We start from the raw sequence: 72,089 nt of genomic DNA on the forward strand, positions 1-72,089 counted from the left end.
AATGGTCATTTCCCACAAGTGATGCCAATATATCAGGCAGTCTGGCTCCAAGTTCAGTTGCAGTTGAGGAGTTGACGTGTTGCTGCAATGACAAATAAGGTTCTTGTCCCAGGAAACACAGCAATGTGACTGTAAACTTAATAAGTGAGTCATTGGAGAACACATATGCAAGAAGTGTGATGTCAATATTTGTGACGATACCGCGCATTAGAACCAAATCCAGGGTATTTCCACTGTGTTGAATCTTGAATGCATTGCTGGAATCCTAATACATCCACAATGTCCATAAATGATTTGCAGAGGGCGTCAGAAGGCTTATTTATATGAATGTTGAAATCACCAACAATCAGAATGTTATCTGCACAGGTTGACAAGTTAAACTCACCAAATTCATGTATGAATTCAGAATAGGGCCCGGGGTCATATATATATGTCAGAGTAGAGTCTGCGATTTGGTAGAATCAGAGATTCTACTCGTAGAAACTCTGATCGGAGACTCTCCGATCAGAGCTGGAGACTCTACTAGCAGTCACCGATTCTACCAAGCCATTCATTATCATGACAAGATGATATCTAGACATAGAATGACAACAACCTAACTGTGGAAATTAGACAAAAATATGCGATATTATTAGGGGTGCTGGAAAAAAATCAATTCACGTCCGAATCACGATTCTTATTTATTACGATTCTGAATCGATCCAAAATGTGCAAGAAACTTTTTTAAAAAACATTTTCTTACTTACTCGCTGTGTGTACTGTTTGTCAGGCAACGGCCTCCATACTACAGCGTCCCTGCGAGGGAGGGTCCGACGTGCTTCAAACATTTGTGAGCTGCAGCTTAGCATGGCGGACGAAGAGCTAATTCAGCCGGCACCGTCTTTGCTGAAGGCAAATGTCTGAGCGCATTTTGGATTTTATTATTTGCTGTGTAAGGAGCTTGATATGACTTGTGCAGTGTGCAAAATCTGCAAAGTGAAAGTCAAGTACTTGGGAAACACTTCAAATCCCCAAGCCCACATCAGAGCTAAAAGAAGTTGAGCAGCGGTCTCTGCCAACTACTGACCAGCGCTTCACTAAACTGCCAGCCAACTCTGAAGGAGCCAAGCAGATAAGTAAATTTACACCTAGAATCACTTGATTAACCTTGTAAAGCTGCATTTTCTTAAACATAAACATTTTTTAAGTAATATAACTATTTCTCAGAGCTCTTTCAATCGAAAATCGATTCTGAATCGAATCGTCACCCCAAGAATTAGAATTGAATCGTGAGTTGTTGTACGATTCACATCCCTAGATATTATCATTCAAGATATCTCGACAGAATGACAGCAATACCTTACTGTGGAAGTTTGAAAAATATCTGTCATAACTTCACACTGGAGCCATACCATGCTGAATGTTGTGTGTGGGCCGCCAGAAGAGGAGGTACTGCTGGCCCACCACCAGTGGGCGCTCTGCCTGAAGTGCGGGCTTCAGGCACGAGAGGGCGCTGCCGCCATGGACACAGCCGGGGGTGACAGCTGTCGCTCATTACCTCTTGACAGCTGTCACCCATCTACTCAACATCATCTCACTCCATAAAGACCAGACGTCATCTCCACCTCGTTGCCGAGATATCATACTTCATAGGAGGTAATATCCTCAGCCTTTTGTAAATCTGTTTATGGTGAGTGTTTGCAGGAGAACCGGTCGTTTTTGAGGAGTCTGTGCAAGACGGCGCTCCTTTTCAGCTGAGACCGCTGCAACGCGCTGAGTGAGAGGTGGAGGTGGCATTCCCACCGTTATTGTTACTGGGTGTACACACACCCACACTTGACTGTCTTTGTTCTTCGCCAGCAGTACCAGATCCGACAGTCGGGGACGGTGATCACCTGGGAATTCGGGACTTGGCGGCTCCAGTATTCACCAGGTTCTGGGGCGGCGGAAATCGTGTGGTTCTGGCTCTCCTCAGGACAGACGTCTTCTATCCTCGAGCCTGCCCACACGTCACCTTTGTGTATTGACTGTTGTGATATTCTGAGATTGTCTGTATGTTCGTTGTGCACATACACAACATTAAATTGTTATATTTTGGCTCATCTATTGACCGTTCATTTGCGCCCCCTGTTGTGGGTCCGTGTCACTACACTTTCCCAACACTGAAGTGATCACAGTAAGAAAATAAGAACTTGTAATCAACTTTACATCACAGACACACCTTGCTCAGTGTGAAATCAAAAGCTGTTTTCTGTAGAGTCTCTGATCGGAGTCTCAACTGGGATTCTGCCACTAAATTCTTCGAACAGAGACTCTACTTGTAGAATCTCAGATTCTACCAAATTGCAGACGCTAACATATACGGTGACAAAATTGCATGATTGTTTTTATTCTTCTGACCTTGGGCATATGTAGTATCCTCGGCAGAGTGAAGTCAAGATGTTCAAACGACACCTCACCTGTCGAGTTGAGCTCCCTATTGAAGAAAACCCACCCAACTTTTATCTTTAGATAAAAACACAGTAATAAGTGTCATTTCAATTTAAAAAAGTAAAGACCTGCATGTGTATGGTTGTTTAAGGCATGTACACGCTGTCTTTAAAGCAGAACATTGTCATTAGATGACAGGGAGCTCATCTCAATGGGGGAGCTCAACTGTCGATTTATGCTACAGAGAGCTCAACTCAATGGGGGAGCTCATCTAGCCAGAACCCGATCCTCTTATAGCGCAAACATTCCATATGCGTCTGTGGGGTGGAGTTGTCTGTACCACACATTAGGCATTGAAGCAGAAAACTTTGCTGAAGCTTTCAAGATATACAAGTATAAAGCATTCCACAGTTTTCAGAGTCATGGTATTCAAGCTGGTTTTGCCAGGTCAACTGGACTTACTTCCTTGAAAACTTTTTGCTTTTCAGTTCTAGTTGGGGTAGTGACTCAAATAAAAGGAGAAAAATTTAATTTAAAAAGTCATAATAAGAAAGAAAGAAAAAAAGAAACTGAATTCATTAAACTTACAGAAAATGTACTGTGACGTGTATTATCACATGAAACAACCTTTATTGCGATATGAACCCCAGTACCAAGCAGTCTGACCTCTCCAGAGGTGATGGATTATCCTTTGTAATGTCCTCAACCAATCACAGATGAGAAAAACTCATATAAAAATACTTAGGCAAAAACACAGTGCCCCCATCTGCACTACAAAGCTATGACCCAGTATTACTGCTGAGACTTGACAGAGGTCTTCCAGTGCACTCTAGTTTGCCTCTTCAAGGACAGAAATTTACACTGGTGCATTTAATATTTTATTTAAGAATTACTTCATAAATTTCCTCAAGGATTTTAAAAAAGTGTGAGATTCTGTTTGAGGTGACAAGTACAATCACACAGTCTCGAGAGGATCAGCCACAGTCCTGTTGGTCTCCGCCGCTCTCAGTCCTCATCACTGCCCATTTCTAAAGGGTCAAAGTCTGGGTCCTCCTCATCCTCTAGGTCCAAGTCTTCCATGTCTTGGAACAGCGACTCATCCACTTCCACATTGTTTCCAGCTGCAGAAAAGGAATGTAATTGAGTGTCATGTAAAAATGTTCTCTCTCTGTCTGGCTGGTTCCCGTCTACTCTGCTAAGGCAGAACAGGAGGCAGGTACGCGCTCTCCAAACCCAAGCAGAAATATGCCCGGTTTTGAGAGTGACATCACATACAGCAAGTGGGGACATTTATTTGTTTTTTGCTGTTCTGCTTTAATTTTGTCAGTGAAAAAAACACTTGGGCTAAAACTAATTATGAATAGAATTTTATGTGGTGAAAAACATACATAAAAATGCGCACAGAGGGGGAGGGAACCAGCCAGCACTATGAATAGCTTGCATCTGTGTGAGCCCATTAGAAAAGTTCAGTGTAAAGATCATTCAGCGAATGAAAGAGAGTAACTCGCTTATTACCAGCCTCCTTTCCCATCCTAGCAGAGGAGGTGGGAACCAGCCAGTTGGTCTTTTTGTGATCACGTAACACTGGAGTTAAGAATTAAGATGACAATATAACATAGTTCTCTGCAGTGCCACAGTCCTTCAAAAACAGCACTGCACAGATCGACTAAAGCATCCAGTACATTTTAAAGAAATTATACATTCAGGATCCAGACCAGGTAACACAATAGGACAGGAGTCAGATTATTCCAGCACATAAACATGGTACATGATCACAGACTGGGATAGTCCAACTCCAGGGCGAGTGGTAGACTCATCTTTGGGGAGGTGATGGTCTAGTGGTTAAGGTGTTGGGCTTGAGACCAGAGGATCCTCGGTTCAAATCCCAGCCTGACCGGAAAATCACTAAGGGCTCTTGGGCAAGGTCCTTAATCCCCTAGTTGCTTCCAGTGTGTAGTGGGCGCCTTGCATGGCAGCAGCCTGACATCGGGGTGAATGTGAGGCATTATTGTGTAATGAGCGTTTGATGCAGATGGAAAAGCGCCATAATGCAGTTCATTTATTTACCATTTATCTGCCTCTTGCGATGGGATGAGTGTTAAGCCCGGGCCCCAAAGGGCCTCAGTGAAACTACTACATTTACCATTACTTCAGGTCTAGGGTTGGGTTTGGTTTGGGATTTTTACAATACCAATGTCAAACAGATACATACTTTTAAAATGGTGCCTGTACCGATTAAAAATCAAATACAACATGAAGCCTGATTCCAATAAGTAATATCTTTGTTAGTTGGGACAGGTTTGGGAGCAGCACTGGTGCTGCATGTCACCACATCCACCACAATATGGAACCACCTCTGGTCATGAATGGGAATCACCCTGGCAGAAAACTAGCCAATCCACACTTTCCTGAAGTAACCATCTATCCGCTGCACCCAGGTGAAGCATGGGCGTGTCCAGTTGCTGGGGTCCTGAACACTGAGGTACCTGCGTGTTGATCATGTTGAGAAACACATCATATGGACAAAATGTGGCCGAGGCGCCCTCGCAAAGCAAGTGACATTTTAAGATTAAGTACATTTAAATGTCAAATTAATTACCTTACATTTTTAATCAGAAATTTGTAACCACAACTTGACATAAATAAAACCAAATTAAAGTAATTTGCCGCTAAATATTTTATGTATGACTTCCGATATGGTGGTACTTTAGGCGGATGCACAGCTCCCTGCTCTGCTAATACATGCCAAGAAAACCAGTGCAAAGTGAACTTTTAACACTTAAAATACAAACAGTAGCCTTGCAAAAACTTCCTAATATCATCTGTGCCAAGTAAACTGGGTTAGGGTCACAGTAAGTCTTCACAACCCAAGACGTGATGTCGAGCTATCCAATTGAAGCAGAGAAGCTAAACCTAATGCTAGCAGATCAATGGAAGACTCGAGCAGTGCAGAGGAAGAAGGACTAAAACAGGCTCCAATTCTCAAAGCTATTAGAGAGTTAAAAGTTGACTTTTCCAACAGATTTGATGGAGTGTTGGTCACAATTGACGGAATGAGAACCGAGGTTGAAGAATGCATAGAGAGCATTAAAAACGCCAAGACACGAATCTTCAACATGGACACAATTGTTAGCCTTCAAGCTAACCTTCAAGCTAAAGTTCATAGCCTTGAAAATAAAAATGGACATGGAGGAAAAGATAATCAATTTGGAATCAAGGTACAAAAGAACCAACACGAGACTGGTGAATCTACCAGAGAGGGCGGAGGGTGACAACGCCTGTTTCTTTCTTGAAATATGGATCCCGGAAGTGCTAAACATCTCGACACTGACGTCTAGGCCTTTCGTAGAGAAACGCACCGAATCGGCTTGAGGAGTGACCCAAAGACCTCCTCATGAACACTTATTATGAAGTACCAAAGCAACAGAGAAAAGGCAGTAGTGCTGAAAGCGGGCAGAAAAAGCACATACTTTATGAAGACAAGCTGGTACAATTTTATTCCAACTTGGCAATCAGAATACGCAAGAAGCAGAAGGAATATGACTCCCTAAGACAAGAGCTTCGCACATGGAGATGAGACATGGTATGTGAATTTAAAAGAACAAATAAAGGACTGTCTGTCACTCTCTGTGTATCTCTCTCCCTCTCTCTTTGTCCATCTGTCTCTCTCTGTCTCTCTGCAAGAAGGTTGATGTCCTTGTGCCTGAAATATGACCTCATGGTTTTCGGAAACTCTGCTCAACTTTAATATATCTGTCTATAAACCACATAGAACTCAGAAAAACATGCTCTTTAGAAAGCTGAAACAACACACAGACATGTTCAAGGAAGCTTGAAGCAGGAAGCTGTCAATTTTTTTTTTTTTTTTGGACACATGACAGACTTTCTGAACTTTGTGATCTGATGAAGGATGTTATGAGGCGTGACAAGACAGCAGGTCATCCTGCTGAACCTCTGGAAATGAGTGACAAATGCTTTTACACATGCACAGATGTAAAACAGCAAAATAAATCTGACTAATGGTTTACAAATACAAAAGGAATCGGAGTACTGAAATCCAGGTGTGTTAATCGATTTCTCATAATCAGATAACCGTCGTTATCAGATAAAGCATATCGGATTTTGCTGTTTGACCGGATAACGGCCAATAACACTATGTAATAAATTTTTATTTTTGTTTTGTTCCTGGGTACACAGTGTGTTTTCCTAACCTGTTATGCCTTATATAAATAGAAAATAGCTGTTATTCCACAGAAACTTTGCTTCTGTGATCAGGACAATGATATTTTGAAATTTGTGTTTTCAAGAATATTCTCGATTTGCCTTCACTATTACTGAGTAGTCTTCTAGAATATTCTTTGACTGCTAGAACTGTCCAGAATTTTCTAGAAGTTTCCAGAATTTTCTAGAAATTTCAAGAAACTTTTAGAACTTTCTAGAACGTTGAAAAAAATAAAATCAAAGTTTGTGCTGAATGTAGTCATTTTTCCATAGACTTTAGACATAAGCAGTTGAAATATAACACTTAGAAGCCAGGAACAAAAATTGTGTTACATAGTGTAATCATATAGCAACCATAAATGGAGTCACTCTTAGATAATTTCTCAGTAATGTGGAATGATGTCCAGCACTACTGAATCATGTAATGGGGTGGGGGAAATTAGGCTTCCAGGGCTGGAGGTTGTATGTTCAGACGTTGATGCAGTTTTAAGCATCTATGTTTATAGTAATGTTTTGGTTGTTTAAGGTAAATTTTCATATTTTAACATGAGAACCATTAAGATGACCTCATGGAACTGTAGAGGGTTGCTAAAAAAAAAATTAAGCAAGTGATGGGAAAGTTAAAGGGGGAACATGCCACTAGTCTGAAGGTTCAGCAGCCATATACTTAAATTTAAACACGTCACTTTGTTTTTAACTCCGTTGGTTATAAAGATGCATCATACTGTGTAAATGTCATACACAATATTCTGTAATTAAGACTTTGGCATTTAATTCAAATGGCAATTATCCAACCTTCATGGGTGACTGAATTGTGATGTTTGGCTTAAATACACACACAAACTACTGAACTAGTGAGCCTTCGGCGTAGTGAACCCTTCCCAGTTTAAGGATATAAAATCTAAGATGATTTTTCTCCAAGAGTCACACCATACCGGCAAGGAGGATTTAAAGCTCAAGACGAGGTGGTAAGGGGAGGTATATTTGGCACCCTTCACTTCCAAAGCAAGAGGTATCATGAAACATTGAAACATAAACCTGCCATCCCTGGTTCTCAAGACCAGGCACCTAAGTGGCTCTACTCTACTCTATTCAACTTTCCTTTCCTTTTTTAGATATACCTTAGTATACACTAGTCGAGTTCTACCTTAGATTTGGAATGTATTATAGAAGACATACCTTACTGAATTTGCATGACTTTAGTGCACAAGTCTATTCCTTTAAATGGCCATAAGGTAGCTGTAGATGGATGGGAAGGTACTTGATAATTCAGGGTACACTTCATACAGTCTCTAAATTTAGTTAATATTTAGTATGCTCCAAACAAGGATGAACCAGGTTTTTCAATAATTTATTTTGCTTGTTGTGAAGAATTAACAGCCAATATATTTTTGCTGGAGACTTTAATTGTACTCTACACCCTAGAATAGATAAATCATCACATTTAGACAAGTCTCATAGCAAGAGCAGAAAAGCCATCCTTCAATTTGTTAAAGAATTATATACAAGGATATATGGAGAAACAAAAATCCTGGAGTATCATCGTATTCCTGTTTTTCTAGTACTTACAAATAATACTCGAGAATACTGACAAATAATACTCGACAAGCAATTATTTTCTGATCTCAGCAAGCTTATCATGTAAAGTAAAAGAATGTGATTATGGCATGCAGGTACCTGAGTGCTGAGGACCCCCGTAGCTGGAGAAGGCCAACGGGGTGCCCACGTTTCACCTGGCTGTGGCAGATAGATGGTTATTTCAAAGATGTTGGAACAGACTGGTTATCTGCATCTGTGGTTGCCATCCAGGAACGTGGTGGTGTTGATGTGGCAAATCGCAGCATCAGCACATGCTCCCAGACTAGACTCGCGCTGCCCCAGCAGACATGGAACCTCTGGCTGGGTCACATGACCACGGTGTAAACAAACACTGAAGTGTTGAGTGACTGGCTGTTTTGCTTGCCACTCAAAGTGTGCTCCATGATTCAAAGACATGATTGGCTGTTCATAACGACGGGAGGGCACACGCTTGAATTTCATCTGCTTCCTCTGGTGGCAGTGTCACTATCAAATATTCTGTTGTTTATCATGATGGACATTACCGTTGTTGTATTGCCCTAGTTTGGCATGCGATTACATTCATGATCAGAGTCAGACATGTTTAAGTCAACAGTTTCACACAAAATACTAGTTTGTACTTAAAGGACATGTCTCTAGGGCTGCAGCTATCGATTATTTTAGTAATCGAGTATTCTATCAATTATTCTGGCGATTAATTGAGTAATCGGATAAAAAGCACTTTTGCGTTTTTAAACAACATTGACAGTCCAGGGCTCTCCTTAAGCAATGGCACAATGTCACTGCGCTGAAGTATTGGCATTTTGCTGAAATGGCGATGGGATGTGGCTTTCTGTTTTGTTTTCTCCAACTTGTAAAATGTAACCATTTTTAAGTTTTTTTTTTTTTAATTTTAAGGTTGATGGACTGGGTCCCTGTGTGATTTTTTTCCGCCCCTCTTTCTCTGCAATTCAGCAGATGCATTTCAGCTGGAGGTTGAAGATGCAGCCTCGCAGTCAATTTTTTTTTAATTATTATTTTATTTAAGTCACCGTGTTTGTGAAGTGTTGTGTGTTGTCCAAAAAAGCAACAAATTAAAAAGTCAAACAGTGTGAGTCATCAGAGTGGACTTCTGCTGTTTATCAATGTAGCCGGGGACAGAGCTGTGACTCCCTTACCAAAAAGTAGTATATGCAAGTATGTTTCAAGTATACTTCTAGTTTACTTTTTATATACTTATCAGTACTATTTTTTGGTAAGGGTCGCCCGGTCTGAGAGCCCCTTCACACCGTGCAGAGAGCAGCCGGCCACCGTCCCTCCCCACGTAGAGCAGACCGTGTGTTTTTAAAACTAGACAAACACACTGCTTCGCTTTAAATGCACAGTAAGTCTATTTCAGATGATCGGCGTGGATCATCTATCTCTTAAAAGGCTTTATTTTACTCTGTGTCACGCTGGAAAGCGGTAGCTATCGTTGCTAATTTCATTAGCTGTTATGCTCCAGTCTTCTTCTGTTTTTTTGTTTTTTCTCCTGTGGACGTTGCAGCGCCACATACAGGCCTGGCATATGTACTACAACGTTAAACGAAGCTTCGAGGCACAGAATTTGCCTCGAACATTTTTTGTAATCGAATTATTCGAGTTACTCCACTAATCGTTTCAGCCCTACATGTCTCACGTATTTTAATGCCCCAGTTAGTAAGCCAACATAAAAGTACTCAGGATTTATTGGTATTTTACTGGATGGTTGCAATGTGTATGTATGCATGCTCTCAGGCAGATGAATTTCCACTAAGGGGGAGGGAGGGATGGATGGCTGTATCTATCTATCTATCTTTCTTGTGTCATCGCACACATGCGCTAATAATTACTGTTCTCTGATGTATTTTACTCCTTTCACTCTGAGCGTAGCAGGTGCATTTCCAGAAAACATCTCACTCGGTAATCCTCAGCATTTTTCAGTGTATGACATCCTTATTAGCTAAAAACAGAAACATCCCAATGACTGACAGACAGAAGGAAATGAACCTGCTCCGACCCGCTTCACCAAGAAATCAGTGTTGGATTTTGGAGCCTAAAGTGTGGTGACGCGCTGATTGCTGGTTTACTGGAACTATGGCCATGGACATGGGGACATCTGACACTGTTTTTTACAGACTGCCTGGACACAGAGATTGATTTGTTACATTGGAAAAAAAATCACAATACATTATTTCCAGGAAATAATGGACGTTATTTAATGTGCCACAATCGTGAGCGAGGTGAAGCTGGAGCCGGTTTCACGCTTCTTTGTTGATGTGGAGTTTACATTTGGAAAACAATATAACACAGTGAGTCTGGCATGTTTAGGATTTTTTTTTTTTTTCCTGTCTGCATATATAGTAATGGTAAATGCCACACTGGCAGAACCATTCATGAACATTAATACCCATAGAACATTAATACCCAAGACAGAAGGTATGTAGTGCATGAGTGAATGTGGTGTGTGTGACCCCCATCCGCCCTTCCCGATCACCCTACAACATCCTACTCAAAGCCAACCGACAACTTCTATCAGGAATGGCTGACCACCAAAACAATACAAAGACAGACAAGAACGAGAGACGAGTGGTGAAGACAATAACTGGGACGTGAGACACCGAGGAGACGGGGCCCAACCATATGACATACCATGACAAACAACCACACATAAACAAACAGTGACAGCAACAGTCTGTTGTCTAATTAGTGAGCATCCATACCCTAATCTAGAACACCGTAGTGTTAATCCTTTTAAGAGCACCAAAAAACCGAATTGTGGTGAAGGCCACAAACACGCGACCATCCACACACAGAGACCCAGATCACAGCTAAATATCTGATCACTACTGTGGCTGGTGTGTTGGGCCAAGACAAGAGTACAGAACCTTACCATATGACATGGACCACTCCAGTACGTCAGAAGCCACGCGGCCGGCCGCGAGCACCGACGGAAGTGGGTCCAGGATGCAGGGCCCCAGAGGAACCAGGAGAAAAGGGGCAGCGGAAGGACATAGGGCCAGGAAAGGCAGCCCCCAGAGCCACCGGGCAGAACAGCAAACCAACAGGGGAGCAGCCCGACAGTGCTGGCATGCACCCCCTCTATGGCGTTTTCAATGTTAAAGTTAGCATTAAGCTGTTCGCATCTCAGAACATTTGTGAACATTTTGTTTTCTGTATAATAATTAATGGCTTAGCGTAAGAGCAGAATACTACTCAGGCATTGACATTAAGCTTTTTAGTGTACTTGTCCATAGGACAAGTAACCCTGGCAGTTTACTTGTGAGATTCAAATTAAATATTTATCACATATACTTTGCTCTGACTTGTCACTTAATAAAAACCTGTCATACTTCTTTTGTTTGTAAGTACTTTAATATTCCAACATAAGAATTTTAGCTGAAACAGAAACATCAATTACATTCAATCTGGGACTAAGATTCAGATTAAATATTTATCACATCTACTTTGCTGTGACATATCAATTCATGAAAAAGTTAATACTGTCATTCTTCTCACCCTGTTCAACTCTGTGAAAATTAAGCTTATTTATTATTGTTTACAATGACTGCATGTTTGATTAATTAGGAGATAACTACTGTGGAAGTCCTGAAATTACACTTTTTCATAAACTGCTTCTCTCCTGTGTGGGTGGTAAAATTCAATTTCCAAAAAATAAATTTTATTACATATTGCATGCATAGCCTCTAGCCTTTTAATCTGTTAACCAAGACATAGCTCATAATGTTTATCTCCTAAGATTGTTCATAATTGGGGAAAAAATTAAAATAATTGATAAATGCCTATATGCATCTGCTTTTCTCCTGTGTGTTTTCTGAATTCATCACTGTTCAATGCATGATCATTTGCCAGTATGTTTTTTGATGAAGCAAATCAAATTCTTTTATTTCAACATTTAAAAATGACTTACTGGTCCGCAATTGAAGGAAAATCCCGACAGACACGTTGTCCTCTTCCTTGTGCCCCAACCACGGATAATCCTGTATCCAGCTAATCCCAAACTTCCCCTCTCTTCCTTTCTCTTCATACCTCTTCTTTGAAGCTTCTACACTTGCAGGGGTTGATGCTTTGCATTTGACTGGTGTTTTCCCTGGTATCTGGCCCAGTTTCGGAGGTTTTAGAAAAGATATTCTGTTCAATATATTCTTCAAAAGGCGTGTTAATCGATGCGATGTTCGTTATCTAATGTTTCCCTCCACAGCATCTTGCAAGAAGATGCTACGAACTTGGGCTGCCACAAACAACTATTTAGATAGTCGACTAGTCAATGATTATTTTTGCGATTAGTCAACTAGTCGGATCATACATAATTTCATAAATTAAGGCCTGCAGCATTTTCTGAGAAACTTTCAGGGGATGAAAACATAAACATTTCCAAATCAATGACTATTTCTTAGACTTCATTTACATCAATCATTCAGAAATACAAACAGTGTGGTACTTTATAATAAATATGTGTCAGGGCGGCAGTTCTCAAAAACTAAATGTCCATGCTGGAAGGAGACAAGTGAGGGAAGCCACCAAGACACAACTCTGGAAGAACGTTTGGCTTCTGTGAGTGGAAAGACTGGGAATAGGGCAACATTTTTATTTTTATCTTCATTTTACATATAGTCTCAACTTTTTCTGATTTGTGCTTGTTTCTGTTGCATTTCTGAAATTACAGAACTGCTATAAAGAAAACTGTGAACATTTTATTGTGTTTTAAAACTTTGTGGAGCAAATGCAAACACCAAACTCTTATAAAGAAGGAAAAAATACAGAAACATGTGCAGGCAAACTTTGATATAAACTGAACAGAACAATGCAGGCTGATTTGACTCCCCATATTTTTTGTATAAATAAATCAGAATAAAATAAGAGGTAACTCACTTTGAAATAAATAAAACATATAGCTGCAGCTTATAATAACTTTGAAAAATAACAAAAATCAGCAGCTTGTATTTTTATTCTGACTCCAGTTCATTTTAGTATGATGAAGTCATCCTTTTTTTCCTCATCAGTCATGTTTTATGCTTAAACACAACATTAAGCTCAAGATACCTTTGGAAAATAACAGCTGTTAAGTTCAGAGTTCCCACCTGCTTTTTGTGATCTGTGCCTCTGAACACCACTGCACAGCTTCTCCACAGCAGGGATTTTTTTAAACCCGTGTATGCATAATTCTTGCTCAGTTCATTTATATATTCTCATGTTTAAGGATATTTGACCGTTTATTTCATCTCATGATCTCATAAATTCAGTATACGATGCGCACATGGTGTGAACAGGACGGTGTCATCAGAAAAACACCGGTAGAGAAAGTGGAAAGAGAAGTAAAGGCACCTCCACGGTTTATTACGATTTATACGATTAGTGATGCTCAAAGTGTAAAAGCCCCACATAAGAACAGATTTCAGATTTCACACTGCTCCTCAGACTTTGCATCGTTCCACATACTACGACCACACGTAGACTGTGGACATTCATATTTTTCTGTTCCAGAACTCTTTGTCTTGTGGACACGCCCCTGATTTGTCATGTAGCTGTTGCCATGGCTAAACAAAAGCTAATAAGGTCGCAGACCTCTCAGTCAAATCCTCTGCTGGTCTACAGAAAAGGATTTTAGTGGATGTCATCAAGAAGCGGCCAGGTCAGATCTAGTGCCGGATCCTGGTGCCATGTGTCACCGCATCCAAGGCGCAGTCTTGTCCTTTTGGTGGATGTGTTTTAGAATCATGGGGTCATGAAATGTTTTTCTTGCATTTGTTTGTTTATTTATATTTTGTAAACATTCATAACATTATTTTGTTGAAATGTCAATTATAAAACATTACATTAATTGTGCTTTTGGAGCACTAGCCCCGCCCCATTTCAGGGGTTAACCAGGGCTGAAAGGTTTCCAGAGTTAGCTAAGTGTCTGTGTTTTAAAGGACATGTCGCATCAAAGTCATAACAATTTAGATTTAGGCTGTTAATTGCCATCCGATGATCCACCGGGATTACTTTGTGCATTTCTGTGACCGGTTTCAAAGGCATTCGCAGCAAACAGCTATGGAGACTTCTGAAAACAAAGTACTCGTGAGTACTAGGGATGGTATTGATAAGATTTTATCAATATCGATGCCATTATTGATTCTGCTTATCGAGTCCCTTATCGATACCTCTTGTGAATTTTCTGTGTGCTAAAAGTAGACTTTACAGGTTTTCTACATTGCTGAAGCTTTCAAGATATACAACCCCTGGGAATAATTATGGAATCCCCGGCCTCGGAGGATGTTCATTCAGTTGTTTAATTTTGTAGAAAAAAAGCAGATCACAGACATGACACAAAACTAAAGTCATTCCAAATGGCAACTTTCTGGCTATAAGAAACACTATAAGAAATCAAGAAAAAACATTGTGGCAGTCAGTAACGGTTACTTTTTTAGACCAAGCAGAGGGAAAAAAATATGGACTCACTCAATTCTGAGGAATAAATTATGGAATCACCCTGTAAATTTTCATCCCCAAAACTAACACCTGCATCAAATCAGATCTGCTCGTTAGTCTGCATCTAAAAAGGAGTGATCACACCTTGGAGAGCTGTTGCACCAAGTGGACTGACATGAATCATGGCTCTAACACGAGAGATGTCAATTGAAACAAAGGAGAGGATTATCAAACTCTTAAAAGAGGGTAAATCATCACGCAATGTTGCAAAAGATGTTGGTTGTTCACAGTCAGCTGTGTCTAAACTCTGGACCAAATACAAACAACATGGGAAGGTTGTTAAAGGCAAACATACTGGTAGACCAAGGAAGACATCAAAGCGTGAAGACAGAAAACTTAAAGCAATATGTCTCAAAAATCGAAAATGCACAACAAAACAAATGAGGAACGAATGGGAGGAAACTGGAGTCAACGTCTGTGACCGAACTGTAAGAAACCGCCTAAAGGAAATGGGATTTACATACAGAAAAGCTAATTAAAAGCCATCATTAACACCTAAACAGAAAAAAACAATGTTACAATGGGCTAAGGAAAAGCAATCGTGGACTGTGGATGACTGGATGAAAGTCATCTACAATGATGAATCTCGAATCTGCATTAGGCAAGGTGATGATGCTGGAACTTTTGTTTGGTGCCGTTCCAATGAGATTTATAAAGATGACTGCCTGAAGAGAACATGTAAATTTCCACAGTCATTGATGATATGGGGCTGTATGTCAGGTAAAGGCACTGGGGAGATGGCTGTCATTACATCATCAATAAATGCACAAGTTTACTTTGATATTTTGGACACTTTTCTTATCCCATCAATTGAAAGGATGTTTGGGGATGATGAAATCATTTTTCAAGATGATAATGCATCTTGTCATAGAGCAAAAACTGTGAAAACATTCCTTGCAAAAAGACACATAGGGTCAATGTCATGGCCTGCAAGTCCAGATCTTAATCCAATTGAAAATCTTTGGTGGAAGTTGAAGAAAATGGTCCATGACAAGGCTCCAACCTGCAAAGCTGATCTGGCAACAGCAATCAGAGAAAGTTGGAGCCAGATTGATGAAGAGTACTGTTTGTCACTCATTAAGTCCATGCCTCAGAGACTGCAAGCTGTTATAAAAGTCGGAGGTGGTGCAACAAAATGCTAGTGATGTGTTGGAGCATTCTTTTGTTTTTCATGATTCCATAATTTTTTCCTCAGAATTGCGTGATTCCATATTTTTTTTCCCTCTGCTTGGTCTAAAAAAGTAACCGTTACTGACTGCCACAATTTTTTTTCCTGATTTCTTATAGTGTTTCTTAAAGCCAGAAAGTTGCAATTTGAAATGACTTTAGTTTTGTGTCATGTCTGTGATCTGATTTTTTTCTACAAAATTAAACAACTGAATGAACATCCTCCGAGGCCGGTGATTCCATAATTTTTGCCAGGGGTTGTAAATATGAAATTGGTCACTGGATCCTTGATCTCTGGACATAAATAAAATTTGTAGTTTTTGTCAAAAGCATTTCCTTTCAGACATTTTGGCATGAATGTCTCTCCGTACCTCTGAGCTGAGCTCAGCCGGCTGCTGCACGTCAGCACAGGACTTCTCATTTTGGGAGGAAAAAAAAAAATGTTTTGATCGATTGCAGTTTGTATGACAACATTTGGAAAGAGGTGTCAATTGATTTAAACGGCGTTTTGCTTTGAAGTTATTAATTCCTAATGGACTCTATTGTTCAAACTTGACTCGGCAGAGAGCCGCGCAGTGTTTGAAGCTGTGTGAACAGAACAGAGGATGATTCTTGTTTCTTTCTCACAACAAGACAGGAGTCCCAGTTAGTGATTTTAATCTGCACAAAAGTGAGTCACAACTGACATATTTAGGGATGAAAGTGGTGGAAAAACAAAAAAAGCTGAAACCCACCTACTCTCACCTCTGGTCATGAGGTTTAGGTCATGACCGAAAGAACCAGATCGTGGGTACAAGTGGCCGAAATGGGCTTCCTTAGGAGGGTGGCTGGTATCTCCCTTAGAGATACGGTTAGAAGCTCGGTCATCCATGGGGACCTCGGAGTAGAGTCGCTGCTCCTTTGCATTGAAAGGAGCCAGCTAAGGTGGTTCGGGCATCTGGTAAGGATGCCTCCTGGGGGGCCTCCCAAAGGAGGTGTTCTCGGCATGTCCATCTGGGAGGAGACCGGGGAAGACTCAGGAATAGGTGGAGAGATTTTATCTCCACACTAGCCTGGGAACACCTCGGGATCCACCAGTCAGAGGAGGCCAACACCAAACAAGGCAATGTAATTTTTTTCCAGTACAACCTGATGTATGACTGTACAGTTTTTCCTTCATTCTGACAGAATATTTACAACCCCAATTCCAATGAAGTTGGGACATTGTGTAAAATGTAAATTAAAAGAGAATACAATGATTTGAAAATCCTCTTCAACCTATATTCAACTGAACACACCACAAAGACAAGATATTTAATGTTCAAACTGATAAACTTTATTGTTTTTGTGCAAATATTTGCTCATTTTGAAATGGATGCCTGCAACACGTTTCAAAAAGCTGGCACAGTGGTATGTTTACCGCTGTGTTACATCACCTTTCCTTCTAACAACACTCAATAAGCATTTGGGAACTGAGGACACTAACTGTGAGAGTCATGATTGGGTATAAAAGGAGCATCCCAAAAAGTCTTAGCTGTTCACAAGCAAAGATGGGGTGAGGATCACCACTTTGTCAACAACTGCGTGAAAAAATAGCCTAACAGTTTAAGAATGTTTCTCAACATTCAATTGCAAGGAATTTAGGGATTCCATCATTTACAGTCCATAATATAATCAGAAGATTCAGAGAATCTGGAGAACTTTCTACATGTAAGCAGCAACGCAGAAAACCAACAATGAATGCCCGTGACCTTCGATCCCTTAGGCAGCACTGCATTAAAAACCTACATCATTGTATAAAGGATCTTACCGCGTTGGCTCAGGAACACTTCAGAAAACCATTGTCAGTTAACACAGTTCGTCGCTACATCTACAAGTGCAAGTTAAAACTCTACCATGCAAAGTGAAAGCCAAACATCAACAACATCCAGAAACGGCGCTGCCTTCTCTTGGCCTGAGTTCATTTGAAATGGACAGACGCAAAGTGGAAAAGTGTGCTGTGGTCTGATGAGTTCACATTTCAAATTGTTTTTGGAAAACATGGATGTTGTGTCCTCTGGACAAAAGAGGGAAAAGACCATCAGACATTCTGCACGTGTTACAACAGTGTGGCTTCGTAGTAAAAGAGTCCAGACTTGGACTAGTACCAGTCCAGGTCTGGACTGCGACAGGTCTGCAGTCCAGGTCTGGACTGCGACAGGTCTGCAGTCCAGACCTGTCGCCCATTGAAAATGTGTGGCGCATTATGAAGCGCAAAACACGACAACGGAGACCCCGGACTGTTGAACAACTGAAGTCGTACATCAAGCAAGAATGGGAAAGAATTCCACCTACAAAGCTTCAACAATTAGTGTCCTCAGTTCCCAAATGCTTATTGAGTGTTGTTAGAAGAAAAGGTGATGTAACACAGTGGTAAACATACCACTGTCCCAGCTTTTTTGAAACGTACTGCAGGCATCCATTTCAAAATAAGCAAATATTTGCACAAAAACAATAAAGTTTATCAATTTGAACATCGTGGTGGTGTATTCAATTGAATATGCAGGGATGAGATTGGCAAATTCGATTTTCAGAGGAAAATAAGCCATGGTCCAGGGGCCGCAGGTCCCGGCGGGTCCCAAAGCCCTGGACCCTGAAGCCAAAGCATTTTTACTGTTTTAAAACATGTAAATTGCACTAAAATGATATTAAAAACTACTATAAATGCCAGGTGTTCATATCTATAATTCAAACTGTAAACCCTTACAAAGACCATCTACTGTACATGTCTATTTTTGTGACCAAAATATTTTTTCATAACTAGACTTACTTGATTTTCAGCATTCTCCACTTTCAGCATGGCACACTTGTCAACAAACATACATGTAAGGGCGGGAGAAAGGAAAGGGCTGGAGAAACGCATATACGAGGGCTGTCAATAAATTAACGGTCCTTTTTATTTTTTTCAAAAACTATATGGATTTCATTCATATGTTTTACGTCAGACATGCTTGAACCCTCGTGCGCATGCGTGAGTTTTTCCACGCCTGTCGGTGACGTCATTCGCCTGTGAGCACTCCTTGTGGGAGGAGTCGTCCAGCCCCTCGTCGGAATTCCTTTGTCTGAGAAGTTGCTGAGAGACTGGCGCGTTGTTTGATCAAAATTTTTTCTAAACCTGTGAGACACATCGAAGTGGACACGGTTAAAAAAATTAAGCTGGTTTTCAGTGAAAATTTTAACGGCTGATGAGAGATTTTGAGGTGATTCTATCGCTTTAAGGACTTCCCACGGTGCGAGACGTCGCTCAGCGCTCTCACCCGCCGTCGTCAGCCTGTTTCAAGCTGAAAACCTCCACATTTCAGGCTCTATTGATACAGGACGTCGTGAGAGAACAGAGAAGCTTCAGAAGAAGTCGGTTTCAGCATTTTATCCGGATATTCCACTGTTAAAGGAGATTTTTTTAATGAAAGACGTGCGGACGGATCCGCGCGTCGGGACGCAGCCGACGCGGTGCGGCGGCACAGGAAAAACACCTCCGTGTTGATAACCATTTGTAAAATCCAGGCGGCTTTTGATGGCTTTCAGTGGAGTGAGTATATGAGAAATTGTTTAACAGGCAGGACATGTTCCAACTTGTCCTTAAGGCTTTCAACAGAGGTGTTTTTCCTGTGGTGGAGCGTCGCAGCGGCTGCGTCCCGACGCGCGGACCCGTCCGCACGGACCCGTCCGCACGTCTTTCATTAAAAAAAATCTCCTTTAACAGTGGAATATCCGGATAAAATGCTGAAACCGACTTCTTCTGAAACTTCTCTGGTCTCTCACGACGTCCTGGATCAATAGAACCTGAAATGTGGAGGTTTTCAGCTTGAACAGGCTGACGACGGCGGCTGAGAGCGCTGAGCGACGTCTCGCACCGTGGGAAGTCCTTAAAGCGACAGAATCACCTCAAAATCTCTCATCAGCCGTTAAAATTTTCACTGAAAACCAGCTTAATTTTTCTAACCGTGTCCACTTCGATGTGTCTCACAGGTTTAGAAAAAATTTTGATCAAACAAAGCGCCAGTCTCTCAGCAACTTCTCAGACAAAGGAATTCCGACGAGGGGCTGGACGACTCCTCCCACAAGGAGTGCTCACAGGCGAATGACGTCACCGACAGGCGTGGAAAAACTCACGCATGCGCACGAGGGTTCAAGCATGTCTGACGTAAAAACATATGAATGAAATCCATATAGTTTTTGAAAAAAATAAAAAGGACCGTTACTTTATTGACAGCCCTCGTATAACCTTTGCGATTGGTCATAAGCTTTGTAATAACCAATGAAAACATGCGTAAGTAATAGCTTCGACTGCGCTTCCATACCGTCTCGGTTTTTATGATTTGTTGGAGGGAAAACTACGGAATATTGGAAGTTGAAAGACTACACAGTTACCTCCCTTACACTACATGCTCATTGTGCACCTACTTCATACTGGTCACTGATCAGCACAGCGTGACTTCCGCGTTCGGCTGACTGACGGACTGCTCGAACTTGCTGCATCGGCGATAACAAACAAAGACCACTCAGTGTTCTGAATAGACAACAATTTTATTAAACAAAGGTACTCCTGGCATTAATTTTTTTTGCATTCTTACCCCCCCTAAAATTTTCTCAACGGATTTGGACGTTTCACAAAATCGACCTCCGGGACTGTCAAATCCGCGGAAATCCGCGGAAAAATCTCATCCCTGAATATAGGTTGAAGAGGATTTGCAAATCATTGTAATCTGTTTTTATTTACATTTTACACAACATCCTAACTTCATTGAAATTGGGGTTGTACATTAAAATGCAGGAAATGCTTTAGGCATTTTTGTACAACTATTTACAAAACAATAAGAGGCCACACAAATTACCTGTGCCACTCAGAAAAACAATTCCTGACTAAAACAAGTCAGAGAGGTCTTGTTTTGGACATGTCACAGACCTGACACTGTCCAACTGGAAGCAGCATTGACGCCTCAATTTGCCTTTGCTGGCATTTCTTCCATCCTCAACACCACCACATAGGGTCAATCCACATGGGGTCAGTCGTTTTGATAGTTTTACGTCATGCATTTTTCACCAATGATAAAGAGGAAGACTTTTGTTTTTCATTTTTATTTTAGGACGTGCATTTTCCACCAAATGACAAAAGGGAAAGTCATGTTTTTTCCCCTTGTAATTGCTCTGGGTAGAGAGGAGGAAAATGGGAGAAAAGTCCTGTTTGCGCGTGCTGTGAAAAGCACCCCCATCGCAAGAACACGCATTTGAAGATCATCACCTTACACCAATAATTTAGTACTGCGTGACTGTCAAGGCTGAGATTAGATCAAGATTAATCAAGTTTTCAAACAACATGTAGTCGGAAATAAACACAGAAGACCTTACCATCTTCGAGGAACTGAATATCTGAGGTGTCCAGGTTGTGATCCCTCTCAAACAGCTGCTTGCCTAGAAAGAAAAGAATATCATCACTCTATATGTTGACTTTCTAACCAGTGCTGCATGTTTCTCAATCTAACCACCAGGGGCAGCAGAATGCTTAACAGACAGGACCTTACCAGTCAGCTTGACCTTTCCTGCCTGCTCTTCTTCCTTCTGGCTTTTCCTCCTCAGCTCAGCCATCTCCAGCTCAAACTGGGCTTTCCACTTCAGAAAGTTTTCAATTGTTACCACTGTTCCCTGGAAGGCTACCTGTCTCACCGACACACAGAGACACACCATTTACAGTGGCTTTGGCGGGTTTGCAGTCAGTAGCACCAACACACCAACACTCAAACCGAAGCTGCACTCACACTATGACAAGGACTGCTTTTTTCCATCTGCGAAATATAGCAAGCATCCGCCCCATCCTGTCTGTGGCTGATGCTGAGACCCTGATTCATGCTTTTGTTTCTTCTAGACTAGATTATTGTAATGTTCTATTTTCAGGGTTGCCACAGTCCAGCATTAGGGGTCTTCAGCTGGTTCAGAACGCTGCTGCCAGACTTCTGACACGTAGCAGAAGGTCTGAACATATCACACCCATTTTGGCATCTTTGCACTGGCTCCCTGTCTCTGTGAGAGCAGATTTTAAGGTTTTGTTATTGACTTATAGGTTGTTCATGGACTGGCGCCATCTTGAAAACTGAAAAACCCATTTTTATTCTCTTTCATATGAATATTTTTTTTATTTTTTTAATCTGTTTTATTCTTTTACTTCTGCTTTTAATTATGTATTAGAATTTTTTTTAATTAATTTTTAATTATTTATTTAAATTTTATGGTGTATTGTTTCGTGTAAGGTGCCTTGAGACGGCTTTTGCTGTGATTTGGCGCATTATAAGCTAATTAAATTAAAATCATGAAGTTGGGACGTTGTGTAAAATGTAAATAAAAACAGAATAAAATGATTTACAAATCCTCTTCAACCTATATTCAATTGAATACACCACAAAGACAAGATATTTAATGTTCAAACTGATAAACTTTAATGTTTTTGTGCAAATATTTGCTCATTTTGAAATGGATGCCTGCAACACATTTCAAAGAAGCTGGGACAGTGGTATTTTTACCACTGTGTTACATCACCTTTCCTTCTAACAACACTCAATAAGTGTTTGGGAACTGAGGACACTAATTGTTGAAGCTTTGTAGGTGGAATTCTTTCCCATTCTTGCTTGATGTATGACTTCAGTTGTTCAACAGTCCGGGGTCTCCGTTGGCGTATTTTGCACTTCATAATGCACCACACATTTTCAATGGCTGACAGGTCTGGACTGCAGGCAGGCCAGTCTAGTACCCGCACTCTTTTACTACGAAGCCACGCTGTTGTAACACGTGCAGAATGTGACTTGGCATTGTCTTGCTGAAATAAGCAGGGACGTCCCTGAAAAAGATGTTGCTTGGATGGCAGCATGTGTTGCTCCAAAACATGGATGTACCTTTCAAGCATTGATGGTGCCATCACAGATGTGTAAGTTGCCCATGCCATGGGCACTAACACACCCCCATACCATCACAGATGCTGGCTTTTGAACTTTGTGCTGTTAACAATCTGGATGGTCTCTTTCCTCTTTTGTCCAGAGGACACGACGTCCATGATTTCCAAAAACAATTTGAAATGTGGACTCATCAGACCACAGCACACTTTTCCACTTTGTGTCTGTCCATTTCAAATGAGTTCGGGCCCAGAGAAGGCGGCGGTGTTTCTGGATGTTGTTGATGTATGGCTTTCACTTTGCATGGTAGAGTTTTAACTTGCACTTGTAGATGTAGCAACAAACTGTGTTAACTGACAATCGTTTTCTGAAGTGTTCCTGAGCCCACACGGTAAGATCCTTTACACAATGATGTCAGTTTTTAATGCAGTGCCGCCTGAGGGATCGAAGGTCATGGGCATTCAATGTTGGTTTTCAGCCTTGCTGCTTACGTGTAGAAAGTTCTCCAGATTCTCTGACTCTTCTGACTATATTATGGACTGTCGATGATCGAATCCCTAAATTCCTTGCAACTGAATCTTGAGAAACGTGCTTAAACTGTTGGATTATTTTTTCACGCAGGTGTTCACAAATTGGTGATTCTCATCCCATCTTTGCATGTGAACAGCTGAGCCTTTTGGGGATGCTCCTTTTATACCCAATTATGACACTCACCTGTTTCCAATTAACCTGTTCACCTGTGGAATGTTCCAAACAGGTGTTCTTCGAGCATTCATCAACTTTCCCAGTCTTTTGCTGCCCCGTCCCTGCTTTTTTGAAAAGTGTTGCAGGCATTCCTTTCCAAAATTAGCAAATATTTGCACAAAAACAATAAAGTTTATCAGTTTGAACATTAAATATCTTGTCTTTGTGGTGTATTCAATTGAATATAGGTTGAAGAGGATTTGCAAATCAGTGTATTCTGTTTTTATTTACATTTTACACAACGTCCCAACTCCACTGGAATTGGGGTTGTAAATTAAAACACCTACAAAATGATAACATTTAGCAAGACTTACAAGTTTCACCATGACTACTGGAATGACAGAGAGAGGATAAAATTCCAATCAACACATAAAATCACTCAAAGGAAACAGTCATTCTGCAGTACTGTTTTGTGAACAATCGAACAATGTGGCTTAGGTTTTGCACAAACCTGTTACAGAAACTTGTTGCGTGACTTCCTGAACTTGGCCATCACAAGTGTTTCTGTATGTGGTGACAGCACAGAACTTGTAAAGACATTCATTCCACATTTCCAAAGTGCCACAAGAAACCACCAAAAAATAAATAAGAGTACTCAATTCACGCATATTTGGAGTCAGTCTGGGAAATTGCCGCACGCTTCCTCCCAGCTCCTTTCGTTTATATATCCCGGGCTAAAACATCTTCGTGCTCTTTAATGTGGTGCTTTTTCAAATGTTTAAGTTTGCTGTATTGTCGACCGCAATGGAGCTTCCGTACAACAGCTTTGCAAACACCACACATTGCTGTCTCACCTTGCAGTGTTTCTAGTGTGAAATATATCCACACAGCAGACATGTTGTGGTGAAAAGCTGGTCTGCTCAATGCTCGCCTGCTAGCTGGCTGCAAATTGTGGAAGGGATTAGCTGAACAGAGGCATGTCTCATTGAGACACGCCTCCCTTCAGGAAACCCCTTCCACAGTCTGCAGCCAGCTAGCAGAGCAGCCAGCAGCACCTTTCAGCAGGAAAATGCACACACAGACGTGGCTCCTGGATCAGAAAACTCTGCAGGTTTAGGTGCCTGATGCAGCTCTCTGCTGTTCACAGATTAAAGCTACTGTATGCCAGTTTTTGAACATAGCAGCACATGCTATATCCATCCAATATTCAGGTGTTTTTAGGATTTTAAACATTTGACTGATATATAACATGAAATGAAATGAAACACAAAATAATTAAATATGAAATTTGAAAATTAGCTCAAATTGTGGCTGTTACAATAGATAAAAACATTTCTGACTCAATCATCTTCGCTTTCACAAATTTCTAGCAAATTCTGAACATGCGAAAAGAACTGTTTCATTTCAAAAGGCCTACACCCCTACAGCGTTGTGAAAAACTAATATTTTCATTCATAGATAGGGATGGGTATCAGGAACCGGTTATTTTCAGGTATCGTTAAGAAATGATTTGATCCATCAACATGTTAGCCTTTTTGCTTAACGATTCCCTTATCGGTCCTTCAGAGCGGCCATTGTTTTTGAAAGAAAATGATAATTTCTCTAAATTGATTACAGACCCTGCAGCAGGTCTGTAATCAACCATTTCTGCAACGCGGCTTTGCTTTGAACCTTGAACCAATGAAGCAGTGCTTCAATCTCCTGCTTTGCTGGTTCTTTGTTTTATTTTGCTTTATCTTAATCCCCCCCCCCCCCCCCCCCCCCCCCCCCCACAAAACCCCAAAGAGCATATGTCTGTGAGTAATATTTACTTGTTTTTTATGTTAAACTGACCTGTTATGGTCTTCTGAAACAGTTGATAGATTTTATAACTTAAAAACGGGACCAATGCTAACGCATTAGCATGTCTATGGCATTTTCAATGTTAAAGTTAGCATTAAGCTGTTTGAATCTCAGCACATTTGTGTGCATTTGTATTCAGTATAATAATTAATGACTCAGCGTTTGTTGTTGTAAGAGTCAAATGTATTACAAATTGTAATTTTTTAATTTAATTTTAGTTTTTACATTTATTTTTATTGATATGCTAATTATAATAATAGCAACAACAACAATAATGGAGAACCCACGAGAATTAATAATGCTACAATACAATTTTAGAGAAAGAGACAAAAAGAACCTGATTAAACAATATACAACAGAGAAGATAAAACCAACTAACAATGAACATAAATAAATAAATACATATAGAAATAAATAACTGTTTCCTGTGAACATCAAGTGACTCTTACACCACCACTTCATTACTGTTTTACTTAAGTTTAATGACAATTTGTTTCGGGCAAACCATATTTTCAATTTGTTAATTTCTTCAGTGATTTCCTTCAGAACTATATGTCAAGCTAGAAAACTGCTGCATCCTAGTCAGAGCAGAATACTACTGGAATGAATTTGAATAAGGAAAGTTGGGGTTTTTTCCTCACCAAATGGATGCTGCACTCACTGCAGTTTATTGTCTGGAATAGTCCTAGATTGCATTTCAGAGCTTCTAGAATTCAACCATTTTCATGTGTGTGGTGTTGGGGGTAATTTTGGGTTTCAGCAGCCGAAAGGACAACAACAACAACCACTTTCATCCCTGAATATGTCAATCATGAGTCACTTTTGTGCAGATTAAAGTCACTAACTGGGACTCCTGCCTTGTTGTGAGAAAGAAACGAGAATCGTCCTCCGTTCTGTTCACACAGCTCCAAACGCTGCGTGGCTCTCTGCCGAGTCAAGTTAGAACGATAGAGTCCAGTCAGAATTATTAAATTCAAAGTGAAACGCCATTTAAATCAAATGACACCTCTTTCCAAATGTTGTAATACAAACAAACTGCAATCAATCAAAAATGTTTTTTTTGCTCCAGAAATGAAACGTCCTGCGCTCACGTGCAGCAGCCAGCTGAGCTCAGCTCAGAGGAATGGAGAGACATTGAGGCCAAAATGTCTGAAAGGAAATGCTTTTGACAAATTACAGATTATATTTATTTTTATTTATGTCCAGAGATCAAGGATCCAGTGCCCAATTAAAAATGTTGACACAGAAAAACTGTAAAGCCTACTTTTAGTACACAGAAAATTCACAAGAGGTATTGATAAGGGAATCGATAAGGAATTGGATTGATAAGCGGAATCGATAATGGCATCGATAGATAAAATCTCATCAATACCCATCCCTAGTCATAGATGAGCTTTTGTTAACATTGTCCTTCCAAATATACAACTACATAATCTTAGACACACTTTGCTTTCGTAGCATCACTTGCCACACAGCCTTTCTTAGCAAACTGCAGCAAACAGGAGTAGATCCTGAAATTAGCAGCTCTATGTATGGAATTAATTTTGAATTAAAAATGTATTTGAGGCCTTCCCAAGCCAGCCGACTATTCTCTCGGCTGGCTTGGGAACGCCTTGGGGTTCCCCCGGAGGAGCTGGGGGAGGTGTGTGTGGATTGGGAGGTCTGGGCGGTTTTGCTTGAGCTGCTGCCCCCGCGACCTGACTCCAGATAAAGCGGAAGAAAATGGATGGATGGAAAATGGATTTGAAAATTGATTGAAAGTCCTTCTGAATCTAATTGGGATCCCATGAATTGAAATCAAATCAGATCCTGAGATACTGAAAATTTCACACCCCTAGCCACTGTGACCACGGACCACCAGAGAAGTTTTTTAGGTTAGGAGCCAGCCAGCCCAGAGCTGAAAATTTACAAATCGAGGCCCGATACTATGACCATCAGTAAAATATACGAGCCACAGCAGGTCAACTCACCTTCTCAGCTTCCTCAGCCTCCTTCTCCTTCCTCAGCTTCTCTTCATCTCGTCTGAGTTTCATCACATCAATAATTTGATTGAGTTTCTCCTGAACCACAGTCACGAGGGTAAAAATCATCACCATGCCCAGGTTTTCTTCAGCCTGCAGACCAACCACAGAAACAATGCTGAAGCACATGAAGCTTTGAATACATCAGGGAAAATGCACCTCATATCACCCGATTTCATAAAATGTTCCCAACTGACCATTTCTGATTTTCCATGCCATATTTTCACAAAATAATGTTATTATTCCCAGTAAACACATCACAAAATTTCATCCTTATATATTAATTGGTTTTTGAAATACTTGGCTACTACAAAAGATGATCCACAGTTGGATATTTGTCAGTTTATAGCTTCTTAGCAAAATAAAATAAAATAAATAAATATCGCTTATGTTTTGTCGCAGTTTTGGCCCTCTGAATTTCCACATTGAAGCTCATCTGATCTTTCAAATTTTGTTATTCATTTCTCATGTTATAGCACAATTTTGGTGACAAAGTATTTTTCTCAAAGAAAAATTTTCTGATTTATGAGGCATTAAAAATGAAAATCATTTCAGGCCTATATTTCAAATGCATATCGCTCATGTATGACAAAAAGAACTATATCAACGGGTAGAGCATGTCTTCATGAATATATTCACAAAAAATAAAGTTGTATCTTCAATCAAACTATATTTATTAAGGTATCAAATATGACATGGTCCACCACATTAAAATAGAATCAAAAACTGTACCACGACTAATATTTGTATTTTATGTCTAAATATTTGTAACGTACGCGCAACCAGATGCGCAAGGAACATTCATGCATCCTAGTGGTTTTAGTCATCCCTACAGGGAGGATATCTATTGGTCCTTCTGGTACACACACACTGAAGTTCATTGATGGACAACTTACATCAGCTCACGAGCAACATGAATGTCCATCTGATTCTGAAAACCATATTTGTTTGAAGCTTTACTTCTACTGACGTAGTTTGTTTAAATTGCAGAACTGGGTCCATATCCTTGGTGCATCTCAAAGTCCTCTCAAAGAGCTCCTAACTTAGCCTAAAATATCCCGGCAAGGACTCCCTGCCCAAGAGAGACCCAAGAGGTGTCTGAGAGCAACTCTAGGCAAGGAGTTGACATAAACTCCTGTTTTAGTGAGGATGAATGAATGGATTTACTGTATTTGGCACACAGACTCAACAATAACAAAAAACTGATACACAAGACAATTCCACAGTGACATGTGTGACCAAAAGGGGGTGAGCAGAAGCAAAGCTTATAAACGTCCACCCCTTATATACATACAAACATACATATATACTCATTACCAACCCCCAGAGCAAGCACACAGGCGACAGTGGTAAGGAAAAACTCCCTCTGAGGACGAAACCTCAAGCAGACCAGACTCTAAGGGGTGACCCTCTGCTTGGGCCATGCTGCAAACACATTTAACACAACACAAACTCAAATCCCATCATCATAAACATATCTAGTGTAGATACATACATATATACACATACCTACATACACCTACACATACGTACATGCATATGCAATGCATGTGATTTTATACTACATATTTACAAGATAGAAAAACAAAGTGCACACAACTAAACAATGATCAACAAAACACCCTAACCCTCAACACCCTTCTGCCTCCCTATACCTAGAAAAAACCATGTGCCTATACCGCTGCTTAAACTGGTTCATGCTTGGACATTGCTCAATCTGTTCCACATCCTCACTCCGCAAACAGAAATACAAAAACCTTTTAATGTTGTACGTGCCCACTGATGTTTTAAGTTAAACTCCCCCCTCAGATTATAATCCCATACTCTATTAAAGAACATGTTTTAATATTTCCAGGAAGTAAATTGTTTATTGCTTTATACACGATTTGTACTGTTTGAAAATGAACCAGATCAGTAAATTTTTAAATTTTTGATTTTAAGAATAGTGAATTTGTGTGATCTCTATAACTAGCATTATGAATTATTCTTATAACTCTTTTCTGCAGTATGAATAATGGTTGTGTTGTACATTTATAATTATTACCCTAGACCTCTGCACAATAGTGTAAATATGGTAAGATCAGTGAGCAGTAGAGAATGCGGAGTGAGTTGTGGTCCAGAATGTATTTAACTTTGTTCAGAACTGAAATGCTTCTTGTCAGTTTGCTCTGTATATGTTTTATATGAGACCTCCAGTTTATTTTATCATCAATTATCACCCCAACAAACTTAGTTTCATATACTCTTTCAATATCCACCCCTGTACTTGTAACTATATATATATATATATATTTTTTTTTTTTGTTATTCACATTTTATTGTTTTTTCAATTGTATACAAATAAAACAGAACATGAACACAGTGGGGTTTAGTACAAATCAGACAAAGTCAGGCCTAATTACTATTACAAAGGATAACCATTTTTTCCAAAATTCTTCAAAAACGTCCGTCTGGAGTTTCACCTTAAATGTCAGCCGTTCCATAGTGAAAATCTTATGTATAATGTTAATCCACTCATTAATAGTTGGTATTTCTTTCTGAAGCCAGTGCCTGATTATACATTTTTTCCCTGCTACCAATAACACCTTCATCAAATAGAGTTCTGCTTTCGTAAGTTTTAATTCTAACAAATCTCCAAGATATAGTATTTCAAATTTTCTATGAATTTTCTTTTTAAAAACTGTTTCCAAAACAATATGCATTTCATCCCAGAATGGAGTAACAGAAGAACAATTCCAGAATATATGAAAATGGTCTGCCAACGTTTGACCACATTGCCTCCAGCATTCGATCTGGTCTGAATATTTCGACTGTTGGGCTGGTGTACGGAAATAACGAATTTTTCCAAGAAAATTCTCTCCATGAAGGGGCACTGGTGACGGACCATTGTTGCTGACATATTCTCTCCCAACTGTCCAACGTTAAAGAAAAATTGCCCTGTTTTTCCCACCTATCTTTTAAATGTGTGGAGTCATTACCTTGTAAATTTTGAATCACCATATACAATTTGGAGATAATTTTTTGGATTGGGGCATGGTTATATGCACTCGACAGGATATCAAAAATGTCCCCTTTCTCAAAAATTGGTTTATGAATGAATTTTTTATTAATAAAGTCCCTAATCTGTAAATACCTGAAGTGGACCTGATTTATTAGTCCAAACATTTCTTTTAAATCCTGGAAGCTCATTATCACACCTTTCTTGAACAAAGTAAAATATGTAGTAAGGCCCTTACTGCACCAGGTTTTAAATCCTGAATCTACTTTCCCTGGTATGAAATCTGAATCATAAGCAAACCATTTAAAAAATTCTGATTTCTCATAAATGTCGTAGTTTTTGATGATGTCCCTCCATACCTTCAGTGAACTGTTAAAAATTGGGTTATTTATATCTAATACTACATTTTTCATCAAGGGATCTCCAATAAGTGTACTAATTGGACGTTGTGCCATTAAACCCTGATCTATCTCCTTCCATTTTGAATTGTAACTTGGGTTACACCAGCAGACTAATGGTCGCAGTTGTGCTGCTTTATAATAATCAATGAGGCAAGGTAAAGCAAGCCCCCCTTGCTCTTTAGACAGTTGCAGTGTTTTAAACTTTACTCTGGGTTTTTTACCAGCCCAAACAAATCTGGAAATGATTTTGTCCCATTCTATAAAGTATACTTCTGGTCTTGTAATTGGAATTGTGCTAATTGTCTAATCAGCTTCTGCTGCAGTGGAGATTTGAACTGAGTTGTTCCGTGCCTGCAGGGCAAGAACCTGATGTATAGATTTAAGCCAGGAAGTGTTTGCTGATTGTGTGCACCTTTGAGTTGTGTCTCTCTGTGTGGAGTCATGTTTTCTTTCTTCACAGACTCGGTTTGTCGCGGCCACCTGGAGGGTGTCGGCGGGGTCCCTGGGTCCGAACTGCTGTGGCTCCGGACCGTTTGCGCTGTTGAGAGCGTGCCGTGTTTCCACCTCACCAGACCGCGGACATTTTTGGTTGTTTATCACTATACTGTTATGTTTATTAAATTCTGTTATCTTTTGAACCGTGCTCTGCTTATTTTATGCTGGCTCCTTTCAAACGCTGGGTCGGTGCTCCGACCGCGTCCGAAACATAACAGTAGTCTCTGCCCATTTAACAATGGACCAGCGGAAGCAGAGACGGTATTTTTGCCGGGAAGGCTGCAGCAGATGTTGGAGTTGATCCGGGATCAGTTGCGGGTGCTCTCCGCCCGGTTTGTGCGCGTTGGTGCATGCATGGCGGAGTTTACAGCTTGGGTCGCGTCGCACCCCGCTGTTACGGCTGTAGCCCCGTCTCCTCCCGTGCAGCTGGCTCCAACGCCTGTTGTAGCAGCCCCGGTGGTATTTAGTTTGCACGTTAAGCTGTTTGGTATAACCTGCTGTCGTTTGCAGCAGTGTGTATTGGTTTTTACTCTGTTACCACAGGGATTTTCTTATGTGGCACTTTGGCTCCCTCTGTTGGTGACAGAGTCACATTACCATTCAGGTTCAAAGGATGGAAAACACAATGTTTTTCCATTCTTTGCACTTGACGATGTAGGCCAATGGTAGTTTTTTTTTATTGGTCTATTATCTGTTTCTTGTTTTAGTATGAGGTGTTTTTATCAGGGGTTAATTTGCTGTTTTTGTGGGTTTTAAAGCACTGTCAGTGGTCTGGTGGCGTGAAAATACAGGCTGTCTGGAGCATAGTTGGACCCAGGTGACTTTAAGTTTGTCTGTTAGTCTTTCTTTTTTATTTCTTTTGGTTTCACCTCCCAGGGTTTGATGGGACGGTCCTCTGGGGGGTGATTGGGGGGGGGGGGTGTAATTGGGTTATTTTTTCTTTTTCTTTTTACTTCCCTGTCTTCTCTTCTGGCCCCAGCCGTGTGAGCCGTAGGTTGTCGGCGTTGCTGGGGTGGTGCAGTTCAGTTATGCTGGCCGTTTCCCAGGTAACCTCTGCACCCGGGAGGGGAGGGGGGGGGGTTTGGGGTATTTATTTATTTATTTATTTTTAATTCCCTTTACAACCTCCAGCCTTGGCGCGCCTCTGTGCCGTTTGCCATTGGCGTTGCTGGGGTGGTGCAGTTCGGTTATGCTGGGCGTTTCCCAGGTAACCTCTGCACCCGGGTGGGGGGGGTTTAGGGGTGTTTTTGTTACTTCCCTGTTCCACCTCCGGCTTCAGCGCGCCTTTGAGCCGTACGCCATCGGCGTAGCTGAGGTTTGGGGCAGTGGAATATACCCGCAGCTGGTGGCTGATTTGAAAGTCGGAGGGGTGGCGCCGTCTTGTGCCGGACGCCATTACCGCTGTTCCACTCCTCCCGGTTGACTTTTGGGGTATAGTCATGGTTGGTGACACTGGACGTACTTCCAGTTTCCACTGCGCTGAGGGGGTGGGGTTGGGGTTGTTGTTTTGTTTGTATGTCTTTTTTTTTCCCCCCCAGTTTCCGCCCTCAGGGTGTAACTGTGGTGTCCTCTGGGGGGGAAAGGGCTGTGGGTCCATCTAGCCGTAGACGGCCGGGGCTGGGTCTGTTAGTCATGGGGGGGGCGTCTCCTGGGGTTTGATGGAACGGTCCTCTGGGAGGCGCTGGGAGTCCCCGTGGGTGACTTTGGATCCCAGAGGGACCTCGGCTGTGGTTATTACTCCTGGAGCTGGCGGGATGTCCTCTGGGGGGTGTTGGTCCCTACATGTCGTCCGGGGGGGGGGGGGGGGGGGGGGGGGTGTAAGAGGTTTTTTTTGTTTGCAAGCTTAAGTTTGGGTTGTGTTTTTTCTTTTCTCCTCTTCCTGGGGTTTGATGGGACGGTCCTCTGGGGAGGGGGGGTTGGTATGGTTATTTGTTTGTTTTTTTGTTTGTTTGTTTTATGACTAAGCAGACTTTAACACACAGTCGGAAGAAGGCTGAGTGCACAGGTTCAAGAACTCCTGGCCAAAATTATGCAAAGTGAACTAAAGGAAGAGTCGACAGGAATGAACGCAAAGATGCAGTCAGAGGTGGAGACTCTAACAGGTTTGCTAAATGAAACAGAGGGCAAGACCATTAAAGTCAACAAAGGACATCTCTGCACTGGAGTGTCAGCTGCGGAGCAGTCTGCTGCAGACAGGCTCAGGGTGGGAAAGGATGAGCTCCAGGATGAGAGTGATGGTCTCGGCACGGAGTTCCCTGTTGACAGAGAAGAGGTGGCTGGAAGCTTGCGTTATCCAGCTGAGGGAAGAGCTGGAGAGTCTCAACATTGAGATGATCAATGACTGCATGAAGAAATTAACATTGCAGGTGGAGCAGCTGATGATGGAGCTGTCGTCAGAGCACAGTAACGCACAGCTCCTGGAGACGGGCCTTTCCCAGCTGGATCGTCAGCACAAGGAGCAGAGACTGAAGCTGCAGGAGGTGTTTTTTGTTCCCAGCCAACATTCCAGCCATGGTCCCTGGAGGGGGGCTTTGTTTTTTCTGGCCCAGGTCTGTGTGGTCGCCGGGAGGCTTCCCGTGAGGGTGGGGTACTGTTGTGGGCTGGGGTGTTTGGCTGGCTTGGTTTTTGTTTTCTGTTTCTCCCACCAGGTGGTATGCATTCAGGACTGAGTGGCTGAGCATTAGGACCTCACCCTGAACACCTGAGGCTTGTTTTCACATGCAGGTCATCAGGACTCACAGCTGTGGTGTATTTTGTCTTAATCAGAGATTGCTGCATTTAAACCTTGAATGCACAGTGTGTGATTGCCAGAGACTCGACCTTGTGAGCAGACGTGTGAGATCGACGTCAGGAGAACAATCTCACCATCACGGACGCAGAGACCGCTCCAGGTTTGACGCCACAGTCTGTGAAGGAGGATTGGGTGAGGTCTCACGCTCTTCAGCACACTTCCTGAGGTAATTTGGTTTTGGTGACTTTTATGAAGTAATGACAGTGGATTTGGTGTCCCTCACACCTTGTGTTAGTGAGCTGTCACGTTATGCTAATTGTCTAATCAGGTTCTGCTGCAGTGGAGATTTGAACTGAGTTGTTCCGTGCCTACAGGGCAAGAAGCTGATGTATAGATTTAAGCCAGGAAGTGTTTGCTGATTGCGTGCACCTTTGAGTTGTGTCTCTCTGTGTGGAGTTGGACTCACCTCATGTTTTCTTTCTTCACAGACTCGGTTTGTCGCGGCCACCTGGGGGGTGTCGGCGGGGTCCCTGGGTCCGAACTGCTGTGGCTCCGGACCGTTTGCGCTGTTGAGAGCGCGCCGTGTTTTCACCTCACCAGACCGCGGACATTTTTGGTTGTTTATCACTACACTGTTATGTTTATTAAATTGTTATCTTTTGAACCGTGCTCTGCTTATTTTATGCTGGGTCGGTGCTCCGACCGCGTCCGAAACATAACAAATTGACTGAAATAAATATAACATTCTCAGAAGGATGTTCATTTTTACAGTATCCACTCTTGAAGTAATATTCCTATATGGTATCAAATTCCATCTTGCAACATCCTGAATAATTTTTTTTAAAGGATCATAATTTAATTCTTCAAGGTTAGACAAATCAGTCGGTAAATTGATACCTAAATATTTAATTAATTTTTTGTTCCAGTCAAATTTAAATGCTTGACTCATATGGACGGAAGGGCAATAATTAAAACACAAGACTTGGAATTTTTGTTCATTCAATTTGTATCCAGAATAACTCCCATAATCTCTCAGGGTTGCAATTAATTCTGGAAAGGTCTCTGTGGGATTTGACAGATAAACCATGACATCATCTGCAAACAGAGCCAATTTTTGTTCTCCTGCTGTCATTTGAATACCTTTTATTTTATCTTATATTCTGAGCCAGAGGTTCAATAAATATTGAAAACAAAAGTGGACTGAGCCTACATCCCTGTCTCGTAGATCTTTCAAGCTCAAAAGGGTCAGAAAGAGCACCATTTATTTTTAATCTTGCAACGGGTTTGCTATATAATGCTTTTAATGTCCTAATAATCACTTCATCAAATTTGAATGTTTCCATAACTTTAAACAGGAAATGCCACCTCACTGAGTCAAAAGCTTTCTCCGCATCTAAGCTCAATAAAATTGCCTGTGTTTTGTTTAAATTTATATGTCTAATGATTTGTAAAGATCTCCTCACATTGTCGTGAGTTTGCCGTGCCTTAACAAATCCAGTTTGGTCAAAATGTATTATTCTGGGCAAGATCCTTTCCATCCTCCTGGCTAAAATAGATGTGAATATTTTATAGTCTATATTTAATACACTTATAGGCCTAGAATTTGAGCATTCAGTTTTGTCCTTGCCCTCTTTAGGTATTAAAGAAATGATTGCCTCATTCCATGAGGGAGGAATCTCTCCTCCTCCAAGAACCCAGTTATAAGTTTTCAACAAAATTGGAGTTAAAGCAGTGCTTAATTTTTTGTACCACTCTGCTGTGAATCCATCGGCGCCTGGACTCTTATTGGATTTAAGTCTACCTATAGCAGATTGTATTTCTTCCTTTGTGATTTCCGAAATCAATTTTTTATTTTCCTCTTCTGTGACAGAGGGTAAAGTGAGTGAATTCAGTAATTTCTCCATATTTTGATCGGTGCCAACGGGTGGTTGGGAGTATAACATTTTGTAATAATCTTTGAAGCAATTTCTAATTTGATCTATTTGGTGATATATTTCTTTTGTTGTAGAGTCTTTTATCTTACTAATTATGTTTTCAGATGTCTGTTTTCTGTTTGTAAGCTAATTGTTTCATATGTTTAGGGCCTCCTTCATAATAATTCTGTTTAGTAAAAAAGATTTTCTTCTGGATTTCTTGGTCATATAATTCCTCTATTTCTTTTCCTTTTTATCTCTAATTGTGTATGTTCATCTAATGTCACCTTATGTTTAGTCTCTAGCAATAACAACTCAGATTGTAATGTCTTAAGTTTTTCAGTTCTTTGTCTTTTAACACGTATATGAAGATTTTGCTATAATCCTTCCTCTCATAACTGCTTTACAAGCATCCCATAATATAACAGCTGCTCACATATGTTATTATTCAGTATACTATTATTTAATCTCCAATAAGTCTCTCTTCTACTCTGATTCATGGAAACAGACAAATATAAAGGGGAGTGATCAGAAATGTCCATGGCCTCAATTGAGCAACTCTGTATTCTATCCATATCTGTTTTAAATGTAAGAAAATAATTGATTCTTGAATAACAGGAATGTGGGGATGAATAGAATGTATAATTCCTATCAGCAGGATGCAAATTTCTCCAGATATCAACAATACCCATTTCTTCCAACATTAAATTTATCTTTTTAGTCATTTTTTGAGTTTGAGAGGCTCTATTCCCAGATGAGTCGGTCCTTGGTCTCAATGCCATATTAAGGTCTCCTGCACAAACAAGTAGCCCCTTTGCCTCAGTCACTGCTTTTTCTATTATTTGAATATATTGCTCTGATTTGGAGCCGGGGGGGACATACGAGTATATATTGTATAGTGTAAATAGTTCTCCATCTAATTTCCCTATTACCATTACATACCTCCCCTCTTTATCCTTGATTGTTGAAATATGTTCAAAAATGACCCTTCCTGTTATTAATATTGCTACTCCTCTTGTATGTTTTGATCCATTGGATGAAAAGAAAACATGTTTATAACCTTGCTTTTTAAGTCCCTCATGCTCTAATCCGGCCATGTGAGTCTCTTGCAAAAATGCAACATTAATGTTCTCCCCCTTCAATTTACTCAATATTTTACTTTGCTTATTGGGGCTCAAAAGCCCATTTACGTTGTGTTAAAAAAATTAGCATATGTGTGTGGTAAAAATCTTGATGAGAATATACCCTTTATGTGACACCCTGAACTTGTCGGTATGTTTCTTGACTACAATACACATAATACCCACTGTAAACTGAACTATCAAAAACATTAAGAACACCAAACAACATAAAAAAAATGAAATCAGAAAGTCTTCCTTTTCCTCAGGATCCCTGGATACCTGGATGTCTTTGCGGGAAAGTGGGGAGAAAGGTCCCTCCCTATGGGCAGGGCTCCCCCTTGTGGCGGAATGTCCGACCCGCATATACAACCCCTGGCAATAATTATGGAATCACCGGCCTCGGAGGATGTTCATTCAGTTGTTTAATTTTGTAGTAAAAAAGCAGATCACAGACATGACACAAAACTAAAGTCATTTCAAATGGCAACTTTCTGGCTTTAAGAAACACTATAAGAAATCAAGAAAAAAAGATTGTGGCAGTCAGTAACGGTTACTTTTTTAGACCAAGCAGAGGGAAAAAAAATATGGACTCACTCAATTCTGAGGAATAAATTATGGAATCACCCTGTAAATTTTCATCCCAAAAACTAACACCTGCATCAAATCAGATCTGCTCGTTAGTCTGCATCTAAAAAGGAGTGATCACACCTTGGAGAGCTGTTGCACCAAGTGGACTGACATGAATCATGGCTCCAACACGAGAGATGTCAACTGAAACAAAGGAGAGGATTATCAAACTCTTAAAAGAGGGTAAATCATCACGCAATGTTGCAAAAGATGTTGGTTGTTCACAGTCAGCTGTGTCTAAACTCTGGACCAAATACAAACAACATGGGAAGGTTGTTAAAGGCAAACATACTGGTAGACCAAGGAAGACATCAAAGCATCAACACAGAAAACTTAAAGCAGTATGTCTCAAAAATCGAAAAATGCACAACAAAACAAATGAGGAATGAATGGGAGGAAACTGGAGTCAACGTCTGTGACCGAACTGTAAGAAACCGCCTAAAGGAAATGGGATTTACATACAGAAAAGCTAAACAAAAAGCCATCATTAACACCTAAACAGAAAAAAACAAGGTTACAATGGGCTAAGGAAAAGCAATCGTGGACTGTGGATGACTGGATGAAAGTCATATTCAGTGATGAATCTCAAATCTGCATTGGACAAGGTGATGATGCTGGAACTTTTGTTTGGTGCCGTTCCAATGGGATTTATAAAGATGACTGCCTGAAGAGAACATGTAAATTTCCACAGTCATTGATGATATGGGGCTGCACATCAGGTAAAGGCACTGGGGAGATGGCTGTCATTACATCATCAATAAATGCACAAGTTTACGTTGATATTTTGGACAATTGAAAGGATGTTTGGGGATGATGAAATCATTTTTCAAGATGATAATGCATCTTGCCATAGACCAAAAACTGTGAAAACATTCCTTGCAAAATGACATATAGGGTCAATGTCATGGCATAGGGTCAGTGTCAACGAGCAGATCTGATTTGATGTAGGTGTTAGTTTTGGGGATGAAAATTTACAGGGTGATTCCATAATTTATTCCTCAGAATTGAATGATTCCATATTTTTTTCCTCTTGTTGGGAAAGTGTAGTGACACGGACCCACAACAGGGGGCGTAAATGAACGGACAATAGAGGGAGTTAAATTAGAACACTTTACTGTTGTGAATGTCACAACCACACACAGCAGATTACAGAATGAATACAAGTCAATTAATGAAGGTGTCGTGTGGGCAGGCTCGACGATAGGAGACGCCCGTCTGGAGATGAACCGGAACCACACGATTTCCACCGCCACCGAACCCGAAGGATACTGGAGCCGCCAAGTCCCGAAGTCCCCAGGTGGCCACCGTCTCAGCGTGTCGGATCTGGTACTGCTGGCGGAGAACAAAGACAGTCAAGTGTGGGTGTGTGTACACCCCGTAACAATAATGGTGGGAATTCCACCTCCACCTTTAACACACACTCGTGCAGCGTCTGTTTAACCACTTATCTGACGAGACGAAGGACGAAACAGTCGCGACCCACGCCGGTCCTCTGGTTGACAGCTGCAACACAAGAGCTCTTGAAACACTGAATGTTGGCAGAGAATATTGCCTCTCATAGAAGTCGATATCTCGGCGATGTGGTGGAGGTGTCATCCTGCTTTTATCCCGGGTGAGATGCAGATGATCGGTGACAGCTGTCATAGTTGATGAGTGACAGCTGTCACCTCGGCTGTTCCTGTAGGCGGCAGCGCCCTCTCGTGCCTGAAGCCCGCACTTCAGGCAGGGCGTCCTCTGGTGGTGGGCCAGCAGTACCTCCTCTTCTGGCGGCCCACACAACACCTCTGCTTGGTCTAAAAAAGTAACCGTTACTGACTGCCACAATCTTTTTTTCTTGATTTCTTATAGTGTTTCTTAAAGCCAGAAAGTTGCCATTTGAAATGACTTTAGTTTTGTGTCATGTCTGTGATCTGCTTTTTTTTCTACAAAATTAAACAACTGAATGAACATCCTCCGAGGCCGGTGATTCCATAATTATTGCCAGGGGTTGTACATCCCCCACAATAAGTCCAACAAACTGCGCTGCTTCTGCTGACGCCCAACTGGCCACATTTAACAATTTACAAAGGACAGCTAACAAAACACTCATACCTATATTTTTTCTTTTTTACCTTTCTTGTAAAACTATACCCTCTTTCATTTCCTCGTCGACAAATCTCTCTCTCCTCTGCGGAACTCTTGAAGTCTCTCTTTCACTCTCCTCTCGATAGTTGATTCACGGCCTCCTTGAAGTACTTGTTGCCATGGGAATGCGGCATTGATTCTCTCCTCGATGTGCGCGTCTGGAGGCGTCTTCGTCCTGCCCACTGTCACCTCCAGCCCTCGGGCCCGTAACTCCCACGTAGCGTCCTCCGCGTCATTATACGTTCTTGGCCCATCACTCCAGTGAATGCGTATCCGCGTAAAAGGTGTTTGGAAACGGATACCCTTTTCCTTGAGTACTCGCTTAATGTCTCCGTATGATCGTATGCGTTTCTCCATCACCTCCAACGCATAATCATGATCAAAGTAGATCTGTTTATTATTCAGCATTACCTTTGTCTTCCATGCAAGTCTCAAAACCATTTCCTTCACCTCAAACTGCAAAAAATTGACTATTATTGATCGTGGAGGTGAGCCTGACTCAGGTTTATGTGCCAATGACCTGTGTGCACGCTGGATTTGAAGTGAGGTGCCTTCAGGTAATGGTAACTCCTTGGTGAGGAGATTATTCACAAAAGTCACCATAGAGCCGCTTTCAGTGTCTTCCGGGATTCCGTATATGCGAATATTGGATCCTCTTGAAAGAGACTCGAGACTGATTACTTTATCTTGTAGTTTTCTTTGCTCTTTCAGCAGCTTGAGTAGCATTTCTCTTGTCACCACGCCACAAGCCTCGAAATCCGCAATGCGCTCCTCGGCACTGGCTATGGCTTTGCCGTGTGTTTCCAGAGTGGCTGCTTGATCTATCAGCCTTTGGTTCAGATCTTTAGTAAATACAGCAAGTTCCGCTCTTATGGTTTCTGCCAAATCTGCTTTCATGCCCAGGATAGCCTCCCTGATTTCCTTCAAAATTGGAGTCTTCGCTTGAATCTGCCATTGACTTGGATAACGCGCCGTCGCCATTTTCGTCCTCCTCGTCTTCCAGTTGTTCCTCATGCACAATTTTAGATATATCCTCCTCATTTGTCGTTTTTCTTGGATTCCGCTGGTTTTTTTTGGGATTTACCCCCACTCACAATGTCCTCCGTTAAGTTTAAGCGTATTTCTCGAGTTTGGAGGGTTATTTTAAGCCAGTTTTAGACGGAGCGAAACGACTATGCACCCGTCTTGTCGCTAGCCATTCCGGAAGGACCCAAATAACATATTTTGTTTTACTTAAGTTTAATGAGAATTTGTTTCTGTCAAACCACATTTTCAGCTTTCCCATTTCTGTAGTGATGTTCCTGAGTAGTTTCTGCAAATCCCCTCCAGAACAAAAAATACTTGTGTCATCTGCAAATTTAATATTTGCATATGACACATTTTTGCATTTTAATATCTTGGACACATTAAAAATATAATTTATATAAAGTAAAATGAGTTTCGGACCCAATACTGACCCCTGTGGGACACCACAAGCAATGTCCAAGCATGATGATGTATATTCCCCCAACTTCACAAATTGTTTTCTGTTACTCAAATAACTACTCACCCAGTGCAACACTAATCCCCTGATTCCATACCGTTCAAGTTTATTGATTAATATATCATGACTGATGCGCTCCTACATATGAATGGACAGTAAAATCAACCTGAACTGCGTTAAGAAATGCGCAATCGTGAAAATAAATTTAACGTCATGATGACGATACTCAGCAAAATTTAATTAGCGCGATTGCCAGGCCGGTTGCTAAACCTGTAAATTGTTGTGCTGCAATGCATTATGGGAGTTCTGGGTTTTGCAGTTTTAAATGTTAGTTTAACAGTGTTGTTAGTGTTATTGATTTACTGTGTTGTCGTACAACCCCAATTCCAATGAATTTGGGACATTGTGAGAAATGTAAATAAAAACAAAATACAGTGATCTGCTAATTCTCTTCAACCTATATTCAACTGAATACACCACAAAGACAAGATATTTTATGTTCAAACTGCTAGACTTTTTTGTTTTTGTGCAAATATTTGCTCATTTTGAAATGGACGCCTGCAACACATTTCAAAAAAGTTGGGACAGTGGCAACAAAAGACTGGTAAAATTGATGAATGCTCAAGCTGTGGAATGTTCCTGTTTGCAACATGCCACAGATGAACAGGTTAACTGCAAAAGGTGAGTGTCATGATTGGGTATAAAAGGAGCATTCCCAAAAGGCTCAGCCGTTCACAAGCAAAGATGGGGTGAGGATCATCACTTTGTGAACAACTGCATGAAAAAAATAGTCCAATAGTTTAAGAACAATGTTTCTCAACGTTCAATTGCAAGGAATTTAGGGATTCTATCATCTACAGCCCATAATATAATCAGAAGATTCAGAGAATCTGGAGAACCTTCTACACGCAAGCGGCAAGGCCAAAAACCAACACTGAATGCCCATGAACTTTGATCCCTCAGGCCAGCATCTGTGATGGTATGGGTGACCATGGCATGGGCAACTTACACATCTGTGATGGCACCATCAATGCTGAAAGGTACATCCAGGTTTTAGAGCAACACATGCTGCCATCCAAGCAACGTCTATTTCAGGGACGACCCTGCTTATTTCAGCAAGACAATGGCAAGTCACATTCTGCATGTGTTACAACAGCGTCACTTCGTAGTAAAAGAGTGCAGGTACTAGACTGGCCTGCCTGCAGTCCAGACCTGTCACCCATTGAAAATGTGTGGCACATTATGAAGTGCAAAATACGACAATGGAGATCCAGGACTGTTGAACAACTGAAGGACCTGGAATGATTTTCCTTTTAATTGTAAACCAAATTATGCATTAACTCAGAACAATTAAACTACATGAAATTCATGAAGACTGAAATAGACTGGTTAAGCATTTCAAAAACCACAGCTAAAGCTTGTAGAATATTCTGAAAATCAGGGTAAAATATCAATAACATACCTTATTAGTAAAAAAGTCACATATTGTTGTGTAAATCCCGGTAAATCCAGTGTCTTTTTTCCCATTAAAATGTCTACATTAATAAAAACTCATTTAGATTCTTGTCTTGTGTAAATTCATGTAAATCCATTCAAAGCCACGTCTTTTTTTTTCCAATGAAATAAAGTCTAGATTAATAATAAAAAAAGAGTCACATAATCTTGTCTAAAATCCTGTTTGAACAGCATGTTTATTTTCCAGGGAGAGAAAAATTTTTACCGTGTTTTCTGAGGACACAGTTCAATTTTCCCATTTATCTTTCAGGTGTGTTCATGAAGCCAGCGACAATTCCAGATTCTTGTCCTTATCAAACTTTTTCAAACCGTCTTTCTTGCTATCTTCGCTCTCTGATGTCGCTCCGTGACAGACATGTTGCAAAATTCTTCTTTTAAAAACTTGAGAGCTCTAAAAGTTTGCGATGTCCACATGCTACGTTTAGCTTAAGCGTCTTGCCACTCTCTCACGAGCGCCACTAGCTTAGCTTATGAACAAGCTAAAAATGGACGCTCTCGTTATGGCCGAACAACTGTACAGTTTCTAGGTATTCTGGGTTAGTACGCGCCCGCGGCCGACGTGCTTGATAAATTCCTGCGCAAAAAGTAGTTCCCAGATAATTGTGATATAGTCCTGTGAGATAATGAGTATATCTCATCTAAATTAATTGTAAAATTGACCAGTAATAAAATTATAATGACAACTGAAGTTTTAAGAGTGGCAGGAATATTTAAGAAACTTCACATGTAATGTAGAGTTTGATGCAGAAGAGTTCAGAAAGATACGACTGGAATGGTTTGATTACCTTTTAAAGTTAGCGATCAAAGACTTGGGTGTTAACTTCGTGTTAAAGTCAGAACAAGAAGCTGCACTGAAAGAGATCTATCTGGGAAGAGACACATTCTGTGTGTTGTTGCTCCAACGAGAGCGGCACTCTGAGCAGGGTGGCGTTTTGCAGGAGCCACACAGTGTCGCCACAACAACCAACCAGTCCCGCTTTACGACAACTATCGCCAACAGCTAGGCTTTGAGTGGCATTTTTCCTCTGCGAAGGTCCGCGGATCCAAGGACACAGATTTGTAGCTGTAACACACAGATCAGTGTCCACGGACTTATGAAACACTTTGCGATAGGCATTTTAAAAACTCAGTGATGATCACAAATCTGCGGAATTCCTCGGATCCGCGGAGTTTTCACAACCCTGATAAAGTTTATCAGTTTGAACATTAAATATCTTGACCTTGTGGTGTATTCAACTGAATATAGGTTGAAGAGGATTTTCAAATCATTGTATTCTATTTTTATTTACATTTTACACAACGTCCCAACTTCATGGGAATTGGGGTTGTAGTTCAATTGGTTTAGTGAGTCACCATAACTGAGAAGTGTATCGTATTTGATGCAGTCCCTGTGTTTTTATCTGAAAACTAAGAGCACCTCCTAGTGGCAGAGTGCCAAAAAGACAAAAGCTCTCACTTGTCTTTTATTAGTCCACGCAGTTCACCACAAAATGAATTATTAAACAGCTTGAAGATGTTTGAAGATATCTCATTCACATGCCATTTATCTACATATTAAGAGTGTGCATGGGTACGTAAGTTTATTAATAAGTTCAATGTAAGTACATATGTTAAAATTACATGCATGGCACAAGAAAGTGAAAACACTTATTTCCACTGTGGTCCATTTAAAAATCAAATGAAAAAATAGAAGTAATAATAAAATAAAATATCAAAAATACTGATAATAATAAAAATAATGATAATATTAAGGTGTGTATATGATAACAACAACATAAACAATTTATAAATACATTAAGACAGTAAATTAACATAAAATAATTACACAGATCAAGCCTGTAGTGTGTTACTGGCTTACTGTCATCCTACATATGGAGAATATCTCTAATTCCTCTCTGTCTTTTCTGCAAGCTTGTCTGCTTAAGACACTCTTACGTTTCTTAAAGGTCCATGCAAGTCTACTCTTACCAGTTTGGCACCTTAGGAGCTCTCTTAAGGCCTATGGTGCTTTACGAACAACTTTCATCTTACTAAGGGAAAATTCTGAGAAATGTCTAAGAATTCTGGGAATTCTAAGATTTTTCTTAGAATAACATCACTAGGAGCTACTTTTAGTCTTAGGCTGCTTAGTGGATATGGGCCCCTAAAACTTGCAGAATAAAGAGGAGCTGAATATTTTGACTGCCAGGTTTCCTGAGACCAGTCAGAGGATGAACACATGAACATTTTCTCAGACTTCTTTCTATCAGTTATTAAGAAATACAAGCAGCTTGGGCCTGTATGGGAAATCTATCTGGAAGAGCAACTGTGCAAGATTAGTGACACTGGTGATGGAAGCCACAAAGACACCCATATGACAGGCCGATTTCTAGGCTTCTGGCTATGACTGGACAGATCGTGAATGATACAAATTTTGTCTACTGCATCCCCGCCATCACAGCTTCATATAAAATATACAGTGCCTTTGAAATGTAAAGTGTTAAAGCTGATGGACTGGAAGAGTCAAGCTAAAAATCCTCACACACAGACTGTTTCCTGAAACACCAGCTCCCACTCTGCTGCAAATGCACCAATATTCACTCACATTCTGCAGAAAACATTCATTATTAGTGATAACTTCACTGGAGAAAAAAGGAGGACTCAGCATTTTTCCCTCTGTTGCCATGGTGAAACGTTATCTGTGTTCCATAAATGTGGACTTTTTTTTAATCTCATGAATGTGCTTTACTCAGAGATGACTGAAGATGCTTCCTAACACACACACACACACACACACACACACACACACACACACACACACACACACACACACACACACACACACACACACACACACACACACACACACACACACACACACACACACACACACAGTGCACACACCTGTTGCTGAAGTAAGAACAGGACGTCCTCCTTATCCGCATCCTCCAGGTTTTCCTGGGAGGAGATTTCCCAGAGTGGAGGCTCATCTGGGTATCTCTCAACATACGTGAACTTTAACGTTGCTTCCACAGCTGCATGAAGACAGACAGACAGACAGACACACACACGTCCACTTACACTATCAGATGTGCCCAGAAAAGCTCCAGCAACATTCAATCTCATGTCCAAATGTAATCATGTGCCACAGCACTCGGGCCTGCTCCAGGTGAGAGTAAGGAGCTAATTACTGTAGCAGCAGAAGCTACAACTTTACAAAGCGGCACACTGAGTAACATAAAACCATTTAAGAAACAGAGGGTTTGCTGACTTTTCTTATCGGCTTCACACTATCAAACAGCAAGACAGACTCGCACTGTTGATTAGGGCTGCTACAAAGAGTCAACTAGTCTTGATTACATTCACTATGTAACACAATTTTTGTTCCTGGCTTCTAAGTGTTATATTTCAACTGCTTATGTCTAAAGTCTATGGAAAAATGACTACATTCAGCACAAACTTTGATTTTATTTTTTTAAACATTCCAGAAAGTTCTAAAAGTTTCTTGAAATTTCTAGATAATTCTGGAAACTTCTAGAAAATTCTAGCTGTTAAAGAATATTCTAGAAGACTACTCAGTAGTAGTGAAGGTGAATCAAGAATATTCTTGAAAACAGACAAATTTCAAAATATCATTGTCCTGATCACAGAAGCAAAGTTTCTGTGGAATAACAGCTATTTTCTATTTATTTAAGGCATAACAGGTTAGGAAAACACACTGTGTACCCAGGAACAAAACAAAAATAAAAATATGTTACATAGTGCTATCAAAATCGATGGCGACTGATTTAATAATCAACATTGTAGCTTATTTTTTAAGCTTTGTTTTTCTCTCAAAACTGCTGCTGTTTCTTCCGCTTGCCTTTCTGGCCTTGACGCACATGTGCAGTAATGGCAATCCGGATCAGCCGTAATGTCACCGGAGAAGTTATACCCAAACAATATCACAGCTAGCCAACAATGGAGCACAAAAATTTGGGAGCATTTTAATGAAATTAAACAGGTAAACATGCAATGCAAAATCTGCAAAGCAGAACTTGCCTTCTATGGCAGTACAACGGTGATGCAAGAGCATCTGAAAAGGAAACACAATGTGGCTGATACAGATGCTGACGAAGAGGGACAGTCATCTCGGCAAGCTAATTGGCTAGTTAGCCACTAACATTAACGCCTATAGTGAGCTACTTACTTATACTGGTAGCTGTAAACATTAACAATGACAATTTCATTAGCCTGAGCACATGTGTGTGTTGGTTGTAACGTTATAACAGTGATGTCATGTTTGAATAGGAAATGCGATAATGCCAGGCTAATGTTTTATAGCACTACGTTACAGTGCTAGAAAAATATATGTTCATCTTCAATGGACATCTTGTTAGCAAGCCAACAACATGCACACCTCAGCAAGCAAATATCCTGATTGAAGCAATCTTGAACATGTTGATAACTGACATGAGAACCCTGTCCATGGCTGGCGATCAAGATTTCAATGGTCTTAATTTTCTCGTAAGCACATACCTTAAACACTTCAAACTGGAAGCTAATGATGGCTATACAAGAGCAGCTGAATGCTGGTGTAATAACCCGCAATTTACGTATGATCCGATTAGTCAACAAATCACACAAGTAATCTGTGACTAATCGATTATCAAACTAATCATTTGAGGCAGCTCTACTGTTGATCATCTAAAATAGACATTTCTTATTTAAAACAAAGCAGTGTGTTTGTGTATATTTAAAAAAACATGGCACAGAGTGGTGATTCACTGGCTGCTCTCCACCTTGCAGACAAAGTGAGAGGACACGGACCTTCTGGGAATCAAGTTTAACTGTTACAAATAAAACAAACAAAAATGCAGTTATCAGGCTGACTCGTGTCAGATTCAATCAGAGATTTCATCTATTCACCAACACAGTACACAGAAGATACACGCCACAGTCCAGTTTTTCCACCAGCTGCATCCATGTGCATGTGCAGTCTGATTGAGGATTTTGCCAACTGCCAACACTTACTGTCTGGGAAAGCTCAGAAACTTGTTACGGCACAAAAAATATATATAATTACCTGGGAAAACAGAGATGAACACTCTAAATTTGAAAATCATGATGGCAGAGCACCAGTGTTCCAATGGTTTGGCGAGAGACCTGGATATGCTATAGAAAGCAATGTTGACTGTTTCGGCAGTCTGGCAAAATAATTTCCTTCAGGATTAAAAAAGTTCTTTCTTAATCCATCAACAAGCACTGGCACCAACAGGTCTTGGGTCAATATATGATTTACAATAAAGCAAATTCATTTCAGGCCTAATTTTGCTTCAAACAGGGGGAATTTGGCATGCACAATCAAATCTGTGCAACACTGAGCACATGGAACATGAAGCTGCCATCACAGCTGTAAAAAGAAATCAAACTGGATGTGCACAACATGACAACTTCATTATCAGTAAAACATGATTTTCAATTCATCTTAGCGCCATGGATAACATGTTGCAAATACGCGTTATTCTACTCACTTTCCCCACTTTCTCCTGTTTCTGACGTCACAGTGACAGTGAAGCTGACGGGATTCTCCGAAAGCACTGCCAACAACACATGACAACAAGGACATGTCAGTGATTTACACCAAATTACTGTATTAGTGCTAAACAGGAAGACAATCAGTAGCAATACCAGGGTTCCCCAAAAATTAAAACCAGTTTTAACAGCACAAATGAGTCAGAGATGCTGCTGTCAACTGATCCTGTAGGCAGGAAGTGATGTAAATGGTAAATGGACTGCATTTATATCGCACTTTCCATCTGCATCAGACGCTCAAAGCACTTTACAATTATGCGTCACATTCACCCCGATGTGAGGGTGCTGCCATACAAGGCTCTCACTACACACCAGGGATTAAAGCAACAGGGGATTAAAGACCTTGCCCAAGGGCCCTCAGTGATTTTCCAGTCAAGCTGGGATTTGAACTGAGGCTCTTCTGGTCTCAAGCCCAACGCCTTAACCACTAGACCATCACCTCCGTCTGTGAAAAGAGGTCTGACATGTTTTACAGTCAAAGCAACAAAAGCTTTATACAACCCCAATTCCAATGAAGTTGGCACGTTATGTAAAATGTAAGCAAAAACAGAATACAATGATTTGCAAATCCTCTTCAACCTATATTCCACTGAATACACCACAAAGACAAGCTATTTAATGTTCAAACTGAAAGAATACTGTTTTTGTGCAAATATTTGCTCATTTTCAAATGGATGCCTGCAACACGGTTCAAAGAAGCTGGGACAGTGGTATGTTTACCACTGTGTTACATCACCTTTCCTTCCAACAACACTCAATAAGAAATGTAATACAGTAGTGTTCAGAATAATAGTAGTGCTATGTGACTAAAAAGATTAATCCAGGTTTTGAGTATATTTCTTATTGTTACATGGGAAACAAGGTACCAGTAGATTCAGTAGATTCTCACAAATCCAACAAGACCAAGAATTCATGATATGCACACTCTTAAGGCTATGAAATTGGGCTATTAGTAAAAAAAAAAGTAGAAAAGGGGGTGTTCACAATCTGCTGTTGATGCTACAAACTCAAAACTATTATGTTCAAACTGCTTTTTTAGCAATCCTGTGAATCACTAAACTAGTATTTAGTTGTATAACCAGTTTTTCATGATTTCTTCACATCTGCGAGGCATTAATTTTGTTGGTTTGGAACCAAGATTTTGCCCGTTTACTAGTGTGCTTGGGGTCACTGTCTTGTTGAAACACCCATTTCAAGGGCATGTCCTCTTCAGCATAAGGCAACATGACCTCTTCAAGTATTTTGACATATCCAAACTGATCCATGATACCTGGTATGCGATATATAGGCCCAACACCATAGTAAGACCCAAAAAGAACAGTTTTACTCTCATCAGGCCACAAAATATTCCTCCATTTCTCTTTAGGATAGTTGATGTGTCCTTTGGCAAATTGTAACCTCTGCTGCACGTCTTTTATTTAACAGAGGGACTTTGTGGGGGATTCTTGCCAATAAATTAGCTTCACACAGGCGTCTCCTAACTGTCACAGCACTTACAGGTAACTCCAGACTGTCTTTGATCATCCTGGAGCTGATCAATGGGTGAGCCTTTGCCATTCTGGTTATTCTTCTATCCTTTTTGATGGTTGTTTTCCATTTTCTTCCACGCGTGTTTTTTTTTTTTTGTCCATTTTAAAACATTGGAGATCATTGTAGATGAACAGCCTATAATTTTTTGCACCTGCATATAAGTTTTCCCCTCTCCAATCAACTTTTTAATCAAACTACACTGTTCTTCTGAACAATGTCTTGAACGTCCCATTTTCCTCAGGCTTTCAAAGAGAAAAGCATGTTCAACAGGTGCTGGCTTCATCCTTAAATAGGGGACACCTGATTCACACCTGTTTGTTCCACAAAATTGACGAACTCACTGACTGAATGCCACACTACTACAGTGAACACCCCCTTTTCTAATTTTTTTTTTTTACTAATAGCCCAATTTCATAGCCTTAAGAGTGTGCATATCATGAATGCTTGGTCTTGTTGGATTTGTGAGAATCTACTGGTACCTTGTTTCCCATGTAACAATAAGAAATATACTCAAAACCTGGATTAATCTTTTTAGTCACATAGCACTACTATTATTCCGAACACTACTGTAAGTGCATGTTCTGCACGGCACAGCTTATTTGCTAAACGCATCGACTGGGTGTGTCATGGTACACAGTAGTGATGGGTCCAGCAACACCGATGCGTCGGTGCATGCGTCGAGCTCATAGAGCGAAACACTGTCGGTGCACATATCACTTTGCGAAAGTCACGTGAACGATACAGCAACTGTTTCGAACTGACACTGATGCACCAAAGTGGCCAAACTGTGTTTATAAGGAAGCGTATCTGTCAACGGGATGCATCTGGCAGAAGAATCTTGGATCTTTTGTGGAGTATCATCAAATTCACCAAAAGTCATGGAGCAGCAGCAAACAAAAAGGAAAGTTTCCGCCGTGTGGGATTATTTTGATGTCATATCGGAAAATAAGGTATGTTTTAATTTCCTTGTTTCATCCAGCTCCTCTCAGAGTTTCCACTTGATCTATCAGAATTCATATTCATTTCAAAGTGACTCTTAATTTACTATTCATATTATTTTCTGCAGGTTAAATGTCACATTTGTTCAGAAGAACTTTCCTATCTAAGCAAGAGCACCTCCTCAATGCTGAGACATCATAGGACCAGGCATGAGAATGAAGTCCCAGATACACCCAGGATGGACTCACGTATGCAGCCATCCTACAACTTACTCACAGTTAATTTATTGATAATTAATTCCTATTAATTTATTCTTTACCTCATTTTTAACCATCAAGCTTCCATGAAGCAGATGCTGGATGAGGCTCTGCTGAGTTTCATCCTGAAGGACTGCCAGCCCCTCAGCACTGTGGAGAGTGAAGGGTTCAGGGAACTGGTTCAGGTCCTTCAGCCCTCATATGTTCTACCAACCAGAAAGGTTTGTGTGGAAATTATCTAAAGTAGTAGTTGATATATCCAAGTTATTTAATCTATAATGTAAATATATTGATTTGCTTTTGGTTTGACTTGGTGTAATTTTCAGACCATCAAAGAAATGGTGGCCAAGAAGTATGAGGAGGAACGGGAACGAGTGAAAAAGGAAGTACAGCAAGCTGTGGCAGTGAGCATAACAGCTGACGTGGACATCTGTGAACATGGAGGCCTACTTGGTGCTTACCTGTTACTACATTAATGAAAATTTGCAGTTGTCAGGCATGTTATTGAGCGTTATTTCTTTGTTGTTGTTTGGAAATCATGTACTGAAATGCCACATTGTTGTTTTTAGATGACCTTTGGCAATATCTCGACATCGAAGTGGGCAGGCAGACCAAAAGTGCCACAGCTGATGCCATCCAGGAGGTGCAGAGGTACCTGGCAGAGGCCAATATTGCCAGGTCCCAGGATCCTCTGAGATACTGGGACAACCACAAGACAGTATATCCAAACCTCTTCCAGCTGTCATTACAGTTTCTCTGCACTCCAGCCTCATTGGTGCCCTGTGAGCGGGTGTTTTCTCAAGCTGGAGAGTCAAATTCAAGTCTTTGGAACAACTTATTTTTATGAATAAAAATTTATTAAAAAAAAAAAAAAATGAAATCCCAGTCCACAAGCATCATCATTCACAACATGTTCAATTAGATTTTCATGTTATGATACATGTACAATTATTTATTATTTAAGATTTTAATTTAAATGAAGATATGAAATGATACAAAATGGAATACAATGACTTAGATTATATTATTGTATACGAGGCCATGAAATCAGTGTCAGTTGAGAGTGTCAACTCGGGTGCCTGTAGGAATTTTTAAGGTCCAGCAGGTGTCAGTATTCAGTGACACAGTATCGACACAGTATCAATACAATTTGGCAATGTGTTGAAACGCTTCATGACGCCTCATCGACCCATCACTAGTACACAGTTCATTCACACCAGTTTTTGAAGATTTTTAAATCTTTATACAGTAGCTGTAATTTGTGTGCAGCAGGGAGCTGTCAGCCACTTCAGTACTGTGAGAGAGTGTCAATGTAAACTTTTATGGATTACATCACGTCATTTGCGTTAGGATGAATGGAGCTGGACTGCCTTCAATATTTTGTCCATTTTAGGTTTGTTTAATCTTTGTGCAAATGATGGCATCTCCTAAAACTTTACTCTGTACAGATTTGAAGCCAACATACGCAGTGTTGCTATTCGGCAGCCATCTCATCCAGAAATTTTACACCAATTCATATAAAACGGCAACTTTTGTCCTACATTGGTGGAGCTGCCTGTCTAAACTTGAATAATCTAATTGACTTCATCAGCGCACAGTAATTCAGCACACGTGGATCAGTATGTTTTTTCTTTTAGGTTCATATTTCGGAAGAAAAAAGTAAATTAACCAATTACATTTATGCTTCCAAAGTTTGTGGGTGGAATAATGTGGTCACTCGCTTCAACTGGCTGGTTCACTGTTTGGCACACAGAGAGCAGGCTGCACTGAGCAGGACACGATCTGTGGACGACGTCACACTTCACTCAAATGTCGGCGACTGATGGAAACAAATATTTGTGACACCCCATTAACGATGCGTTATTTCGCGAAACCATTAACGATATCGCTTTACGTCACAGAACGCATAAATGACGTCACTTTATTTCACTGAACCTTTACAGAGTTGTACCTATTTTTCTGGTAACATCAATAATACCGTCTGATCTGGATTCATCCACGTTTTACGGGCTCTATCAATCTTATCGGAAGAGAATGCACACAACGATGCGAACCATATTTTATTGATGTTCTGTATTTTTAGCGTTTCGTGCTCTCTGCTTGAACTTGAAGCTAGTCCCGAATAGCTAGCCGTTAGCGGAGCGGCTTTGGTGTGTCGGTTAAGGACTTCAGACCTGTAAAAGAATCCGGATAGATGGACTCAATGGCCTCCAGCTCGTTTCGCTGCTCTTCAGCATAGTCTGTCATCTTTGTGTAGCTGCACTTTAAATTGTAGATTCACACAATGTGCGAATTCAGCCATGAGTTTCCAAGTCTAAACACCGACCGCTGATTGGCTGGCAGTGAGGAGGAGGAGGAGGAGTTCTTCTTCTTCTTCTTCTGTTCCGGCAGGCTATACGCTGGTATGCGCAATGCTGCACTCCTCTGTTATGATGCCGATGTTACACTATATTCTTGAGTAAGTGCCTGTCGGGGAGAAAACGAATAATAGCGCTCCTGATTTCTTCAGAGTAGAGGAAAATGTGGACAGTCCAAGATCAGCCAGTTCCACAAAAAGGTGCTGCCTTTCTCTGCTGTATTTGCTGCATGACAAGAACACATGAATAACCGTTTCAGGGCTACCACCGTCACACAATCCGTCAGCATGTTTACCCACCCTAAACAAGCACGCTGCAAGGCCACAGTGCCCCCGTCTCATTCTAGGAAAGACAACCTCATCCCTACGACAAGAAGCATGGAGCTGCCTACTGACCTGAACTGACGGCTGACATGAAAAATAAAGTCTACCCCTGTGCTCCCCCTCCCATTCTTCCTGCCACTGATTTTGGAGATACCTGCTGCATATACTGTACTATAACATTTGTGCTTCCCCAGTGCAAGTTGAAGGTCAATAGTGCCTCTGCAGAGTGATTATTTGGCCAATGCATCGGCTATCTCATTCCCTACAACACCAGAATGCCCAGGGACCCAAACAAACAGGAAACTAGAGTCCCTGTTCTCAATTTGTCAGAGACAGCACAAAATCTCAAACAGTATATCAGGGCACGCCTCAGAGGTCCTGTGTCAAAGGGCCAACAATGCAGCTGCAGAATCAGAGAGGACAATAGAGTGTGTGGACCGATGCTTTTTTTATCCACTGCAACGCCCACAAGATCACACAAAGCTCAGCAGAGAAAACAGAAAGATTATCAGTCACTCTGTGGTTCAGCAATGAACATCCCAAAGCCAGTTTTTTTTTTTTTGATTGTCCCTCTTTAGACCCATCAGTATAAATTAGAATAGAATCCTTCTGCTCACGTAAGTACACGTCAAGGTGCCTAGCAGCAGCTCTTTTATCCATGTCCATCAGCTCTACATTTACATCGGGCTTAGGCAGGCGGCAGAATGGCACTGACGGTCACCTTAACGCCACAACTGTGTCCTTTTGAAGCCCCATAGTTCCTGCTACCTTCACAATATGGCTAATAAATCCTGCTTTTTCCTGCTTCCTGCTAAACTCCCCACACGCATCCAGGACACATTTAGCTGCTAAGCTACTGCTGGACCCAGCGACCCTAACCCAGTAATGCACCCCCAGTTCTACCCTTCTTAACTGTAGAGGGCTCCATCTCTCATTTCCACAAGCAGAGCTGGAACAGGTGTAGTCCTGAAGGCCCCACAACAGACTCTCAAGGCTTTGGCTTGGACATGGTCCAGATGGCACAATATTGTTTTGCAAGCACTCCCAAAAACTACACACCCATAATCCAAAATGGGCCTAATCATGGCCCTATAAATTTGCAATAAGGTGCATCTCTCTGCTCCCCATCCACTGCCTGACAGACTTCTCATGATGTTAATTACCTTCTCACACTTATTACTTTCCCTGTATGTGTTTTCCAGATCATCTTTTCATCAAACCACAGCCCTAAAAATGTGAAAACTTTAACCTTTTCTATCGATGACCCGTACATGCAGAGGCTCTCGGATGGAATCTTTCTTTTTAACCCAAAAATCATAAATTTACTTTTTTCAACAGACAACTTGAGCCCTCACTTATTTGCCCACTGCACAACTTGGTCCAAGGCTTTCTGTGTTTGAGAAAATACATATTTAAAATTCCTTCCACTCCTCCAGATGGCGCCATCATCAGCAAAGAGAGATTTGCCAAACCTACTATCAACAATTTCAAAGATATAATCATAACCAAGGTTGGGTAGGATTACTTTGAAAGAATACATGTGGATTACATGTATGTATGTACATACATTTGGATTACTTGTAATCTGATTACATTTGGTAAGTAATTCCATCCTGCCCTGGAGTGGTGTTAGCACCAGCTTGAATAGCATCTACCAACTCTCTATAAGAAAAATATAAATTATACGGGCTATCCATCTCAGGTACTCCTGCTAATTTAAACGTGTTCTCCACCAGCAGCACCTCCCTTAGCATAAGCATGTCTTCTCCTAGATACCTTGAGTTATGAACATCCTGAAAGGTCTTAACACACGTCTGCCTTTTCTTTACAATTAAGTGCTTCCTCATGCCTGTCACTGAAGTGGCATGGCTGAGCTCACATACTTTCCAGACATCCGGTGGATCCTGCTCCACAACTGCTGAACAGGGGTGTCCGGACCAAGGGTGCTACAAAACTGCCTCCAGCATTTTTTCTTTTTTATTGTTTTCTTTGCCATCGCTCTACACCGCTTAAATTCAACAACATTTTCCAGTGTGGGGTATTTCCACACCCTAACAAAAGCCTGTTTTCTTCTTCTCACTGCCCACTCCTTATTCCACCAGGGAACGATAGCACGATTTCCAAAATTTTTCCTACAGGGAATTGTTTCTGATGCCACCTTCATAATCGTTGTTAAGGAATCACACAACTCATCCACTGAACCATCACTATCAAGCCTTCTACACCCGCCACTGTACCCTCACTGAATCTTGCCCAGTTAGCCAGAGAAAAATGAAACCTGGCAATTCTTTCCCCAAGATCCACTGTCATACTGAACCGGCTGAGGACATGAAAGTGATCACTTCCCAGTGAGTCCTCCAACACTTCCCAACTCCCTATTATTATTATTATTATTATGATTATGATTCTTCTTCTTCTTCTTCTTCTTAAGCGCAAACCAACCTGTACAGCTGGATATCGCCACCAGCTGTCCCGGAGTGTGTACCGTCATTGCTGAATGGACACATTAATTAGGGACGTGTATAAAAATTCTATCCCATACCAACATAAAATCTGAATGAATTCAGAAAGAACACAAAAAACCCTTTAACATGGCACCAGAATAATATGATTATCTTAAGTTATGGGCATTTACTGAAATTTCCCCATTGAGGGATGAATAAAGGCTTTTCTTATCTTTCTTATTTTTGTGCTGGGAATCGAGCTTGTTTTCCTGGCCTTTATGAAAAGATGAAACAATGGGGCCTTTGTGATTGAGTTTGACTTGTTCCTTCATGTTTTTTCCTCATAACTTCCTTAATATCCAAGATATCTCCATAACATTTTCAGGAATTATGGATTACCACATCTCCTTCATTTTAAATGGTATATCATCTCAACACTGGCAGTCACTGGATTTTGGCGATCGACCAGAATCTTTGTGAAATGGCCAATCCTTCTGAAATTCAGCAAAAACGAAGAGAAATACTTACTCTTTATTCCCTATACACTGATTTTTAATCCCTATTCTTCCTTCTGGTACAATTTAAGTGACTTTGATGAAGAAAAAACATCCACATCCCTACTTTATGGTGACTATGGGGCCTCGTGTAAAAAGGCTGCTAACGCAGAAAAACGTGGCATTAAGTCTGTCTCCACACTAACATTCAGATGTATTAAAGGTGAAATGACCATGGAAATGTGCGATGCCACACGCCAAGTCCATGGCTGGCGTATGTACGTTTCTACAGCTATTGTTCCTCTGGTGACACTTAGAGGTGATGTTGTAGAAGTGTTAATAGTGTGAAAACAAGAAGTAAGAAGAGCGATGTGCAGATCATATACACACTTATGAATAATTAATTATTATTATTAACAATTATTAACAATTAAGGACTGCAAGCAGTCATATACGGGCCTTCATGCCGCATGTCCGCCTACCCAGGTCAGCGCATCCCCTTGTGACTGGATGTGGGCAGGTGCCTACAGGGGCTGACCCTTATTACACAGTTCAAGTTTCAAGCAAATCAGACAATGCATGAAGGAGTTATGAGAAGATGATTGTTTATCCACTAGGGGGTGCTCAGTGGACAAACAGAGGGGCCAGGTGTGTTAAGGGGCTGACCCCCATTACACGTGTGAAGTTTCATGTCAATCAGATAATGCGTAAAGGAGTTATCATGACTTGATGTTCCATGGCAAAGTTTAAAATAGCGGCACGATAGCGGCCACACCCTTCAACATAGAGAAAAGCTTTCAATAACTTCTGATCAATATCGTCTATGGATGATATGAAAGAAATTTGAAGCACACTGGACAAAATCCCTAGGAGGAGTTTGTTCAAATACGTGTGGAAATCACGGCAAAATGACAAGGAGATTCAAAATGGCTGATTTCCTGTTTGGAGTAGACCAATGATGCAAGAGACTTTTTTGTGCGACTATGCAAGTCACACGTGTACCAATTTTCATCTCCCTACTCCAAAAACCCCCTATGAGGATGGGTTTTTTGAAAGTTTCAAGGGGGCGCTATTGAGGCATTTTGCCCCGCCCATGGGCGACACTCCTATGAATTGTAAGAGGTTGTCGTGCTTGACCTGTGTATCAATTTTCATGATGATATGACAAAATTAAAGCTGTCAAAAGGAAGAATGTAATTTCATGGCAAAGGGGCGATATTCGGGACGGTGCCACACGGATGCCGTTACTCGTAACTTCACAGCAGTCATTGCCTATGTTCACCAGCTTGTTCTGCATGTTTTAGAAGTGGAATAAAGTTGATGGGGTTAACTATGTGACATCAGTACCTGTTTAAGTATAATGTTCCATGGCGAAGGGTCAAAATTGCGGCGCCATAGCAGCCACATCCTTCGACATAGAGAAAAGCTTTCAATATCTTTTGATCAGTATCATTTCTGGATGATCTGAAAGAAGTTTGAAGTGCATTAGACAAAATCCCTAGGAGGAGTTCGTTCAAATACAACTTGTGAAAATCACGCCAAAATGACAAGAAAATTAAAAATGGCCAACTTCCTTTTTGGAGTAGACCAATGGTGCAAGAGACTTTTTTGTACGTCTATGCAAGTCACACATGTGTACCAATTTTCATCTCCCTACTCCAAAAACCCCTATGGGGAGGGGTTTTTGAAGGTTTCAAGGACGCGCTATTGAGGCATTTTGCCTCGCCCATGGATGACGCCCCTATGAATTGTAAGAGGTTGTTGTGCTTGACCTGTGCATCAATTTTCATAATGATATGAAAAAATTAAAGCCATCAAAAGGAAGAACGTAATTTCATGGCAAAGGGGTGATATTTGGCACGTCGCCACACGGACGCCGTTACTCGTAACTTCATGGCGATCATCGCGTATGTTCACCATAAGTTGATGGGGTTAACTATGTGACATCAGTACCTGTTAAAGTAAAAATAGGACATTTCCTGTTACCACAGGGGGCGCTATAGTGGAGGTGGGAAGTTAATATATGCAGACGTTCATGGTGGAGCCCTCATCATGTCCAGCAAGTTTGAAGGTTCTACGATGAAGTATGTGGGCGTGACAGCCGTTCGAAGTGAAACGGCGTGCTCCGAAAAGCTCGCCAAATTTTGACGAACCCTAGCAGCCACACCTTTTGACCTACAGAAATTATTTTGATAACTGTTGATCAGCATGGTGTCATGATGATGTGTACCAAAATTGAAGACGATTGGATGAAATCCCTAGTTCATTCAAATGTAAGTACTGGAAATGGCCAAAAATGGCAAAAATTACCTCAAACTCGAAACTTAAAATCAAAATGGCTGACTTCCTGTCGACATTTCACCATGACGTTAAGAGACTCTTTTGTGCATCCCAGCATGGTAAATATGTGTACCGAATTTTGTGAGGCTGGGACAAAAAAACCAATGCGGAGGGGTTTTTGAAAATTTTTAGGGGGCGCAATTTCACAATTTCCCTGCGACCATATGCGCGACCCCCAAAACATCGAATTTCAGATGCGGCCGGACGACTTTGCAAAGTTTGGTGGCTTTTTGAGCATGGGAAAAGGCCAAAATTTTGATTTCAAAAGTGGCAAGAATAATAATAATAACTAGGACTGCATGCAGTCATATACGGGCCCTCGTTCCGCGCTACCACCTACCCAGGACAGTGTGTCCCCTTGTGGCCAGATGTGGGCAGGTGCGTACAGTTCAAATTTCAAGCAAATTACACAATGCATGAAGGAGTTATGACATGTTGATGGTTCATCCACTAGGGGGCGCTCAGTGTACAAAGAGAGGGGCCAGGTGTGTTCAGGGGCCAACCGTCATCACACATGTGAAGTTTCACTTCATTCAGGTTATGCATGAAGGAGTTATGACATGTTGATGAGTCATTACAGTAGGGGGCACTCAGAGCACAAATAGAGGGGTCAGGTGTGTACGGGTCAGACAGTAATCACACAGTTCAAGTTTCAAGCAAATCAGTCACTGCATGAAGGAGTTATGAGAAGTTGATGGTTCATCCACTAGGGGGCGCTCAGTGCAGAGGGACCACATGTGTTCAGGGGCCAACCCTCATCACACATGTGAAGTTTCAAGTCAGTCAGGCAAAGCATGAAGGAGTTATCATGACTTGATGTTCCATGGTGAAGGGTCAAAATGGCGGTTCCATAGCGGCCACACCCTTCAACGTAGAGAAAAGCTTTCGAAAACTTTTGATCAGTATCATGTCTGGATGCTCTGAAAGAAATCTGAAGTGTATTGGTCAAAATCCCTACGAGGCGTTTGTTCAAATACAATGTGTGGAAATCACGCCAAAATGACAACAAAATTAAAAATGGCTGACTTCCTGTTTGGAGTAGACCGTATTGGAACTGCAACTCTTGACTGTCCTATTGCAGCTGAAACTCTTGACATCAGTCATAGAACTGGAACTCGTTACGTTAGTTATGAATCTACAACGCTTAATGGAGCAGGAACTCTTGACTTTCCTACTGGATCTGATACTTTTTAATAATGAAGCTGAAACTCTTGACTTTAGTAATGAAGCTGAATCTCTTGACTTTAGTAATGGAGCTGGAACTCTTGACTTTAGTAATGAAGCTGAAACTCTTGACTTTAGTAATGGAGCTGGAACTCTTGACTTTCCTATTTCAGTTGCATTTATTGACTTTAGCAACAGAACTGGAACTTGTGGCTTTTGTAATGCTGCTGGAACACTTAACATTTGTCATGGAGCTTGAACTCTTGATTTTCCTATTGCAGCTGAAACTTCACTTTAGTAACCAAACTGGAACTCTTGACTTTATCAATGAAGCTGGAACTCTGAACTTTTGAAATGGAACTGGAATGCTTGAGTTTAGTAATGATGGTCGAACTCTTCACTTTAGTAATGGAGCCGTAGCTCTTGACTTTAGTAATGGAGCTGGAACTTGAGATTTTCCAATTGCAGCAGAAACTCTTGACTTTAAGAATGAAGCTGAAACTCTTGGCTTTAGTCATGAAGATGGAACTCTTGACCTTCGTAATGAAGCTGCAACTCTTGACTTTCCTGTTGCAGTTGAAACTCTTGACTTTAGCAACAGAACTAGAATTTGTGGCTTTTGTAATGGTGGAACTCTTAATTTTCATCATGGAGTTGGAACTCTTGACTTTGATCATGAAGCTGTAACTCTTAATATTCGTAATGGAAATGAAACTTTGACTTGACCACTGAAGCTGGAAATCTTAAATTTAGCAATGGAATGGAACTCTTGACTTATTGCAGCTTACATGGTTGACTTTAGTAATGAAACTGGTACTCTTGATGTTCCTATTGCAGTTGAAACTCTTGACTGTAGCAACAGAACTGGAACTTGTGGCTTTTGTAATGATGGTGGAACACAACTTTCATCATGGAGCTAGAACTCTTGACTTTCCTATTGCAAATGAAACTCTTCACTTTAGTAATGGAACTGGAACTGTTTTCTTTACCAGTGCAGCTGAAACTCTTGACTTTAATAATGGATCTGGAACTCTTGACTTTACCAGTGCAGCTGAAACTCTTGACTTTAATAATGGATCTGGAACTCTTGACTTTACCAGTGCAGCTGAAACTCTTGACTTTAATAATGGATCTGGAACTCTTGACTTTCCTATTGCAGTTGCATCTACTGACTTTAGCAGCAGAACTGGAACTTGTGGCTTTTGTAATGCAGCTGAAACTCTTAACTTTAGTAATGGAGCTGGAACTTGAGATTTTCCAATTGCACCAGAAACTCTTGACTTTAAGAACTTTAGCAGCAGAACTGGAACTTGTGGCTTTTGTAATGATGCTGGAACTCTTAACTTTTGTAATGGAATGGGCACTACTGAGTTTAGCAATGATGGTCGAACTCTTAACATGAGTATTGGAGCTGGAACTCTTGTCTTTAGTAATGCAGCTGAAACTCTTAAGTGATAGAGCTGGGACTCTAGAGTTTCCGATTGCAGCTGAAACACTTAACTTTAGCAACAGAACTGGAACTCTTGGCTTTTGTATTGATGCTGGAACTCTTAATTTTTGTCAACGACCTGGAACTCGACTGTGATCATGAAGCTTACTGATATTCGTAATGGAAATGGAATTCTTGACATTAACAATGAAGCTGGAACTCTTAAATTTAGCAATGGAATTTGAACTCTTGGCTTTAGTAATGATGGCAGAACTCTTAACTTTCGTCATGGAGCTGTAACTCTTGACTTTAGTAATGCAGTTGAAACTCTTATCTTTAGTAACGGAACTGGAACTCCTGAATTTAGCAATGAAGCTGGAACTCTTAATATTAGTAAAGGAGCTGGAACTCTTGACTTTCTTATTGCAGCTGAAATTTTTGACTTTAATAATGGAACTCGACCTTTTGACTTTCCTATTGCAATTGCAACTATTGACTTTAGCAACAGAACTGAAACTTGTGGCTTTTGTAATGATGCTGGAACTCTTAACTTTTGTCATGGCGCTTGAAATCTTAATTATCCTATTGCAGCTGAAACTCTTCACTTTAGTAACTGAACTGGAACTCTTGACTTTACCAATGAAGCTGGAACTCTTAACTTTTGAAATGGAACTGGCATACTTGAGTTCCATTTCATCCCTCCTGATCACCAGAGGGCAGTGCTGAAAGCACTGAATGATCCCTTCACGCATGTGCAGTTCGAGTAATAATACCAAAATAGTCAGACCTTTGACACCACGGATGACACTGATACACTGATCACAGTGTATATAAGCATACGTCTTCCGAGGCTCTGTTCCTTTTTTTCTTCTCGCGCGCGGTTCGCTACTGTTGGCGCTCGCCATTTTGTGCTGAATATTTATTGTGGTTTTGCCATTGCTGGACGCTCTTTCGCCTTTCCTTTTGGCAGGAGCAGCATTTTGTGCCCTCCTGGGGCTGCAACGGTTTTTGTTACTGCGGTAAGTGTCTCTTTTACCGGTGACGGCAGCAAATTCGCACCCCCTCCCGGTATTGCGAGTGTATGCGGACATACATATATTGTCTCGAGCCTATTTATGTTTAAAACTGATGGTGTTGGCCTCCTTTTTTTGTTTAGTTTTTGCTAATACTGGTGACGGCAGTGTGAGTGCCCCCTCTCCTGGTTTTGAGCCTGTTTACATTGACAGCTAACTGTATTAGCTTTTTTTGTGTGTGTCTTTGGCTACTTCTGGTGACAGCGGTGTGCGTGCTCCCCTATCCCAGTTTTTTGGCCTGCATTTTGTCACAGCTAACAGAGTTGGTCTCCTGTTTCGCTATTACTGGTGACGGCAGCGTTCGCACCCCCTATCCCGGTGCTGACATATGTTCTGAAAACTGCTAACCGTGTGGATTTGCCTGTTGAGCAGTCTGGATTATGGATGGCTCCCACTGCTGTGCTGCTTGCGGGCTCACACTCCGAGCAGATGACGTCATGACCTGTGCCCAGCTTGTCTCGGGCTTGACCACCTGACAGAGGCGCTGTCAGAACATCCCTGTATGAGCTGCAGTTACATGCCTCGTGCTGTGACAGTGGCTCGGCTGGCACAGGTGCACCCTCAACAAGAGGACGACCAGCTCCCGCCTTCGGTGCAGGTGTCTGCACCCAGGCGTTCAAAACGCCAGAGTGAGGTCACTGCTACCGTGGCTCCTCCTAAGAAATAGCAAGTCAAAGCCGATCAAGGCCTTGTCACAAGGGTGGAGCAGCCGTCTGCAGAACTGGCTGAGATTCAATTCAATTCAATCAATTTTTTTATATAGCGCCAAATCACAACAAACAGTTGCCCCAAGGCGCTTTATATTGTAAGGCAAGGCCATACAATAATTATGTAAAACCCCAACGGTCAAAACGACCCCCTGTGAGCAAGCACTTGGCTACAGTGGGAAGGAAAAACTCCCTTTTAACAGGAAGAAACCTCCAGCAGAACCAGGCTCAGGGAGGGGCAGTCTTCTGCTGGGACTGGTTGGGGCTGAGGGAGATGAAGTCATTGTTTCAAGCCCGGCAGCTGGAAGCTCCCTTGCCTGAGATGGGGGCTTCTCCACGTATGCCTGAGTTAGCGGTGGAGGAGGATGTATTGTCTCTTGCCTCCTCGGCCTCTCATTTTGGGGCAGAAGCAGAGACTCGGCCGTCTCTTGCTTTTGAAACGGGTTCGTTCGGCTCATCTCAAAGTGTAGTCAGTGAGTCGGGCGATACCGCTGTGCAGGATGTTATGCATAGGGCCTTAAATCTCCTGCAGTTAGATATTCCAGTGGCAGAGGAGGCTGCCCCTGGGAGCGCTTTTTTCAGATGTGGGTGTGCGCCCGCTGCCTTTTCTGTTCCCACATCGGTGGACTATTTGAGGTAATTGCACACGTGTTGGCGGGACCCTCGAGCCTTCTCACGTCTCTCGGCGGACGGTCGAGCATTGGCCTCTATGAATGAGTCTGCCAGGACCGGTTTGGACCGCATGCCAGCGGTTGACCCGGCAGTAGCCTCGCTTATTGTGTCTTCTGAGGAGGCTCTACGCAGCGAGGCTCTGTGCCCACAGACTCAGTGCCGTGTGACCGATGACCTCCTTTGCAAGGCTTATAATGCAGGAGCGCGTGCTGGCCGGTTGTGCGCACCTCCTGTTTGCAGTTTCTGCATCTCTGCAGGATACTGGTGCCGTGGCAAATGTGGTAGGATTTAGTGATGCTGCGTTGCAGGCTTTTGCCCTAATGTCGAGGGAGCTTGGCCGAGTTATGTCTTTTCTTGTTCAAGCTTGTCGGCAGGTTTGGCTGGCGCAGTCTACCCTGACTGAGGCATGTCGGAGGACCCTCCGTGGTGTTCTCGTGGACCCAAGTGAGCTGTTTGGCCAGGCTGCCCTGGAGGCAGTGGAGCAGACCATCCAGGCACAGCAGACTAGGCAGCATTTCTCTTGCGTCAACAGAACTGTGCCCCCGCAGCGTTTGAGGCATTTGTCTGTTGGCCATGAGGTGCAGCCACCCCCGCCTTGATACAAATCTGAGGATTATCAGCAGGGCTCTCAGTGAAGGCCGGGTGGTGGTTTTCGTGAGCCAGTCCGCTAACCAACCAGACAGACCTGAGCTTCGGATGGTGGCCGCCAACCTCCAGGGCCCCTAGGGATCTGGGGGGTTGGCGGCAGCTCTCGCCCCGCTGCAAGCATGCGGAATGCAGATTCTCCCGTATCTCAACGATTGGCTTCTGTGTGCCCCATCTCGAGCGTCTGTATCTCGGGAGATACATCGGCTACTTGCTCACGCATCCCAGTTGGGTCTCAAGGTCAACCTGGAGAAGAGTTGCCTTACTCCTTTCAAGACCACGGTTTTTCTTGGGGTGGCCTTGGATTCAACTGCCATGGAGGCTTGTCCATCCGTCCGCAGGATAGACAATATCCTCCAATTGGTCAATCAGTTCAAACTGGGCAGGCGGTTTCCATACATCGCCTTTCTACAACTTCTCAGTAAACTGATGTCAGTCTTGGCAGCACAGAGCAGTTCAATGGCTCTGGACCTGAAGGGATCGCTTGAGACATATCAATATGCTGGAGCTCTGGGCAGTGCATCTAGCTCTGAGGCACTTTCTTCCCCACCTGGAGGCGAGACACGTTCTGGTATGGTTGGACAACACCTCAGTTGTCTACCACATCAACCATCAGGGGGGCACCAGATTGGCTCATCTTCTAAAAGTCTCCAGGGATCTGCTGGAATGGGCCTTTCCTCGTCTTTCCATTCTGCGGACAGAGTATCTACCGGGAGTACAGAACCGAGCTGCGGATGCACTTTCTCGTCAGGTGCCTGCTCCAGGGGAGTGGTGTCTTCATGCCGATGTGGTGAGCATGATCTGGGACCTCTATGGTCACGCAGAGGTGGATCTGTTCACGACGGAAGTGTTTACTCATTGCCCTCTGTGGTTTTCCCTTACAGGGGTGTTTGGCATGTTGGGTCGGGACGCGTTTGCTCATCCATGGCCCAAGGTGCTCCTGTACACTTTTCCTCCTTTTCCACTGATTTGGCCCACTTTTTAAAGGATTCTCAGGGAGGGCCACAGACTGTTGCTGGTGGCTCCATCCTGGCCTACGCACCCATGGTTCCCATTGCTACAGAGTTTATGTCGAGGCGACCCATGGTGTCTTCTACCCAGGAGGGATCTTCTCTCTCACTTGGGGGACAAATATGGCACCCGATCCTCAACACCTGAACCTGTGGGTGTGGCCGCTGGATGCCAGGGGTCAAGACTGACTGGGCTCGCTGATCCTGTCAGGCGTACCATTTTGTCTGCCAGGGCACCTTCTACCCGGCAGCAATATGACAACAGGTGGCGACTATTTTGTCGGTGGTGTTCTGCCTGCAGTGAGGATCCAGTCACCTGTTCCATTTCTACTATTCTGGATTTTCTCCAATCTGTCCTTGATGAGGGCCGCTCTCCCTCGACACTGAAGGTATATGTAGCAGTGATTTCATGTTACCATACTAGAGTGGATGGTTGTTCATTTGGGAGCCATCATCTAGTTTCTCTTTTTCTGCGTGGTGCTCGTAGGTTGCCCCATGTGCATCAGCTTGGAATCTGACCCTGGTTCTCAAAGCACTTTGTCGTCCTCCATTCGAGCCTTTGGCAGAGGCAGACCTCAAGTGGCTCTCGGGTAAGACTGCGTTTTTGTTGGCCATCGTCTCCGCTAAAAGAGTGGGTGAGTTACATGCACTATCTGTCAGCCCCTCGTGTCTCAGATGGGGTCCCGATTGGGCTGATGTTACCCTGTGGCCGAACACGGCATTTTTGCCTAAGGTGTTGTCCTTTGCTCATAGTAACCAGCCATTGAGATTGGCAAGGTTTTGACCCCAGTCGTCTGTGGGTCTGAGTTGTGTCCAGTGAGAGCACTGGAGGCATATATTGCATCTACTGAGAGTTTGAGATGCACTGACCAGCTGTTTTTGTGTCATGGGGGTCCTAAGTTGGGCTTTCCTTTATCTAAACAACGTCTCTCTCATTGGATTGTTGATGTCATCTGCCATGCCTATTGTGCAGGGGGCTGTTCCTGGCTGGCCGGCGTGAAGGCTCACTCTACCAGGAGTGTCTCTGCTTCCTGGGCAGCTATGAGGGGGTTCTGCTGGATGCCATCTGCGCTGCGGCATCATGGGCTTCCCCGAGTACGTTCACTCATTTCTACAATGTCAAGGTGGCTGACCCTCATCCTTTGGGTCATGTGCTCCTGTCAGAGTCCTCTGGGTCTCCTCTGTGAGGTAGGTGCTCAGGATTCCTCGTGACATTGTTGGTATTAGTCATTCAGTACTTTCAGCACCGCCCTCTGGCGGTCAGGAGGGATGAAATTGAATGAAGGTTACGTATGTAACCACGGCTCTATGAATCCCGAATGACCGCCAGAGATTCTCTGTCACTAGGAATCTCCGTGTTGCGTGATAAGATTCTGTAGGAACAGAGCCTTGGATGACGTATGATTAAATACACTGTGATTGGTCATCCATGGTGTCACAGGTGTGACTATTTTGGTATTATAACTTGAACTGCGCATGCGCAAACGGATCATTTAGTGCTTTCAGCACTGCCTTCTGGCGGTCATCCGGGATTCATAGAACCGTGGTTACATACATAACTTTCGTTTAGTAATGATGGTAGAACTCTTAACTTTAGTAATGGAGCTGTACCTCTTAACTTTCGTAATGCAGCTGAAACTCTTAACTTTAGTGATGGAGCTGGAACTCTAGACTTTCCGATTGCAGCAGAAACTCTTGACATTAAGAATGATGCTGAAACTCTTGGCTTTAGTCATGAAGCTGAAACTCTTGACCTTAGTAATGGAGCTGCAACTCTTGACTTTCCTGTTGCAGTTGAAACTTTGACTTTTGTAATGATGCTGGAACTCTTATTTTTCATCATGGAGCTGGAACTCTTGACTTTGGTCATGAAGCTGTAACTCTTAATATTCGTAATGTAGCTGAAACTCTTGACTTTGGTCATGTAGCTCTCACTCTTAAGATTCATAATGCAAATGGAACTATTGACTTCACCAATGAAGCTGGAACTCTTAAATTTAGCAATGGAATTGGAACTCTTGACTTTCTTCTTGCAGCTGACATGTTGATGCTGGAACTTGAAACTCCAGCTTCATTGATCTTGACTTGACCAGTGAAGCTGAAATGCTTCCCTTTCGTAAAGGAACTGAAATTCTTGACTTTATCAATGAAGCTTGAACTCTTATCTTTAGTAATGGAGCTGTAACTCCTGAATTTACCAATGCAGCTGGAACTCCACTTTTGTAATGGAACTGGAACACTTGAGTTTAGTAATGATGGTAGAACTCAACTTGAGTAATGGAGCTGGAACTCTAGACTTTCTGATTGCAGCAGAAACTCTTGACTTTAGTTTTGGAACTGGGACTCTTGACTTTAGTAATGATGACAGAACTCTTAACTTTAGGAATGGAACTGGAACTCTTGATTTTTCTATTGTACCTGAACTCTTGAATTTAAGAATGAATCTGAAACTCTTGGTTTTAGTGATGAAGCTGAACTCAAACTTCATGTTTCAGCTGAAACTCTTGTTTTAAGCTTAAGCTGAAACTCTTCTGTTTACTAATGAACCTGAAACTATTTTTTTTAAATATTTTATTCAGATTTTAAGATTTACATACAAAAAATTAACCCAAAACACAAAACAGAGCAATCTGAGCACAAAATACTGTTTTACCAAATTGCACAAACATACAGTATTGTACCTCACTTCACTAATCAGTCAGCTGAGTTGAGCTTAAGGCATGCCACTGCAGTGAGCCTGAGCCTCTTTGTATAATGCCATTCATATCTGAAGGTAAGTATTCAAGCAGGGGCCCCCATACATCAAGAAAGAGTTCATCATTACCTTTTACTTTTGCACTGAGTCTTTCCATAGGTGGAATTCTAAAGATTTCTTTATACCACTGTGTGACAGTTGGTGGTTTATCATTTATCCAATTAAAAAGTATACATTGTTGTTATGTGTCGGACGCAGCTCGGAGAACCGACCAGCGTTTGAAGGACCCAGTATGAAATAAGCAGAGCACGGTACAAAGGCTAACTGAATTTAATACATAACAGTGATACAAAAATAACAGAAGGTGCGGTCTGGCGTGGTGCGCTCCCAGCAGCGCTAACGGTCCAGAGCCAGAAGCTGTTTGGACCCAAGGACCCCGCTGACACCCCCCAGGTGGCCGCAACAAACCGAGTCTGTGAAAGAAGGAACCATTATGTGAGTCCACACTCTACACACAGAGAGAACACTTAAAGGTGTACAAACAGCAAACACTTCCTGGCTTGATTACTAATCAACTTCCCAACCTGCAGGCATGGAACATCCAGTTCACAAAACTCCACTGCAGTGGAAGCCGATACATGACTAACATACAGCTCAATATAAAAAGGTGTGAGGGACACCACATTTACTGACTGTATAAATGTTAGTCACAAAATCTAACGTACCTCAGGAAGTGTGCTGACGAGCGTGAGACCTCACCCCCTCCTCTTTCACAGACCGTGCATCAAACCCTGGACGTTCTCTGCATCCACTGATGATGAGATGGCTCCCGAGACGACGATCTCACCCGTCTGGTCACAAGGTCGAGTCTCTGGCAAATACACACTGTATACTCCAGTCTTAAATGCCACCATGTTCCAATCCATATAGATGCACCTCAGCTGTGAGTCCTGACGAGCCGCAGGTGATCAGGGTGAGGTCCTGATAACCTCAGCAACACAGCCACTCAGTCCCAAATGCAAGCCACCTGGAAGGAGAAACAAAGGACAGAAACAAAAAGGCAGCCAGGCCCCCCCAGCCATATAACACATTGTCGTGCCAAAAATAGTAATTTACTCAACAATTTAGATTTATTTTTCCCCTTTAAAGGTGGAAGCCCCAACAAGAACTGACCCGGATCCTTACACACCTTACTTTTCAAAATACAATTTATTTCCTTAGCAATACAAGACCAGAATTTGGAAATCTTTGGACAAGTCCAGAGGCAATGCAGATAGGTCCCATCATTTTTCTGACATTTAATACATAGAGGTGATCTTGTAGAGTCAATCTGTTCTGTGTTGTCTATGCAAAATTTTGAATTGAATTTCTTTAAATTTGTTCGTAAGAAATAGAGTGGACAGACCGGATACAATCTTTCCAAGCATGTTCATTATAGTGACATTGAGTTCTTCTTCCCAAACCTTTGTCAGTTTGTCAATATTATGTTGATTATATTCCTGTAATCTTGAATACATTTGCTTAATGAAACTTTTATTTGTGTTCAAATCCATAATAATTCTCTCAATGGGACCCAGCTGCATTACCCCATGAGTAACATCAAATGTTGTGTTGATAAAATGACATGCCTGCAAATAGGCAAAAAATTCCCTCTGTGGAACTCCATATTTGTTCTGGATCTGTGTGAATGACATAATTGAATTATTTTCAAATAGATCGCCAACAACTTTTATTCCCCTGTTATACCACTTTTGAAAAACTGGGCTGTTGGTGCCAGGGGTAAAATTTCTGTTGTTAATAAATGGTGTTAGATAACTCAGAGTGAGACTATTTGCAGCATAATTGTTTAAATTCCTCCAGACCTTTATGGTATTGCATTAGTGTTTTTACACTTTTTATCCATAAGTTCACTCAGCAATATAAATGGTGTACACACCCAAGACTCAGGAGGACTCTCTCCCCCCCTTAAGGTGTGCATTAAACCACCCATGCAATATTTTACTGTGACAAGACCAACTATAATGTAAAATGTTGGGAAGAGCCAGTCCCCCTTCTTCTCTAGGAAGTTGTAAAGTTTTGAAACTCAATCTGGCCTTCTTCCCTTTCCAAATAAAATGTGACAGATCTCGCTCTATTTCTTTATTAAGTTTCCTGGTAAGAAATATTGGGAGCATTTGTAGTGGGTAAAGAAGGTGTGGTAAGACATTCATCTTAATTAAATTAATTCTACCCATCCAGGAAACTGGAAGATCCATCCATCTAATGAGATCTTTTTTTGTGTTGCTATGAACACCATCGACATTACTTTTGAAAATACGTTTGATATTAAGTGAGACCTGCACCCCTAAATATGTGAACCCAGAAACAGACCAAGCAAACAGTAAATTCTGCATCACAGTTTGATTTCCTAAAGGCATGTGTGTGGAGAAAAAGATTATGTTGTTTTGCCCCTGTCTTAAAGTAACCCTAATGATGTACTTATTATTACACTGATTGCACAACTTTGTTTTTTTAGCCACTAACGACTGGGAGTGAAGCATGCTGGGGTCATTCTGAACTGGGAGTGAAGAGCTGGGGTTATTATGTTTTTGCAAAAGGAAATACCTTTTTGATGCCTGTTGATTAAAGGAATTATGTGCGCCAGGGAGTTTGAAATGGCCACTCACCCTCCCTTTGCGCACACACTAGAAAAGAGGGGGCAGAGCCATGCTCCGACAGAGTCTGCTGCGGGTTTACGTACGAACGCCCAGCCGGTTGACAGGCGCACTCTGCCGAAGGTGTTGGCTCTCCACCTTAAAGGCGTCACGGTAAGAGAGAAAAATGCGCTGCAACCACTTGTGTTTGATGTAACTGCTTTTGTGGGGAATAAATATACGCCTGTTTGTTCTAGCAAAATGCAGTCTGTGTGATCATTTCTGTGTGCCGATCTGACCGAACCTTGTTTCAAAACAGCATGGCAATAGATATAGCCATATTTACTTTATAGCCCGACAAAGAGCCAAAGAGTTGTAAAACCGACATCACAGTTGGTATGGATATCTCAGGTTCAGTGACAAAAAGCAAAACATCGTCTGCATATGGTATGATTTTATATTCAGTCCCTTTTATTTGATAACCTAACATACTTCTCTCATTTCGAATGGCCTCAGCCAATGGTTCAATTGCCAAAGCGAAAATTTGTGGAGAAATCGGGTCTTCCTGTCTTGTAGCTCTCCCCAATAGAAATTCTTGTGATCTAATACCATTTACTATAACACTAGCTCTAGGAGAATGATACAGCAGCTTAATCATATTAGTAAAACCTTCTCCCAACCCAAACTTTTCTAATACCGCAAACAAATAACTCCACTCGACTCGGTCAAACGCTTTCTCCGCGTCGAGTGATACTACCAGACCCTGTTTCTGATTTGTATTAGAATATTCAATAACTTTGAGAAGTTTATGCATATTAGTCTGAGATAATCGGTTTTTAATGAAACCCGTTTGATCAGGCTTCATAAGTATTGGAAGATAGTTTTCTAATCTTTTTGACATTACTTTAGAAAATATTTTACTATCAACATTAATCAGACTAATGGGGCGATAAGAGTTACATTGATCAGTTGGTTTTCCTTTTTTGTGAATTAGGGAGATATCTGCAGAGTATAAGGTGGGTGGGAGAGAGCCAATAAGCAGAGAATGTAGATACATTTTTAAGAGCGGCTCAGTTAATTGCTCCTGAAAAACCTTGTAAAATTCT

The 72,089-nt window shown here is 41.5% G+C and overlaps 1 protein-coding gene across 1 annotated transcript; it reads right to left on the reverse strand.

Annotated features, from left to right (window-relative positions):
- Nucleotides 1–3,345: 3,345 nt before the first annotated feature.
- Nucleotides 3,346–53,344, reverse strand: rwdd1 (RWD domain containing 1). Its single transcript, XM_034173748.1, has 7 exons — nt 53,172–53,344; nt 48,211–48,276; nt 45,602–45,732; nt 27,260–27,403; nt 21,405–21,537; nt 21,232–21,294; nt 3,346–3,530 (listed from the first exon to the last, which is right to left on the reverse strand). The coding sequence occupies exons 1-7, from the start codon at nt 53,242–53,244 to the stop codon at nt 3,415–3,417; spliced, it is 726 nt and encodes a 241-aa protein (XP_034029639.1). The 5' UTR covers nt 53,245–53,344; the 3' UTR covers nt 3,346–3,414.
- Between the last annotated feature and the right edge of the window lie 18,745 nt (nt 53,345–72,089).

The sequence above is a fragment of the Thalassophryne amazonica genome, chromosome 7, assembly GCF_902500255.1.
Source record: "Thalassophryne amazonica chromosome 7, fThaAma1.1, whole genome shotgun sequence".
Lineage (NCBI taxonomy): Eukaryota > Metazoa > Chordata > Actinopteri > Batrachoidiformes > Batrachoididae > Thalassophryne > Thalassophryne amazonica.

What these genes read in the sequence shown, in the direction of transcription:
- rwdd1 (XM_034173748.1), bottom strand. Translation starts at nt 53,244, where the DNA reads ATGACAGACTATGCTGAAGAGCAGCGAAACGAGCTGGAGGCCATTGAG. An exon ending in TGTTCTTACTTCAGCAACAG is followed by an intron (nt 27,404 to 45,601) that starts GTGTGTGCACTG and finishes GTTGGTCTGCAG; the next exon opens with GCTGAAGAAAACCTGGGCAT. An exon ending in AGGCTGAGGAAGCTGAGAAG is followed by an intron (nt 21,538 to 27,259) that starts GTGAGTTGACCT and finishes TCGGTGAGACAG; the next exon opens with GTAGCCTTCCAGGGAACAGT.